Source organism: Chrysemys picta, chromosome 4 (assembly GCF_011386835.1).
Source record: "Chrysemys picta bellii isolate R12L10 chromosome 4, ASM1138683v2, whole genome shotgun sequence".
In the NCBI taxonomy this organism is placed as follows: Eukaryota; Metazoa; Chordata; order Testudines; family Emydidae; genus Chrysemys; species Chrysemys picta.
Window position 1 is genome coordinate 40,612,345 of NC_088794.1, and position 72,089 is coordinate 40,684,433.

The following is a 72,089-nucleotide window of genomic DNA, read 5'->3' on the forward strand; positions in this document are numbered from 1 at the left end:
CACAGCCTTGCAGATTGCAGCACAGCTCTGCCAAAGTCAGTGTCATCCCGAGCTTCCTGGGTCAACGCATAATGCGACGCAAACGTGTGGACGGACGACCAGGTTGCAGCCAGACAGATTTCTTGGATCGGCACCTGCGCCAGGAAGGCTGCCGATGACGCCTGTGCCCGAGTTGAGTGAGCCATTAAAATTGCTGGTGGGGATATCTTTGCTAGCTCGTAGCAGTAACGGATGCAGGCCGTGATCCAGAATGAAATTCTCTGTGCGGACACAGGGTGACCTATCATCCTATCCGCCACTGCGACGAACAGCTGCAATGACATACGGAACGGCTTCGTTCTGACTATGTAGAAAGCCTGCCTGACGTCCAGGGTGTGACGCCTCCCTTCCTCATCTGATGAATACAGCTTTGGGCAGAGGACTGGTAAAAATATATTCTGACCAGTATGAAACTGGGACACCAGCCTGGGCAGGAACGACGGGAGAGGTCGCAGGTGCACCTTGTCCTTGAAGAAAACCGTATAGGACGGCTCCGAGGTGAGTGCCCTGATCTCCAACACCCTATGGGCTGACATTATAGCGATCAAAAAGGAGACCTTCCAGGACAGGAGGAGGAGGGAGCAGGAAGCCAAGGGTTCAAAAGGAGGACCCAGGAGTCTGGACAGCACTATGTTCAGGTCCCAATGGGGGGACCGGCTGCCGGATCTGTGGGTAGAGGTGTTCTAGCCCTTTAAGGAACGCACCATCATAGGATGGGTGAAGAGGGACCCACCCCGGACTGGGGGGGGTACAGCTCCGAGATGGCCGCCAGGTGGACCTTGATGGAGGAAAAGGACAACCCCTGAAGTCTCAGATGCAACAAGTAATCTAGGATGTCCTGCATCGAGGCTTGCTTGGCCCGAAGACGTCTCTCTGCAGCCCAGCACTCAAACCTTTTCCACTTTGCCAGGTAGGTCGCCCTGGTTGAGGGTTTCTGCTGCCAAGCAACACATGTTGAACACGGGCGGAACATGCTCTTTCATCTGCATTCAGACATGCCATCAGATGCAGCGCCGCCAGGTTTGGGTGCAGCAGGTTGCCATGGTTCTGCGACAGTGGATCCTGTCGAAGAGGCAGCGGGAGGGGGATGGCTGCTGATAGGCCCAACAGCATGCTGAACCAGTGCTGATGGGGCCATGCCAGAGCTACGAGGATGACTTACGCTCTGTCCTGGTTGACCTTCACAGGGACCCTGTGGATCAATGGCACTGGTGGAAAGGCATACATAAGCACCCCGTCCACAGAATGCGGAAGGCGTCCGAGAGGGAACCCCTTTCCAGACTCTGGATGGAGCAGAACTGGTGGCACTTCCTGTTCTGCCTGGACACGAGGCAGAGTTCCCCACCGTTGGAAAATTACGCTGGGGAGTTCCCCACCGTTGGAAAATTACGCTGACCATCTCTGGATGGAGGGACCCTTAGCAGTGAGACGAGAAGATCCTGCTGAGGCGATCTGCAAGGACGTTCCTGGAGCCATGCAGATGGGTGGCAACCAGATGAATGGCGTACTGCACACAGAAGTCCTATAGGCTGAGCGCCTGGCTCCTCCCTGCCTCTTGATGTAGTACATCGCTGCAGTATTATCTGTCAGGACCTGCACCACCTTGCCTTTCAAGCGAGGTAAGAATGCCTAGCAGGCCAGGCGAACCGCTCTGACTTCCCTGACATTGAGGTTGTCCCGCATCCCGCGGCCCTGGATGCTGAACTCGCCCAGGTGGGCTCCCCAGCCCAGATCTGAGGTGTCGGAGACCAGGGTCAATGACAGGGATGGGGCCACGAAGGAAACCCCCTGCAGCATCGACCTGGTGTCCAACCACCAGCTCAGGGACAAAAGGACGTGGTTTGGTACCGTGACCAATCTGTCCAGGGAGTGTCTGTTGGGGATATAAACCAAGACTGGCAATGCCTGCAGTGGCCACAGATGAAGATGAGCATGGCTGACCACGTATGTGGATGCAGCCATGTGCCCCACCAGATGTAGACAGGTGTGGGCTGTAGTGAGCGGGTGCCTTCTTAAATGGCAAATCAGGTCCGCGACAGCCTGAAACCATGTTTCTGGGAGGAAGGCTCTGGCCCACGTGGAGTCGAGAACAGTCCCAATGAACTCTGTGTTGAGCTGCCGTTAATGTGGATTTTTTCTGGGTTTACTAATAGGCCCAGGTCGCAGCAGGTGGAGTGCACCAAGTCGAGACTTCTCTGCACCTGCTCTGGAGACCTGCCCTTGATGAGCCAGTCGTCGAGGTACGGGAACAGATGGACCCCTCACCCCCACATCTGAGGTAAGCGGCAACCAGCGCCATGCACTTTGTAAACACCCTGGGGACCAAGAGAGGCCAAAGGGTAGTGCCGTGACTTGGAAATGGCGCCCTCCCACTACAAAACAGAGGAAGCACCTGTGGCCCGGGAATATAGAAATGCGGAAGTAAGCGTCTTCCAAGTCAAAGGCAGCGTATCAGTCTCCCGAATCCAGGGAGGGGATGATGGGGGCCAGGGAGACCATGCAAAACTTCAACTTCATGAGAGACTTGTTGAGGCGGCGCCTGTCCAGGATGAGTCTGAGGCAGGGGCGGGCAAACTTTTTGGCCTGAGGGCCACATCTGGGTACAGAAATTGTATAGCAGACCATGAGTGCTCATGAAATTGGAGTCTGGGGTGTGTGGAGGGGGTGAGGGCTCCAGCTGGGGAGGCAGGCTCTGGGGTGGGGCTGGGGATGAGGGATTTGGGGTGCAAGAGGGTGCCCCGGGCTCGGATGGATGGGTTCAGAGGACAGGAGGGGAATCAGGGCTGGGGCAGGGGGCTGGAGTGTTGAGGGCTCTGGCTGTGGGGGCAGGCTTTGGGGTGGGGCTTAGGATGAGGAGTTTGGGGGTGCAGGAGGGTGCTCCGGGCTGGGACCGAGGGATTTGGAAGGTGGGGTGGGGGGATCAGGCCTTGAGGTTGGGGCATGGGGGAGGGGGGGCAGCTCAGGCAGCGCTTACCTCGAGCAGCTCCCGGAAGCAGCAGCATGCCCCTTTCCGGCTCCTATGCAGCGCCACCTGTGCAGCTCCCATTGGCGCTGCTTCCGGGAGCCATGCGGAGTGGCCCCCGACCCTGCTCCCCAGCGGGAGCTCGAGGGCCAGATTAAAAATGCTGATGGGTCGGACGCTACCTGTGGGTCGTAGTTTGCCCACCCCTGATCTGAGGCCTCCTTTCACTTTCGAGATTAGTAAGTACCAGGAGTAGAACCCCTTTTCTGTCATGTCCTGAGGAACCTCCACCATGGTCCCTAGACAGAGGAGGTTCTTGACCTCCTGAACAAGGAATTGCTTGTGAGAAGGGTCCCTGAAGAGGGATGGGGAAGTGGGGAGGGGGCGGGGGCGGCGGTCAAAAATTTCAGGGTATAGCCCCATGATATATCTAGAACCCAGCGGTCTGACATAGCCCGCAACGAGGCTGAGCGGTAGGGGAACAGGCGGTTGAGGAAAGGTAGCAGTGGATCTGGAGAATTGACTGGGACGTCGCTCTTGACCATGCCATCAAAATGAGTGTTTCTGCCCCGCAGAATGCTTGGTCTGGCCGGTTTACACAGGCAAGCGGGAGGTAGAAGGGCGGCAACGACTAAAAGTAGTGTCCCTGTCCTTTCTTTTTGCAGGTCCAGGGTGAGACTGCCATGACCTCAACGGAGGGGGCGGCCAGAATGGTTTAAGCACCGACTGCGGTGTGTGGATACCCAGCAAACAGAGGGTAGCCTGGGTGTCCTTCATCCCATGCAGCCTCACATCTCAGAAGATGCTCAGAAAACAGACCACTTCCGTCAAAGGAAGGTTTTGTATAGAGGTCTGCATCTCCTGGGAGAGACCTGCGATCTGAAGCCAGGAGCTGCGCCTCAACCACTGAGGACGCCACCACCCTGGCTGCCGAGTCCACCATGTCCCAGGCCATCTGAAGGGCACAGCAGGCTGCCGAAGTGCCCTCCTGCAACAATGCAACAAACTCCTTGGCCCAGTCCTGTGGGGAGTCAGTCCTTGAATTTATGGAGAGAGTCCCATAAATTGAAGTAACAGGGGCTCAGGAGGGCTTGGTGGTTTGCCACACAAAACTGTAGACTTGCAGTGGAATAAATTTTCCTTCCGAACAAGTCGAGTCTTTTGGCCTTCTTATTTCGTGGGGTGGCGCTGGTGTGTCCCTGCTTCTCCTTTTCATTGGCAGCAGAGATCACCAGCAAGCCTGGAAAAGGGTGGATATAAAGGCATTCAAACTTTTTTTGGCCGGTACAAAGTATTTTTTCTCAGCCCGCTTTGAGGCGGAAGGGATGTAGGAGGGCATCTGCCAGATACCCTTGGCAATTTTCAGGACCCTTTCGTGAATGGGTAGTGCAATACGTGTAGGAGTGCAGGCTGACAGGACGTTGAAGAACGTGTCCTCTTGCTCGGCCATCTCCACCGGCAGGCCCAGGTTGTCCACCCCGTGTTAGAGCAAGGCCTGAGGGTCCTTAAAGTCGTCAGGTGGGCTGGCACTGGAGGGACCCATGACGATCTCGTTAGGCGATGAGAAGGAGGACTGAACCAATGGAGGGGGGGCTTGGTCATTCTCCTCTGCTGGGGAGGATGGCTTAGGCATAGGTGTAACCTCGGTCACTGGGTGTGCCTCCGGCGCTGGGGCCGGTACTGACGGTGCCAGCGGTCGCTGCTCCGTGGCTGCTGCAGGTGATTGAGCCGATGGGGGCAATACCGTAACCGGAACCTCCCAGGTGTTCTAACATGGACACTGAACGGGCCGCTATCCTGATTGCTACTGTCCCAGTGTCGCCACTGGCTCGGATGCCAGTCTCGCCGCTGAGGTCGAGGTGATGGACTCAAATGTCCCTCTGTTCCGGAGGAGCCCCTTCCCGGGGACCACGGAGGGGCTGTCAAGGCCTGAGTTTGCCTTGAGGCCACTGACATTGGAGACTGGTACCCCTCCCGAGGTGACCGGTATTGCTGGTGCAGGGAGCGGCTGCGGTGCCAGGGCAGGAGGGAGATCATTCCCACGGCATCGGTAACTGGGACTGATGTCAATAACGGGGGACTGGCGCCTTTCTCTTGATGAATCATGTCAAGAAGGCGGCAACCACGAACGTGGAGCCGGAGACCGACGATAGGTTCACGATGATTTAAGGGGACTATGCTTCAAGACACAAATGATTTGTACATGTTTTGAACAGTTTTGTCCAGAGAAGCAATATATTCAAAATAATCATTTATAAAGATGGGAGTTACCAGCATAAATTGATAAATTACAATAAAGTAAGGTGGGATGTTGGATTACTGGCACTTTCACCAATCCATGAGAACTGAAACAGCAAGATTTATAATGTGCTATTTTCCTTTCTCCATGTTTGCAGCATTTGTGCGCTCATGCTTATTGTGCTAAAGTGTCAAATATGGTTATTGTGCAGAATAGGACAGAGGAGCTAAGAGTAAAATTAACTGTCATTTTCTAAATGACTGTTTTACACTTTATGCCACCATATCAACTCATGGTTCAAAATATAATCCTGAAAAGACTATTACAACTCAAAATGAATATGGATGTCTTAAGCACCTCACAAAATGAACAAAAGGTGAATAAAGTGGATTTAAATACACCATAGATTAAATTGCTGTATATCACATTTTAAATGGAGAGTCTGAAGTCAAAAGATAAAACTGCTTTCTGTGATAAATTCAAGGTTTCCCAGTATCTCTCTGCTTCTAGACTCCAGGATATTCCACAGTAAGTCAAAAGGAATTAGTCACTCTTGTGTGTAAAGCCATCACAAGACCTATTCATCACAATGTCATGTTATGCCTTCAAAATAAGCCGTGCATAAAGCCTTGTGCTGCCTCTTAGGGGTTAATTCCACCCAAAGTTAACTCCATTTTTAAACAACATCAGGTTAGGTGAAGTCACGTCAGTTTCTTGCATTATTCAGTGTCAGTCACCACTACAGTACCTACGAATATGTTAGGTACTTCAGTTTCCAACTAACTGAATCTGAATATTAATTTCATTTGAGAAGACTAAGGTTTTCCCCATCTTTTGGAAATTGTTTGACCATTAAAGCCTTTTATATTTTCAACCCAATAAACTGCCTGCAAAACAATGTTCTTTGTAGAGTTGTTGTAGCCATGTTGGTCCCAGGGTATTAGAAAGACAAGGTGGGTGAGGTAGTATCTTTTACTGGATCAACTTCTGCTGGTGAAAGATGCAAGCTTTCAAGCTACACAGAATTGCTCTATAGGTCTCAGGCTGAAGAGCTCTGTGTAGTTCAAAAGCTTGTCTTTCACCAACGGAAGATTGTCCAGTAAAAGACTACCTTACCCACCTTTTCTCGCAAAATAATGGAAACAGCTCATTTTAGCTACAGTATACTGAGCACAATGCACACAGTACTGGGTAAAAGGGATTTGGATGAATTTATGTCAGGAGGGGGGCGGCGGGGGGGGGGGGGGGGTTAGTTTGGTTCCTGCAGGGATCTTCCCTGTTACCAGCCACGCGGTGGGGGGAGGGGTACCGTGATCATCCCAGAGAATTCATGGCGGGAGGGGGGGGGGTGTTAGTTTGTTTTCTGCTGCTGCTGAATGTTAACAGAAAAACCGCAGCACTCTACGGTCTTTGCTTGGTATGTGGGAAAGGAGGGCGCAGAAGCCGTAAGACAATGGCTTACCATGGCCGCATGCAAGCCGAATTCTGTTGCCCGGACCTGTGATCTCTAGCAGAAAAGCCACAGGCACAGGCACTCAGTATTAAGAGGCAAAATGCGACCTTGCACAGAAATCACATGTGCTATGTAATGTGAATAGTGTTGGTCACCGTGAAAGAGTATAAGCATTGTTCTGCAAAATGTATCTTTTTAAACAATTCTCTCTTCTTTCCCCTCCCTACAGCAGCTGCAAATTCCTCAAGCCTCCCTCCTCCATCCCGAAGGCTATCACAGATAAGGCGTCGTAAGAAGAAGACGCGAGATGAGATGTTTTCAGAAATTATGGAATCCAGCCACAGTGACAGAGCTCATCTGAATGAGTGGAAGGAAACGGTTGCAAAGTATAGGAAAGAAGCCAGTGAATGTGAGGACAGGAGGGACCAACGTGAGGACATGAGGGACCAACGTGAGGACAGGAGGGACCAACGTGAGGAGAGGAGAGATGCTCGAGGTGAGAGGTGGCGGTAGGAAGATCAGAGGAGGCAGGATGCAACGCTGGGGCTGCTGCGTGAGCAAACAGACATGCTCCGGCGTCTGGTGGAGCTTCAGGAACGGCTGCAGGAAAACAGACTGCCGCTACAGCCCCTGTACCCCCCTCCCCCCTCCCCATGTTCCGTATCCTCCTCACCCAGACGTGTAAGAACGCGGGGGGGGAGGCTCCGTACACCTTCCCATTCCACCCCAGTGGACAGCCCAAGCAAAAGGCTGTCATTTTTTAAACCTTTTTTTAGTGGCCTTTTCCTTCCCACCGATCCTCCTCCCAAATCCCACCCGGGTTCCCTCCCTCTTTTTCTAATCTATTAATAAAGAATAAATGATTTTTAAATGATAGTGACTTTATTTGGTTTGAAAGCAAGCTGGGGGAAGGGGGAGGGTGAGTTCCTTACAGAAAATGAGTCAATAAAGAGGGCAGGTATTCATGAAGGAGAAACAAACAGATATTTCACACTGTAGCCTGGCCAGTCATGAAACTGGTTTTCAAAGCTTCTCTGATGCTCAGCGCTTCCTGGTGTGCTCTTCTAATCGCCCTGGTGTCTGGCTGCGCGTAATCAGCAGCCAGGTGATTTGCCTCAGCCTCCCACCCCGCCATAAAGGTCTCCCCCTTACTTTCACAGAGATTGTGGAGCACGCAGCAAGCAGAAATAACAATGGGGAGATTTCTTTGGCTGAGGTCAGAGCGAGTCAATAATGAACGCCAGCGACCTTTTAAACGGCCAAATGCACATTCTACCACCATTCTGCACTTGCTCAGCCTGTAGTTGAACAGCTCCTGACTCCTGTCCAGGCTGCCTGTGTATGGCTTCATGAGCCATGGCATTAAGGGGTAGGCTGGGTCCCCAAGAATAACTATTGGCATTTCAACATCCCCAACGGTTATTTTCTGGTCCGGAAAGTAAGTCCCTTGCTGCAGCCCTTTAAACAGAGTAGTGTTCCTGAAGACGCGAGCGTCATGAACCCTTCCCGCCCAGCCCGCGTTGATGTTGGTGAAACGTCCCTTGTGATCCACAAGTGCTTTCAGCACCATTAAAAAGTACCCCTTGCGGTTTATGTACTCGGTGGCTTGGTGCTCCGGTGCCAAGATAGGGATATGGGTTCCATCTATCGCCCCACCACAGTTAGGGAATCCCATTGCAGCAAAGCCATCCACTATGGCCTGCACATTTCCCAGAGTCACTAACTTTCGTAGCAGCACCTGAGTGATTGTTTTGGCTACTTGCATCACAGCAGCCCCCACCGTAGATTTGCCCACTCCAAATTGATTCCCGACTGACCGGTAGCTGTCTGGCGTTGCAAGCTTCCACAGGGCTATCGCCACGCGCTTCTCAACTGTGAGGGCTGCTCTCATCTTGGTATTCTGGCGTTTCAGGGCAGGGGACAGCAAGTCACAAAGTTCCATGAAAGTGCCCTTACGCATGCGAAAGTTCCGCAGCCACTGGGAATCGTCCCAGACCTGCAACACTATGCGGTCCCACCAGTCTGTGCTTGTTTCCCTTGCCCAGAATCGGCGTTCCATGGATAGAACCTGCCCCATTAACAACATGATCTCCAAAGCACCGGGGCCCGTGGTTTCACAGAATTCTGTATCCACGTCCATGTCCATGTCCTCATCATGCTTGTCGCTGCGCTGCTGCCGCTGCTGCCTCCTCGCCTCATTTTTCTGGTCCTGGCTCAGCATAAACTCCACGAGAATGCACGAGGTGTTTACAATGTTCATGACTGCTGTCTTGAGCTGAGCGGGCTCCATGCTTGCCGTGGTATGGAGTCTGCAGTGTTCACCCAGGAAAAAAGGCGCGAAATGGTTGTCTGCCGTCCGTTGCTTTCATGCAGGGAGGGAGGGAGTGAGGGAGGAGGTGAGGCTGTACCCAGAACCACCTGCGACGATGTTTTTTGTCCCATCAGGCACTGGGATCTCAACCCAGAATTCCAATGGGCGCGGGAGACTGCGGGAACTATGGGATAGCTATGGGGTAGTTACCCAGAGTGCAACGCTGCAGAAATCGACGCTAGCCCCGGTACTTGGACGCACACCGCCGAATTAATGTGCTTAGTGTGGCCGCATACATTTCGACTTTATACAATCTGTTTCCCAAATTCGAATTATATAAATTCGGATTAATCCCGTAGTGTAGACATACCCTCAGTCAAAAATTCAGAAGGGCATTGTGACCTAAAGTAGGTTTTGTTGTATTGTACTAAATTTACTTTTTCCTACACACCATTCTAGGTTATCAGATTGATAAATAAATGATGAATTATCATTGCATACTAGGGCTGTCAAGCGATTAAAAAATTAATCACGATTAATCGTGCAATTAAAAAAAATAATTGCGATTAATCACACTGTTATACAATAATAGAATACCATTTATTTAAATATTTTGGATGTTTTCCACATTTTCAAATATATTGATTTCAATTACAACACAGAATACAAGATATTTACATGCCAGATGCGCTAAAGATTCATATGTCTCTTCATGCTTCAACCACCATTCCAGGGGACATGCGTCCATGCTGATGATGGGTTCTGCTCGGTAACAATCCAAAGCAGTGTAGACCAATGCATGTTCATTTTCATTATCTGAGTCAGATGCCACCAGCAGAAGGTTGATATTCTTTTTTGGTGGTTCAGGTTCTGTAGTTTCCGCATCAGAGTGTTGCTCTTTTAAGACTTCTGAAAGCATGCTCCACACCTTGTCCCTCTCAGATTTTGGAAGGCACTTCAGATTCTTAAACCTTGGGTCGAGTGCTCTAGCTATCTTTAGAAATCTCACATTGGTACCTTCTTTGCGTTTTGTGAAATCTGCAGTAAAAGTGTTCTTAAAATGAACAACATGTGCTGGATCATCATCTAAGTTCCCTCTAAGCTGCGTGGCCAGGCGGCGTGTTACCAGCTTTACCCATTACTTTGCGGTATGCTCATTTATTGGGGTTACTCTTCTGGGGTGGGGGTGGGGTGGGAGGGTTCTGTACTTTTATCAATGTACTGCTTATGTCACTTGTGTTCTCATACGGAGCTCTACTTCTCCCTGTTGCAAGTTCCCTCCTAATCGAGCTATCCTGCAGGACCTAGGTTCCCCAGGGCTGGGTTCTTCCAGCCCCAGAATTAGACGAACACACACACACATACACATTAACAGAGCGCGTCTGAGAGGACCGGGTTAATCAGCACTCCCATCCTGACCCCTTATATGTCCTTGGACTCAGCAGGCTGGGTCAAACAGCACCTCCCAGCTGTCACCCTCATATGTCCCAGGTTCAGCACGTCCCTACCCCCACTTTCACATTACAATTGTTCTGGTAGCAACCCACTTGATGAGCAAACCTTACAGGATTTTTGGGCACAGCAGGGATCTTTTAGCTTAGTATGAGGAGCGTTGCTGCTGCAGAGCGAATGAGGAAACCAAAAACACCCATGGGGGGAGAGAGAGGGAAGCAACCAGCTTAATCATGAAAGTTATTTATTGCCAGGTAATAACCATAGGGGAGCCAAACAAACAAAATAGTTATAATATTAAAGCTAACGGAAATTTGATTATAAAAGTCAGGTAACCGATCACACAAGTCACAGTCAGAAGGCTATACTGAGAAAGAGAGATGGATTCTCACCATTCCGTGAAGCTTGAATCGATCAGGGGTACCAGGTGGTGGTGGTAGCTGAGGGTCCGGAGTGCTGGAAACAGGCAGAGCCCCCAGCACGATCAGTCAGGAGAAGATGAAGTCCCAGTGGAACTGATGCAGATTTTGGATCCAGGCATCAGAACACTTACTTGAGCATGGGTAGGGGTTTTTGTATAGAAACAACAATGGTTCAAGGGAGAACACTAGATTTGTTTAGTGTAAACCCATGGCTCAAGGGAATATACCAAAGTTGTTTTGTTCAGGCTAGACAATGGGAACTGATCATTTCTGGCTGTGGGCGATGTTCCTTGGAGGGAGCTCACAATGCAGTTAGGGAGCTTCACTATTTTGGATACCAATAAAGGATTACTAGAATTGGTCTGATAACTACTGAGCTGGGTGTGTGCAGGCATGGGTTCATTAACATCTGGAGCAGAGATCCCCCATCATGCAGTGCTTCCCTGCTTTTCTGGCCCCAGAGTTACATGCAAGTTCTTGCCTTGAAATCTCTGTTCTCCATTCTGTATGCTAATGGAGATGCCTCCTTGTCTCATCTTCAATGCAAATGGGGCTAGGGCAGTTTCCTTAATCCTGTCACCTTTACCCCAGGTGTTTAGGTGTGTCTCCCACTGCCTTTTCATTGCGTTTTGTAAATCTTTCTCGGATCGGTTTTGGTTCAAAAACCAAAGGGGCATACGAATGTTTGGAGGGGAAAGTCGTGAGTCAGACAAGCTGGACACTGTGCCCTGGTTCCCCAAGAACACAGAGTTGCTAGGTAACAAGTGGCACAGCAGCCTATTAAACACTGCACAGGTGCTCAGGGCTGCAGCGGAGAGAGATGCCTCTCCCCCAGCCCTGGACCTGCTGAGGCGGGGAGAGGCGACTCTCCCCGCTGGCCCCAGCCCAGCCCCGCACCTGCCACGGCTGGGGGGAGAGGCGTCCCTCCCCCCGGTCCCGGCCTGGCCCTGGACCCGCCATGTCCAGGAGAGAGGCGCCCCTCCTCCAGCCCCAACCTAGCCCTTACCTGGACCTGCAGCGCCCAGGGGGAAAGGCGCCCATCCCGCAGCCCCCACTCAGCCCATCCCCGGACCTGCCGTGGCCGGAGGAGAGGCCCCCCTCCCCCGGCCCCAACCCAGACCCAGCCTGCACCTTCTGCAGCTGAAGGAGAAGTGCCCCTCCCCTGGCCCCAACCCAACCCCTGTCTGGACCTGCTGCGGCTCTGGGAGAGGCGCCTGTCCCATGGCCCTAACCCAGCCCATCCCAGGACCTGCCGTGGCCAGAGGAGAGGCGCCCCTCCCCCGGCCCCAACCCAGTCCCAGCCCAGACCTGCCATGGATGGGGGAGAGGTGCCTATCCCGCAGCACTTGCCCCGGAGCTGCCACAGCGGGGACAGGCGCCTCTCCCCGCCAGCCCAGGTGCTGCTGCAGGGAAAGAGAGCTGGGGGGAGTCCTCTCTCCCCTCTGTAGCCCCAGGGCAGCTTGCACCCCAAACCCTCATCCCCAGCCCCACCCCAGAGTCCGCAACCCCAGCCAGAGCCCGCAGCCCCCCGCACACCAAATCTCTGCCCCAGCCCTGAACCCCTCCTCCTCGGCCCCATCCCAGAGCCCACACCCCCAGCCGGAGTCTGCACTCCAGCCCTCTGCCCTAGCCCTGAAGCCCCTCCCACACTCCAAACCCCTCAGCCCCATCCCTACCACATGAATTTTGTTATGTTCATCAATAGGAAGGTGATGTGTCACATATCACCTCCATATTGGTGCACATAACAAAATTCATTCCTCACTGCACATCCGAGACTGCTATGACATGAAATATATGGCAGAATGCATGTAAAAATGAGCAGGGGACTTACAGTTCTCCCCCAAGGAGTTCAGTCATAAATTTAATTAACATATTATTTTTTTAATGAGCATCATCAGCATGGAAGCATGTCCTCTGGAATGGTGGCTGAAGCATGAAGGGGCATATGAATGTTTAGAGTATCTGGCACATAACTACTCTGCAGTGCTGGCTACAAAAGTACCATGCAAATACTTGTTCTCACATTCGGGTGACACTGTAAATTAGAAGAGGGCAGCAATATCTCCTGTAAATGTAAGCAAACTTGTTTGTCGTAGCAATTGGCTGAACAAGAAGGAGGACTGAGTGGACTTTTAGGCTCTGAAGTTTTACATTGTTTTGTTTTTGAGTGCAGTTATGTAACAAAAAAAATCTACATGTGTAAATTGCACTTTTACGACAAAGAGATTGCACTACAGTACTTGTATGAGGTGAACTTAAAAATACTATTTCTTTTGTTTATCATTTTTACAATGCAAATATTTGTAATAAAAAATAATATACACTTTGATTTCAGTCACAACACAGAATACAATATATATGAAAATCTAGAAAAACATCCAAAATATTTAATACATTTCAATTGGTATTTATTGTTTTACAGTGCGATTAAAACTTGGATAAATCACGATTCATTTTTTTAAGTTAATCGCGTGTGTTAACTGCGATTAATTGACAGCCCTAAATCATACTTTCTTTGTTTTAAATATTTCCCACCCACGTTTGGAGATGGAGAGCACAGACTCTTTGGCATTGTCAGTACTTGAGCTTCCACACAGGCTCTAATGCAGCCAGCTACTAGGAGATGTCTACACTGCAAGCAGAGATAAGATTGCAGCTTGTGAAGGAATACACAAGCTGCATCCCTGCACAGGCTACTATGTGAATATGTACTCAAGGGTCTGGGCAGGTTTGTATACCTTGTGCCCGGATTCATGCCGCTGCATCTTCAATGCTATTTCTAGCCGCTTTAGATTAAAGGTAATGTGGGTATGCCTACACAAGCTGCAATCACATCTCCAATTGTAGTGTAGCTGTACCTTAAGTTAACAAACTGATCTCTCAAATTTTTATTATAATATATGATTTTAACTATAGATTGGTCATGCATACAGTTTTAAGTACACTGTAAACTGAAAAAAAGATCATGTTTAGATACTTTCTTGTTTCTGTATATTTTGAAACTATTTTACTTTTGAATGTTCAGAATATAAAAGCCTGGGTTTCAGAAATACTTTTTTTCTCAGTTGAACTCCTTTATGTTATTCCACCATATTAAGCATCATGGTACTCTTTTGAACCAAGTCATAAAATATCTATCTACCTACAGTATAAAATACAGTATTATATTTGGATTTTCTCTGATTTTTTGCAGAAGGGTTGTTTTATGGAACCAAAGCGGGAATATACTTTGCTATTATTTTTATGAAAAATGTTTGTTTATTTGCCTTATGAGCCTCATCTCATAAGAAGTTGAGTACCCTTAATTTCCATTGACTTCAGTGGGAGTTCAAGGAATGCAGCTGTTCACAGAATCCTGGCCATATGTGTGTATTATGTTCATGTCTTATTTAACTGTTATAAATTTAATTCAGTGCAAAAAAATACGTGGTGACATATATTTGCCTTAACATTTTAAGTAGTAGGTTCAAATTATGTAGGTTTTGAACATGTTTTTAATTAAGTACTGAAACCCATTCATCTGCACAGCTTCTCTACTAAGTGATAACAAATGGGTAATATTGTCACGTGGAATTCAGAGGCAGCCAGTCTAGTGTTGTTGCTGGAGGCTTCAGGACTAAGCCTTCACCTCAGGTTACCAGAAATTGTGCTTCCGATGACAGAACAAGTTGGCAGTTTATTTTCTCCCAATCACTTTTGTTTTATAAAGTGGCTCTGCCACCAACCAAGAAGGTCACCATTGGTAAGTCATTTCCCCTCTGTGTCTCAGTGTTCCCTTCTGTAAATGGGGATAATGATACTTAACTCCTTTGTAAAGGATCTATGGCTGACGAGCACTGTGTAAGACCTAGGTATTATTGTATTATAGATTTAATTTTTATTCATTTTTGTGCAGTACTAACTCCATTTAAACTTCTAGCTCCACTCTCCCTCTCTTGCCGTGGAATTACCAGAATACTGAGGCATGTTCCATTAATTTAGATGGAAAATATAGCCAAAGGTGTTATTATGATCCAGTCATTGTCGAACATTAAACAATGTTAAACAAAGTCCAGGATTTTGTATACGGAGACAGCATGCTTAGTACCATGGCAAATGCAACATTAAAAATCTTTTTAACCTTTTATTAAAGGTACAGAAAAGGAGGAAAAGCAGTCAAAACATTTGAAATGTTATGTATTAAATAAGGCTTTCATTTTATCAACATCCTAGGTTCCCTTTCCCTTTAGCTGGAGAAGGTTTTAGAAGGAAAAACCCCTTTGTTTGACAGTCTCTTAGATGGTATTAAAGATGGTAATAATTGTCATTTTGGGAAAAGAAGTTAGTTGAGATGAGCTGGAGCTGCTGTTCTTGCTGCAGTTGTTAAAGTCCTTTAATTCTAGGTGGTGTTTGGGATTCAGCTGGAGCTGATAGGGTTGGCAGTGTCATCTGGCTCCCTCTCTCTGGCCCAGTCGGGTCAGGATATTTCTCAGGATCAGAATAATGAAGGCTGGGGGTCCCAGGAAATGTTACAGGTGGCAGCAATGATGTTGAAGCTTGCTTCAGTATCCTCCATCTGTTCTTCCCCTTTGTTCTTTTTATTCTTTTGAAAACTTGTCGTAGAAAAGGACGCAAAAAGGGAGTAGCCTATCCTCTCATTATTTTGTCCACCAACTTGGCCTAATCTCCAACACACCGATTTTAGTTCATTAATTTCTGGTTCCACATCTTCTGTTTTTAACAAGCATAATTACAACAGTCCTTAGATTATATCAATGTGGCCTTTTGGTTTAGATTAATCCAGTTTATCTGTCTGGTTTTCTTGCACCTGTTCTCATCCAAATTTTTTGTTATACGTTATTGTGAGACTCCCTTTTTACAGTTAAACTCACATATAGAGTAAATTTATAGGCCCAATTGTCACAACATTTGTTAATCCACTGGCTCCTCCCATGCAGCATTGCTCTAGCTGGGTCCTTCTGCCCCCGGCAACAGCATCAGAGAAGTCCTGCAAACATAAAGCCAAATGCAAGAGGTGTTATAGGTAGTTTTTTTCGGAGTCTGAAAGGGCCAGCTAAATCCTGCTGCCACAAGTCATCATCCCTCACTCAACCAGGGCACGGGGCTTTCAGTCTGACTGGCATAGCAGGGCCTTGCCCCCGCCCAATGACCTAATTCTGCCATGGGAAGGATAAATCCGGAACATAGATGTTTCCAAGGAGATGAGAACCTCTTGCAGCCCGCCTGGGGAGAGGCTTGAAGACTCCAGAAGCTCAGAATCCAAAAATAACAACAAAAAACAATCAAAAGTAAGTTTCTCCTTCAGAAGAAAGTAACTTATATAATTAATGAGCAAGCATTGTAAATCTCAGCATTTAAACCTTTTCCCCATTGCATCCTCAGAGAGTATTTGCTGGGTCTTTTCTCCTATACAGGGATTACATCACAGTGCTCTGTATCAGGTTCACTGCTCCTCCTCCACCTTGCAGTATGTCTGGACATGCAGAGGAGTCTCTTATTCCTGTGAAGCCAGACTCCAGCAGCAGTGTAATGGGAATTCTGCCTGTCTGGTTTCTGTTCCTGGACCCTCTCACTTTGCCAGGGAAACAAACTCAGCATCTGAAAGTTGGAAGATGTTTCTTTCCGCTCCTCCCCCCACTCCATATCCTGGCTCCACATTAGAAAGTAAGGAATACTTCAGGCAGTCTGTGTCTAGAACAGAGGCACATAAGGACTCCATTCACCACACAGCTGCACCACCATGAGATTATAGGAGTGAAAGTAAGAAATCCCTTTCCATGTTCTAATTTTCTCCTGATTTAGTGAGCAGAGCCTTGAGTGGTGATAGGTCTCTCTTAAAGTACACAAATATGGTTCTTTGTCGAGTGCTGTCCCTGTGGGTGCTCCACTCCAGGTGACGGTGTATCCCGGTGCCGTTGATTGGAGATCTTTGGTAGCAGTGCCTGGTTGGGACACACGCGCTCAGCTGCTGTCTTGGTCTCGTTAGAGTCTGCCTGAGCACACGCGTCCCGCGCCCCCCTCAGTTCCTTCTCAACCATCCTCAGCTGAAGACGGGACTCAGGGCAGTGCTAACACTCTTCCCTGGTCTCTGAAGGAAACAATCACAAAAATATAGAAATAGTTAGTTAGTGGGTTAACATCCCAGTTGTTTCCCTTCCTTTAGAATAGTTACTTAGTTTAAAAAAAATTTTTTTTCCCCTCAAGCTCGTCTCCTGTGGAGACACTCTCCCCCGGGACTCCAAGTTCAATAATGCCAGGGGCTTCAGGATTTAAGAAATGTGTCTCCTGTCAGGACTCTATGCCAAAGTCCAATAGACAGTCACGCTGCGTGAAGTGCCTAGGCGAGACACACATCCATGCTAAGTGCTTCCATTGCACAAGCCTCAAAACCAGGACTCATTGTGACAGGGACCTGCAGCTGAAAATGATTCTTATGCAGAAATCCCTGCAGCCACCTCTGGAGAAGGGCACTGTTAAACCCTCTCCGGGTACGTCTACACTACCCGCCCGGATCGGTGGGTAGAAATCGATCTATTGGGGATCGATTTATCGTGTCTCGTCTAGATGCGATAAATCGATCCCCAAATCGACGCGCGTACTCCACCTCGTCCGGAGGAGTAAGCGGCGTCGACGGGGGAGCCACGGCGGTCGATTTGCCGCTGTCCTCACAGCGGGGTAAGTCGAATAAGATACTTCGACTTCAGCTACGCTATTCGCGTAGCTGAAGTTTGCATATCTTACATCGATTCCCCCCCCCCCCAGTGTAGACCAGCCCTCCCTCATGCTCCCTGGCCAGGTCCGAACCCATTGGGAGCACAGCTTCACCCTCTCAGGCAGAGAGGCAAGAAGCCCAACAGTCTTCAAGTGGAGACTTTCACAAGGGTAAAGGGTCTCCTGCGAGATCCTTACCCTCAGTGCTGTTAGCGCCGAAGGCAGGAGCCTCCGACCATCACAGCACTTCAGCGGCTTTCGCGGAGCGCAGAGGCAGGGACCCAACTTCCCGTGCAGGGAAGATCTCCTCGGCACTGGTCCCTTCAGCACCAAAAATAGACCCGGTGCCGACAGCACGCTCTACCTCGGTGCTGACAAGAATGTCGGCACCGAGTCTCCCCACCGCTCATGCAGCAGCAGCGGACCTCCCGCAGGGCACACACAAAAGACCCGCAGCACCGGGGAAAACTAAACAAAAATCTGTGCGTGCCTCTGAGCACAGACCACACACAGCGCCCTCAGACCCTAGGGAACAGCAACAACAGTTCCTGAGTCAAGACAACCTTTCACTGGCACCTGAGCCTAACTCTTCGCTCCTGGACACACAGTACTCACTCTTTGACCAGCCGCTCTCCCCACTTGACCTGACCACCTTTACTGACAGTGAGCCTGATATGCAACAACAGCAGGCGTTCTCCCCACCTGCCTCTCCTCCTGCACCGGAAACTTTTACACCTCAGACCATGGCGAACAACCACTAGCCTCAGTTTCCCTACTTTGCCCCTCCCCCCGTGGGCTGCACCTAATTTCTCTTATCCAATGCCTTGGCCTTATTGGTACACTTGGTCAGCTCCTACTGCCACTTGCCCTCATGCTTCTTCCACCAGACCACAAGATCCTTCTGCGCCTCCAGCTCCAGCTCCATCTACTTCTAGAGCGCCTGAACCCCAATCTGAAGACATGGGCCAGGGACCATACCCTGATTCGCTGAACCCCAACTCTCCATCAGCTCCAGATGGAGCCCTCATGCCTCCGCCTTCACAGAATGTGGACGACCTGAAACAGTTCCAGGAACTTTTCAAGAGGGTGGCACTCAGCCAAGACATCCCTTTAAGCAGACCTTCCAGGTCATATTTTTCTTGATTTATGGACCAATGTAGGTGTTGGTCATATTCACTTATGTTTGGATTTCACTATTGGTGAAAAGCTATAATTAATATTTAATTTCTGGCTGATCTCTCTTCCTTTCGTTTCATTGTATTACTTTTTTCATTTTGAGCTATGTATTTTTATTTGTCTTTTTTTTTTTATTATGTAACAGCTTTATGGTTCCAGTCCCTACTATGGAGTTGATAAAGATATATATGAACAGAGAGATCCTACACCGGTGCCATATACTTACTACCTGGTCAGTGGAGCAATAATAGGAGAGTTGAACTGCCTAACTAAGCAAGAAATGGAATATACAGTTACCTGTGAAACTGCTGTTCAGGTCAGTGAATAGGACATTAAGCTTTATCTGTATCAGAATGTTCTTCTATCTAATAAATCAGAAATTTTTACATTGCTATTTATAATAAAATGATTTAAACCAAAATAGCCCATAGCTCCCATTTGGACCTAACTTTAAGAATTAAAGGCCAAAATGTTCTAACCTGGTTACTTAAAATTCGTCTCTTAAACAAAACTGGTCCAATTTTCAGAAGCCCTGAGCCAGTGGTGTTGAAAAGAGATCTCTTGCAGACTTGTTAATGTACACAGGAGAGGTGGTCTCTCCTCCGATGGACCTTGTGGGGTGTGTAGAATTAGACAATCTCATAGTGTCTAGCCAAGTAATTCCACATAATGGAATTTCTTTTTTTCTATCTCTTTTCTTACAAAACAACCTAGGAAATTAAATTTAATATATTAAGAGAAGGTCAAAATTAAACAATTAAGCATTCAGCATTTTGTACATACAACCTTAACTCTGCTTTATTTCTCAAATAATACTACTTTTTATAACTTTAGATACATAAATGTAGCATCTTGCAGTACTGTGAACCAAGCTGCCTATGGTAGACAGAGTAATTTATATGATCATTTAAGTTATGTATATAATTATTAAACCATTCTTAAATCACTGTACAGATTAAGTATACAACATGCAGTGATAGTGAAAATTGCTGGCATGGATAGGTCAAAGTTAGGGGAAAGTTTCAGAAAGGGCCCTGTGAAATCGTGTCCACAGAATGGTTTCTATGGAGGATACCATAATTTCCATCATGGACATTGTCATAAATATAAAGGAAAGGGTAAAACCTTTATGTATGCAGTAACATAAAATCCTTTCTGGCCAGAGGTACAGAATACCTTTACCTGTAAGGGGTTAAGAAGCTCAAATAACCTGGTTGGCACCTGACCAAAAGGACCAATAAGGAAAGAAGATACTTTCAAATTGGGGAGGAGGAGAGGTTTTGTTTGTGCTCTCTTTGTTTGTTCCCTCTCTGGATAGTGAGAGAGAGAGACCAAGCATGTAAACCATCTCTTGAAAAGATACCTGAAAGGATACATCTAACATTACAGAAATTGTAAGTAAAGGCAAGGAAATGCATTAGATTAGCTTTTGTTTTAACTTGTGAATTTTCCCTCTGCTAAGAGGGAGTTTTCTTCCTGTTTTTTGGAACTTTGAAACTAAACCTAGAGGGGAATCCTCTGTTTTTTAAATCTTTTTATTTATCCTGTAAAGTTACCTTCCATCCTGATTTTGCAGGTGTGGTTCTTTTACTTTTTTTTTTTTTAATAAAATTCTTCTTTTAAGAACCTGATTGATTTTCAGTGTCCTAAAAACCCAGGGGTTTGGTCTTTGCTCACTTTGTAATCAATTGATTAGTATATTATTCTCAAGCCACTACAGGAAAGGGGGTGAAGGAGCTTGGGGGCATATTTTTGGGAAACAGGGACTCCAAATGGCCCTTTTTCCTGGATTTTTTGTCTAAATCACTTGGTGGTGGCAGCAATACCGTCCAAAGACAAGGAAAGGATTTGTGCCTTGGGGAAGTTTTAACCTAAGCTGGTAGAAATAAGCTTAGGGGATCTTTCATGCGGGTCCCCACATCTGTACCCCAGAGTTCAGAGTGGGGAGGGAACTCTGACAAACATCTAAGGCTTTATCTGGGGTCTTTTGGAGTTGCTGATTTTGTGTTCCTTCCTGTCTGAGGTAATCTACATTAGTTAACACAGTTTGTGAATACCCCCAAATGGACACCAGGTCAAAGAGTATTGACTTGTACTGGAAGTGGTATCCATTGTAGGCAAAATGAACCCATTTCCTATGTGCAGATACTAGTGGTATACTTAAAGTATGCCTTCTTGAGGTGGATTGATGATATGAAGTCCACTTTTGAGATAACTGCTAGGGTAAACTACATTGTTATGATTTCCCAATTCCTATATTGTCTACTGAATGAGTGAAATAAGTCAGCATAGTGATATATACTAGCAGTGCCCCCAGACTGTACCATTTTCTGATCGGAAGGGTTATTTCAGTTAAAGAGGCAATTTTGGTTGTCATTGCTCAAGTGAAAGAGATAACAGCTGCTGAAGCCTGTAAAGTCTCTGAGGTAGCCTCATTGTTCTTGATAAAGCAAGGCGTATGCCTTCCTCTATGTTGGTCGTTTAGCAATAAGTCTTCCTCTATCAGGATGGCTATAGTCTTGGCAAATTATCAGCCATGAAAAGGGAGTCCAGGTCTCATCTGATGAATCTTGTAGAATTCCTTAGCCAGCCCTTCCAGACACTAAAGTACAATTGTTCTAGGCACTATACAAACACAAACTGGTAGCTAATACTTTAAATTTTGCAAAGACATTTAGTTTAAGCTTAACATTAAAAGGTCTTTGGAACCTAAGTGATTGAAAAAAGAACAGGAGTACTTGTGGCACCTTAGAGACTAACAAATTTATCTGAGCATAAGCTTTTGTGGTCTACAGCCCACTTCATCAGATGCAGTGATTGAAAACATTTATGACCTCATCTATAGCTAACAGCAATAAAAATGGTGTGGTGTCACTTTTTTGTTGAAATTTCTCATTATCATCAAAGTAAACCAGGAACTGTCTTAGAGTTCTTATCTGAAAAGGTTCCTCTCTTTGTTATTATTATGCATTTGTAAGGTGTCCATTGCTGTAATGCCCTATATAATAATGAAAAGCATAATTTTTGTTCAGATGGATTGCATTAACATATTATACATTATTGTATTAACTTATAATTATGTAAATTATTATTATTCATTAGTTTTATAGCACTACTAGTATACTAGTGCTCTAAAGACAGGTGCAGATCACCAGGAACCTGCCTTAAAAAGTGCATAGTTTGTTTGAATAATTAGTTTGATTAATTAGAAATATAATTTCTTTGTTAAATCATTTAAAAGAGATGTGCTGATGTAGAAATTAATTTTATTGTGGTTTTATTTCAGACGTGTTTTATTTCTATAGACTACTTGTACGAAGCTTTTGATGCGTTTTCAGAATGCCCATCTTTGGAATATAAAATATGGTTAAAACTTGCTCTTGATATCACTATTAAAATTTTCAAGGAAAACCTTGCTTACCAGATAAATAATCTACTGTAGCTGTAATAATGACAAACATATATTCATTTGGAGTCCGATCCTGCTATACAGAGCATTCTGCAGGAAGGATCTTCTGCATGTCAGCCTGCCCCCTTTTGCACAGAAAGAGAGCTCACCCATCTCACCAGACCCAGTGGAGGATTCTCTAGTAGTCCAGGGATCCGTACAAAGAGAGTTCATGGGCTTGACATTTTTCGGGGTTAGCCGAGCTGTCTGGGGTGAATCGCTACCACCTGCTCACAGCAGGAGGGAATTTTGTCTATGGTTGCCAGGGGAAACCCTTGCCAACTACCAGCTACTTGGCAACACAAGTTCTGCTCGAGGGTCTACAAGCCCCACTCTTTCCCAATACAGGCTAGCAATTTACACACCCCAGTTTGTTACACTCAAGTGCTTAGTACTTATATGCTAGAGACCCACCATGTACACCAATCCACTAACTCTGAGGAAGCAGTGCACCCCAGTTCATAGGTTTCATCTCAGTCTATAATAAAATCACACTGATGTTTATTTAACAGAACTTGAGATAGAAATTCAAATAAAAGCAAGTATAGGGGTTTGGAAACATAAGGTTACAGGTAAAATAAAAAACATAAAACACAATCTATAGTGTATATTTATTAATAAGAAAACTGAGGAAATTCCAAAAGACTGCCAGCATAGTTCCAATATTTAAGTAGGTAAATGAGATGATCCGGGAACTATAGACTTATGTCAACCCTGAGTAAAATAATGGAATGGTTAATTCGGGACTGTATCAACAAAGAATTATATTTTTAGCCTCTAATTAAGGCCAGTCAGCATAGTTTCATGGAAGGTTGCTTCCCGCCATAGGCGTCGAATCTGTGGATGCTCCAGTCCTGGAGCACCCATGGGAAAAAAAAGTGGGTGCTCAGCACCTACTGGTAGCCCTGTGGATCAGCTCCTCCCTTTCCCCCCAGTGCCTCCCACCCACTGGCAGGCCCCGCCGATCAGCTCCTCTCCTCCCTCCTGGTACCTCCCCAATCAGCTGTTCAGCAGCATGCAGGAGGCACTGGGGAGGAGTGGGAAGAGTGGGGGCAGGAAGAGGCAGGGTGGGGGGTGGGAGCCTGGGGGAAGGGGCAGGGCCTCGGGCAGAGCAGGGGGGTTAAGCACCCCCTGAGAACTCAGGAAGTCGGTGCCTATGCTTCCCGCCCCCTACTCAGATTACAAAGGCACTGTGTTGACAAGGATTTCTCCACGGCATTTGAGTTGGAGGGAATGATTAAAGGATTATAAAACATGCCTTATATTGATAGACTCAAAGAGCTCACGCTATTTAATTTAACATACAGAAGGTTAAGGAGTGACTTGATTAAAGTATACACATGGGGAACAAATATTTAATAATGGGCTCTTCAATCTAGCAGAAAAAGATATAACACAAGCCAATGGTTGGAAGTTAAAGCTAAACAAATTCAGACCGGAAATAAGGTGATTGTTTTTAACATTTTTAACGGTGATCATTATTAACCATTGGAACAATTTTCCAAGGCTCATGGTGGATTCTTCATCACTGACCATTTTTAAATCAAGATTAGATGTATTCCAAAAGATACGTTGAATTATTTTGAGGAAGTTCTATGGCCTGTGTTATACAGGAAGTCTGACTAGTTGATTACAATGGTCCCTTCTGGCCTCAATATCTATGAAGCTCTGACTTAATACAATGTGACATTTTGTTTAAAAGACTTGCATTATGTGGCATTAACAGGGTACACATTAGATCAGTGGTTCTCAAACTTTTGTACTGGTGACCCCTTTCACATAGCAAGCCTCTGAGTGTGACACCCCCCCTTACAAATTAAAAACACTTTTGATTTAGTTGGGGATTGGTCCTACTTTGAGCAGGGGGTTGGACTAGATGACCTCCTGAGGTCCCTTCCAACCCAGATGGTCTATGATTCTATGATTTAATATATTTAACACCATTATAAATGCTGGAGGCAAAGCAGGGTTTGGGGTGGTGGCTGACAGCTCATGACCCCCCCACCCCACCCCCATGTAATAACCTAGCAACCCCCTGAGGGGTCTGAACCCCCCCAGTTTGAGAACCCCTACATTAGATAGATTGAAAAGTGGCTCACTGTCAGATCTCAGTTGCAAATGGGGAGATATCAGTGGGGTTCCCTCCAGAGATCAGTTCTTGGTTGAATGATATTTAATGTTTTTATCAACCATGATAATAATGATATAAAACATCTTGCTGGTAAAGTTTGAGGATAAACAGATTGGTGGGGTAGTAAAGGGAAGACAGGTTTCTGTTTCAGATCATTTTGTATCACCTAGTTAAATGGTCACAGTCCAACCAAATGCATTTTAATACAGCCAACTACAAGGTAAAAAGCAACAGAGGGTCCTGTGGCACCTTTAAGACGCATCTCTTGCGTCTGATGAAGTGGGCATTCACCCACGAAAGCTTATGCTCCAATACTTCTGTTAGTCTTAAAGGTGCCACAGGACCCTCTGTTGCTTTTTACAGATTCAGACTAACACGGCTACCCCTCTGATACTTAACTTCAAGGTAATACATCTGGGAGCCAAGAACACAGTTTATTCCTGTAGAACAGGAAAGCAGTGACTCAGAGAAGAATTTAGGGGTCATTATAGGTAATTGCATCAAAGAGAGCTCTCAGTGCATTGCTGTGGCAAGGAGGGCTAATGTGATTGTTGGATGTATATGAGGGGAATATCAGGTAGAAGTAGGGATATGAGCTTGCCTCTGTGCACAGCATTGGTAAAACCACTACTAGAATACTGCGTCCAGTTCCGGTGTCCACACTTCAAGAAGGATGTGGAAATACTGGAGTTTAAAGGAGAACGAGAAATAGGATCCAGGGGCTAGGGGGAAAAAGCCTTTTAGGGAGCTCAACTTATCAAAGTGTAGGCAGAGAGTGAGAGTAGGCTTGATCATTGTATATGGATACTTACACACGGAAAAGATCTCTGATAGTGAGGGGCTCTTCAACCTGGCAGACAAAGGCATAACACAAGATCCAACGGTTGGAAGGTGAACAAATTCAGCCTTGAAATAAGATGCAGTTTCCTAGCTGTGAAGGTAATTAACCATTGGAATAGCTTACCCAGCTCTGTCTGGGGATTGGTCCTGCTTTGAGCAGGGGATTGGACTAGATGACCTCCTGAGGTCCCTTCCAACCCTGATATATATTCTGTGTGATGGGCTCACTATTGCTTGAAGTCTTTAAGACAATATTAGATATCCTTTTAAAAGATATGCTTTAATTCAGCTGCTGGGAGAAATTTTATGCAAGGTGGGGGAGCTGGAAGGGAGGGGAGTATGAGGAGGTTGGGGTGAATGATAATAGTCGTCCTGTCTGGCTTTGGAATCTGTGAATCTGAGAGTCCCCGTGTTCATTCATGTTCTTTGTGGGCCACAGAGAGAATAGATTTGCCTACACTGCCTTCAATATGCTCATAATGATTACAGGTCTGCATTAAGGTAATGAATATATTAAAATCTCGTTCTTCAGCTGTTGCCTACAGAGGTCAGGAAGAAATTATATTGCAGAGCAGGGAGTCGGGGTAGGTAGGCTATTTTCCATCTTCCTCTGAAACATCAGAGATTGGCTACAGCTGGAGATGGGACACCAGATAAGGGTGGACCTGTCCTATGAAGTGATACAGAGAATCCTTTTTCTAGATGCCTGGCTCGTGTGTCTCCTTCATATGCACAGAGTCATATTGATTGCTAGATTTGGGGCTGTGGCAGAATTTCCCTTAGTCAGAGCATGTGATTTGGTTCACCTGCTGGGAGTAGCTGGGTTCCTGCCTAATCAATTTCTTGCCATTGCACAAGCCTTCGGCATTGGTGACAGCTTGGTCTCTCTGCTGTTCTCTGCCTGCGGACACAATTTAATCTCCTGAGGACTGAAATATTTTAGTCTAATTAAACGTGTTTGGGCATACTATGGGGGCTCTGAGTGAAAATTACTAGCTTCTATCATGTTATACAGAAGGTCGGACAAGATGATTTAATGGTTCCTTCTGGCATTAAACTCTTTGAAATTATGCAAAAAGAAGAACAGGAGTACTTGTGGCACCTTAGAGACTAACAAATTTATTAGAGCATAAGCTTTCGTGGACTACAGCCCACTTCTTCGGCTGCTACATTTGAAATTATGATTTCCTACTTTTCTGTACTGTTTGTAGAATGAATGGAATAAGCCTTCTAGCATCTGGCTAGAAGGTTGGGGTTTTTTGGGGTGTGTGCACGTGCCTGCGCAGAGGCCGCAACGGGTTAGAAAGCCAGTGGACCTTCCGTTCAAAAAAGACACCCCCAGATAGATTTGAAAGGGGAGTTACCAAGGGAAGCGATTTCCTGGCTTTTCTATAAGAAGGGGATTGGACTAAGAAGAGGATTGGACTATGTAGAGATGGAGAACAATGAAGGTTGGTGGGATCGCCCTAAATTTGGATAGTTCAGATAGAAATGTGAACTTCTGGATATTTATCCAGCCATGTTGGGACCATTTTTGCTATGCTGGGATCAGTTCACTATCTGCTTGTATAAAAAAAAAATGTGCACGGAAAGGCGAGCTTCCTCTGCATGCTGCTGTGTGCATTTTTTTTTTTTCAGAACCCTGCTCCCACTGCATCTGGTAAAGCTAGCACTGATGCCCAGATGGAAATTAGGAGCCTAAATACCTTTGAGGTTCTGTGCCTGATAGCCTGCAGCAAGACTGGCTCGAATCAAAAATTATGTACTTCTTCCAGATCAACTTTCAGATGCGGGGTAAAAGAAAAAGTAAAACTTTCAAACTGAAAGGCAGGAAAATTACTGTGTCGCTGTCGCCAGCTCTTCCTTAGGTTAAAGGAGAATCTCTATTTGTGTGTACTGACACACAAACTGATTATCAGATAAGATTCCTTTCTCAAAAAATATATCTACATAGCTAAAATACATTACATATTTGGATTCTCCTCTATGGAATATAATTTATTTTGGACAAATCAAATGTTTCAAAAATGTACAGTACAAGGCTTTTTGTTATGTTCTTATTTATGGAAAAAATAATACATTTTACATGGCTTCTAATTGCAGGATTGGTCATGTAAGATGGGTACAAAGTGGCCTTATGTTTACGTGATGGATGTACCACCCGACAGCAAATGCAATATTTATGATAGATCCATGGATGACGTTATTCTTGTATATGGAAGTGTAGAAGATTGTCAACAGCTGCAACCTTATTTTGCACCCTGTATTTTACCTAAAACTTGCCATCAGGTAAGAAGAATTATTGTTATAAAAAGTCTACAATATGGAAAAAAAAGTGACATCCTCAGAAATCTCTCTCCTCCACAAAATAATCATCAGAGCACCAAAAATAACAGGAATGTTACAAGATGCTTTCAGATTGTTAGAAAATAATGAGAGAGACTCCTCCTTTCAAGTAGAGAACATAATGTAAAGCACAGATATTTAATCAGGATCTTATTTGAATGTCTTGTATTGCCATAGCTGAGCTTTTGTTTGGGTTAGTTCAAACTCTGTTTGGAGACCAACTCTTTTTATATGAGTGATTTACAAACTAAAATTATTTCAAATTAATCTGGCAAATCAAAACACAAAATTGAGGAAACTAATGTCCATGCTACAATGAAAACACTAATGCAACTTTAACTCTAATGCTCCTGCTCCACCATACTTACTTAATAATTGCGATGCCATATGTAAAATTCCAAACAAAAACATTAAATTTTGTAACAGTTAAGATAGCTGGCAGGTACAACCAAACCAAACATAAAAAACCCTATGAAATCCACAGTGATATCAAACACACTATACAGCAAGGGCAGGTTTTCATCTGGTCTCATTCAGTATTCATGTATATCATCTACAGCAAATGGTCAATCAAAATGTCATTAACTCTGGCTCTAGAATGTTATCTTACAATTTTAATTTTTATCCCTTTCTTATCTACAGCCACAACCTTGTTTTAAAAACCGTTGATTCACACAATTAAGGATTTTCATGATCACATCTCTACTTTTAATGATGTGTTATTTTTTATATCTAATAAGAGTTCTAAGGGATATACTATACTATTGCTGAAGTTATCTTTAATTTTGGCTTTTTAATTAGGTCTTTCAGCAGGCTATTTATTCATTAACTAAAGTTTGTCTTTTTGCAAGGCTAGAATTTGCAGAATGTCTGAACAACCAAGAGTAAAATATTCCAGTGTGCTTGATCACTGATAATTTCCAACTTGTTGCTGCAAATGAAGAAAATTGCTTGGCTTTTCATATATTACTCTTGCTGACTACAGGGGGCAGTAGTTAAAGTAGTTTTGGTTGGGTGCTTGTTTATAAGTGTAATCGATTATGTACGTGAAGATTGTGCTTTTTATAAATTGTTAATTGGCTATGATGTAGTCTGTGATAGAATTTGTTGTATTTGAGCACAATATAAGTATTGCACTGGGATCCCACTAGATTTTTTTGTTAAGTGCTACACTATGCAATTATGAATATAAAGATGCATCCATCAAGTTACATTAAAGTTTAATTTAAAAATTCACTTAGAAAATATTTATTTCAAGTTTATAAAATATTTTATATGTTTATAAAAATATTTTAAACTATACAACATATATATTTACTATTTAAATACTTGCCTTTAAATGCTAATATTTAGACGTGTCACAAGTATCAACTTTGAAAAATAATTTGTTTCTAAATTGGCTACTACACAATGGTTCAGGAAATGTTGTAGGATTGTTTGTTCTGATTAATTCTTTCACTGTGTTTTTTAACCATCATAATATTTAACACCAGTGGTTTATGTTTTCTTCTCATTTCAATATTTTAATTTTTTTAATAGATTCTGATATAAAATCTGCCACCTTTTTACTTTGAACATATTAAAATCTTGTTCCTGTTTTTGTTTTATTGTCAATTTAATTGTTGTATAGTATGGCTCGTATTTCTTTGGTATGTGCTCTCAATCTTAACTTCAGTTAGAGAAAGTTTTTTGTATGGGATTTTTTATTTATTTATTTATTTATTTTTTGCTGATTGCATGTACTGTAGAACCCAAAATCTTTAGAGGGGGGCATGTGAGCCAAAACACTTTGCAGGGCATTGAGACCCAAGGAACATTGCGGCTCTGAAGAGCTCTGCATAACACTGGATGCTTGGCTCCCCAGCCAGGAAACCTTTTCAAGTCAGCTTCCCACTACTCCCCAGCCTCCCTTTCTTCCCCACACGCCATGTCTTGATTCTTGCTCCTTCTGGACTTTTAATGTCCACAGGACCTATCGGCAGACTTTAGTGAGTCAGCAGGCACTACAACAGCTCCTACAGCCTTTAAAGTCTACATGGAGTAAAAAAATGGAACTAGGAGGAAGGATTGAGGTATGGCACCTGGGAGAGCTACGAAGTATGTGGCAGGTGACTCAGGCAAGAAAACTGTATGCCCAGGAGGGTTGCAGGATGTGGTAGAACCAAGGAAAACTTGCAGAATTTAGGAGCTCAGCAGGCATGCTGAGCTAAGGGCAGGGAAGAAATCTTGAGGAACTTTCGATACCTGTTGGGTTACATGAAGTTTACAAGCTTAAATATTTAGCTCTGGGTTTGAAGCTGCTGGAGCAATCAGTGTTTAAGAATTAACTATACTTTGATGAGACTGCGTGCATGAGATATTTAAAGGTTTAATGGTTATACTATAGTTTATGGTTTAAAACTAGATCTGACACAAAGGGACAGAAGGGGTGAATTTCAGATGTTTCAAACATGGATTGGGTCACTAGTAAAAATAAATCAGGTAGTCTTGAGTCTAGCTCTTTATGCCTCAGACATGTGAAGTCCAACATATAATTTGACAAAATGCAGTATGATAAGCAGTATGTACTACAGAAAGGATGAGGACAGGTTGCTGCAAGACAGAAGTGAGGTGCAGTGAATGGGTTTTGTAAGGAGGATTGTAGTGGTGTGGTTTCCTATGCTAAGTTTTGGTTCTGGCAATATTTTAGGTACAAGGAACTGCTGCAGTAACAAAACTGCTAATTGTACCAACTACTACCACTGTGAAGAATAAGAGTAGTAGAAGATGCAGAAATGTGTGTCAATATCATTCATCTCGTCGGAGACAGGGTGAGGAAGAGGCTCTCTCTCTCTCACGTGCATGTAATACTTTAAAAATGTGTAAAAATGCATGGTATTTAGCACTTAATTATCTAGACTAGTTGCAGCTACATTAGGAATTGGAAGTAGAATACTCCTGGTAACGTACCAAAACAAACCATTTTCAAGAGGTATCTAGATGGAAAAAGTATTAACATTAAGTAACTATAACTCCCTCTCTCCCCACCTGCTTCAGTCAAATACAAGTTATTGGTCTGAACACAGAGGTAACTGAGGGTAGGTCTACATTAGTGCTTAAGTCGATCTAACCTATGTCACTCAGGGGTGTGAAAAAGCCTCTTCCTCCCTAACCCCCATTTCACCAAGGTGGAGTAATTATGCCAATAGGAGAGTGCTCTCCCATTGGCATAGCATCTTCACCAGACGCACTACAGTGGCACAGTTGTGCCGACGTAGCACTGTAGTGTAGACTTACCAGGAGTGAAATTCTATGGCCTGCATTGAATGGGGGACAGACTGATGATCTAATGGTTTCTTCTGGCATTAAGCTGTGCATCTGCCTCCTAGCCACCCTTCCACCATTCTATATTTGCCATCCATGAAGAGGCAATCTGTATTCTAGCAATTCTTAACTTTTGAGTGAATGATCTTTCAATCTTAATTGTACTCTTTTTTTTAAATTGTACTGTTTTAGGTTTTTAAAAAACAACCAAATTCTACTATGTGCATCTGTAACAAACCCCTCCCTCCATAATGTGTCATCAGCAGGGTTCTTCTCTAGGAAGTAGCCAATAGAACAGGAAGTGTAATACACAAATAGTAGGTACATGTGTAGGAGTAGCCCCATTTTAGATAGTCTAACCCAGGACAAAAAATTGTCAGACAGTGTGGTTAAGTGATCTAGACTTGTCTGCCATATTAGAGATCTGTGTTCTATTCCCAGCTTGTATAACCTCTCAATGTGGGATGAGCCCTTATTCATTATCTTGCTTGTCTCTGTGCTATCCTGAGTTAGACCTCCAGTGATGTGCTGAAGTGACACATCAGGGACCAGTGCATGTGCAGTGTACTATAATGTTGAGGATTTTGGCAGGAAGTAAACAAATTACTATACAAACTACACATGGAAAACGTGAAGATGACAATCACAAAGGACTCATGAGTCTATACCAAGGGACTAGCCTAGCATGGACATAACTATGTACCATCTGTTGCCAGCAAGGGACACACTGCCCTCTATAATACCCCCATCCCCCCAAAAAAATTTTACCATTGAATTTGAATAGATTGTTTTTATAGTATCGCTAATACAGTATTTTTTGCCAATACAGTTACCATTGGAAATATTGTGGAAACAGATGGTAGCAGTCATCATTCACTACGCTCAGATTCTGTACGTTTGAAACATACCAAATATAAATCTGTTTTGAAGTGAGCACTTTCAATTTAACCTTAAGAATACTGTACAAGACAAAAGACAAGAATGTTCACTGTAAGGGGATTATACTTATTTTTACATTTCCAAAAGCGGTCATCACAAATATCTGAGTGAATATAGAGGAATAAGACAACATAGTGACTAAGAAAACAAAAAGATTGTTGCCCTCTTTAATATTTAACTATATAGTGTAATAGCTACATCCCTCCATTCCTTCATCCAGGCAAAAGGCTGAGAAAAGAGATGTGCTTTGCATCATGCCCTGAGTCAGTAGACTCTGGCTCTGTTAGTAAATATCCAAACTGAGGGTCCTCTAGTAGGAATTCCTCAGCTCCAGACATTCCAGATGTAGAGATTTTTTTTAACCAGTGTCTAAGTTGTCTTCATCTGCCATTGTATATATATATGGACAGATGAAGAGAGAATTAACACTAATTCTATAGTAAAAAAATGGAATTATACCTACACACAACCCCTTAATATTCCTTTAGTGAGTCTTAAAAGTAATAGGATGGCACATACTTTCTCTGTTACCACATGTTGGAGTTCACGATATTCTACTTATTTATTTAAATATACTATTTCTCCCCCCCCCCATCCTGGTTTTTATTTAAAAATAGGAATAAACTATATTTTAATATAAAGTCCAATTATAACACCTCATCTGATAGCTGTCAAAATGCCATAACCTGCAAATTTTCCACTTCTGTCCCTCAGTTTATTCTGGAAGAGCCATCATATTTTGATAAGAATAGACAACGTAGCACTGTTGTCAACAGCCACAACAAAGAAGAAAATACAGATTAAGGCTGTTGGTGAAATCAACCCTTCTCTTCCAATTGTCCCTGATGATCCTAATCATTCCAGAGTGCCTTTATGATTCTGGTAGTGTCAGTCTCTTACCCACCCAGACCTTCAGGGGGTCCTTACTCTGCCCCATTCTTGCAGTGCTTCGCTCATGACAGGAACCTCATTTAAAAAAGGAGGAAAAAGATATTTGTGACAGTGAGTCTTACACTCTAACTCTAGTACTTAATAAAGTAGCGGCCACCAGCAGCACTATAGTGGGGCAGCTGCTCCACTCCCTGAGATTATGGGCTGCAGCAGGCCAGTGGGCCTGCGCAGATGCACAGCCAATCAGAGAAGGGCTTACTGGGAGCCAATGAGGGCCCAGGTTGGAGACAGCCAATCAGGGCCAGGCTCAGCCCTATAAAAGACTGCACAGGGAGAGAGCAGTCAGTCTGTCCCAGGCCTTCGAGAGGGGAAGGTCTATCTCCAAGCTGGGAGATTAGCACCGCGGACAACGCAGTGCTGGCCAGGCTCAGGGAGCAGAGGGGAGCTCTAGCCTGAGGCCTGCTAGCCTGCAGGCCCTGAGTGGAAGGGCCTAGCGGGTGCAAGGGGCCGTAGGGGAAGCGGCCCAGGGAAGTGGAGAGATGAGGGGAGAGTAGGAGGACAGCGAGGCTGCTGCCAGAGGGTCCCTGGGTCGGGACCCAGAGTAGAGGGTGGGCCTGGGTTCCCCCCTACCCCCTTGCAGTACATCTAGCCATTGGCCGTAGGGAGCGGCCAGTACAGACCACGCCAGATCCCTGACGGGAGGGATTAGACTTTGGGGTGTGTGGTTGACTATGGTGGCTGGACAAGGAGACTGCTGATTGACCCCCCCCCTGGAAGGGGGTGTGGAAAGACAGAGGGGCACTGCCGGAGGGCAGTGGTCCTGAAGAGGACGCCGTGAGTTGGTGAGCGACGTGGGCTCAGACACGCCAACCGAGGGCGAGACGACAGTCGGGACACCACCAGGAGGGGCACTCCACTGGACTGAGCTAATTCCCGGAACAACCAGTAGGAGGCGCCACGGTGGTGAGTCCCAGACCCCGTTACAAGCACCAACATAAATTACTATGGAAGATGTGCCAGCTTCTAAATGCTATGTAGGTCACAGGAGATATTGGCTAAGAAGGTACCCCTATAGCCTTCCAAGATTCACGAGTCCAACGTATGCCTACCACAACGGATGGTGTACCTCATCCAGTTTCACTCATAATAATGTCCCTGTTCCCTGGCACATAAATCACAGTGCCATAGCTAGTCATCTGAAGGGCATCAGAATCTCTTGTGTTCCTGAAAAAACACTTATTTCTTCAATTTGCTGGGATCTCCACCTCAGGTTATGACAACTGAATATCATTCCTCCTAAATCTTTCAGACTAAAGAATTGCATTGTTTGATGACCTTCCAAACCTGGTTCAAAACACACTTTTCCCAGATTTTTTGGTGGGGGGCAGATGATACATGGTTTCCTGGAGGCTTGGATGTAGAAATGCTAGGAATTGATCTGTGGTAAGTGTGGGTGGTATTGGTTTTGAAGTCTTTCAACTAGGCGGACTGCACTTTTTTTTCTTTTTTGGCAACACCTAAACCACCGGATGAAGCACTACCAGTTAAATTTTTATTGTGAAATCTAGTTTGTTCAGGTTTATCTCCTTTAGTGTTGTTCTATTGTTCTGTTGTTCTACTGACAACATATAGTGTTATTAAAATTTTTATGAAACAAGTTTGAGCACTGCACCTCATTTGCACAAAGCGCTTTTTTCCAGTCACCCAAACCCATACCATGACTTAGTGGCAGTTAGTAATAGAAAACAATCCTTTTACCATTAAGAAGCCTTTTCTGTGGCAATGGAGGTTACACATACCCACTGAAAGTCCTTTCCTAGTTATTGCAGGACACTTTCACTCAATGGGAGAACTTGACAATGAAAGCAAAATTTCAAAAGCTACATACTTATGTGTAAGGGGACTGTTGCCCCCTTACTAACATTCAGTGGGGGTGTTTTGGTTGGCTAGCTCCCAGCACTAAAAGGGGAAGGGTCGATGGCAAATCAGGAGCCTGAGACTGACAGTCCCCAGGAACCATGGGGAGAGGCCAATGCTCCAGATGAGCCTGATTGACAGGGCGGGCAGGCTAATCAGGGAGTCAGGAGGCCAGAGGGGGTCCCGTCCTCCGTGTGAACTGGAATGGCCTGAGTCAGACAGAGTGGGGCCGAGCTAAGGAGAGAGCAGGGACCCGAGCTAAGCTGCTGGAAGCAGAGCGGCAGCCCCAAAGCCAGAGCACAGCCCAGAGAGAGCAGCCCTGCCCTGGGAACAGAGCTGTAGCAACCAGAGCCAGAGGGGCCAGAGACGCAGCCCAGGGAGAGCAGATCCTGTGCTAGGAGCAGAGCTGCAGCCGCAGAGCCAGAGACGCAGCCCAGGGAGAGCAGATCCTGTGCTGGGAGCAGAGCTGCAGCCACAGAGCCAGAGACGCAGCCCGGGGAGAGCAGATCCTGTGCTGGGAGCAGAGCTGCAGCCACAGAGCCAGAGACGCAGCCCAGGGAGAGCAAATCCTGTGCTGGGAGCAAAGCTGCAGCCACAGAGCCAGGTGTGGTGAGCAAGTGGGGCCAGCCAAGGGGGAACCTGGGCAAAGGGCCCAGCACAGAAAGACACCCCCAGACAAGGGCCCTTGCAGGCCAGACCGGGAGGGGGACCTTAACCCTACGGGGGGCTGACGCTGGGAAGAAGGGTCCCACCACTCAAAGCCCGGAGGTGTGTGGCCACCACCATTGCAAGTGTCCAACCCGCAGCGTCTCTGCAGCACGGCCTGGGCCTGAGAAGGAGGCCTGGGACCTACAAGAAGCAGACTGTGACCCGCCCTGACATTCCAGAGACACTGGTTGTGATGTTCCCTGCCACAGAGCGGGGTGATGTGTTTTCCTTTAACCTTTCCCATTTTTCCTTGTTCTTTTCTTTAGATTAATTGTTAATTAAACAACTTGTATTTGCTTTAAATTGTATGGAATAATCATTGGGTCAGGGAGGTGCCCAGTGCAGAAAAAGTACCCCGGAGTGGGGACACCCTAGCCCCTGTCCTAGGTGACCACAGCAGGGTTGGGGGTCGAGCCCCCCAGGAATCCTGGGCCCAGCCTTGTTGGGGTTACGAGGACTCAGCCAGACAGGAGAGTGGAAGGGGAGCCTTCAAGGGCAGGAAGGCCTCTGGGTAAAGGAAGTGGGAGCGGGGACTCAAATCCTTTCGCTAGCCCACCTCACCGGGGTAGTGCAGAAGTCAGGAAATTTCCCCACAATAGCGGGACCATTCCCCCGCTTACATAATTGGCGTCACGAACAGGATCCTATCCGCAGGGTCCATCCCATTGGTTTTCTGGTTAAGTTCTAGTAGCATGGTCCGGGCCTAGTTGAGCACCCTACCATGGCTGGAATTGAAGAACTACGAACCCAGTTTGCTGAACTTCAGTGCAGATTATCAGACCAAGCGGAGGCATTACAGCAAGCTAGAACTGAACAGAGAGAAGCCTTATCGCTGGCCAAGGCAGTAATAGACCAACAGACAGCAGAAGCTAAGAAACCCCCTACTATTTATGTCCCACGGGAGCGGAAGGTCACGGAGTTTGGTGGCTTCCCGACTAGACCAGAAGACATTACAGTAGAGGAGTGGGTCAAGTCTGTGAAGGCGGCTCTGCGTGTGCTAAGAGTACCTGAAGAAGATCATGTGGACTTCATAGAGGAGCACCTCAAGGGCCAGGCCAAGGCCACAGTAAAGTTCATAGAATCATAGAATCATAGATTATAGGACTGGAAGGGACCTCGAGAGGTCATCGAGTCCAGTCCCCTGCCCGCATGGCAGGACCAAATACTGTCTAGACCATCCCTGATAGACATTTATCTAACCTACTCTTAAATATCTCCAGAGACGGAGATTCCACAACCTCCCTAGGCAATTTGTTCCAGTGTTTAACCACCCTGACAGTTAGGAACTTTTTCCTAATGTCCAACCTAGACCTCCCTTGCTGCAGTTTAAACCCATTGTTTCTGGTTCTATCCTTAGAGGCTAAGGTGAACAAGTTCTCTCCCTCCTCCTCATGACACCCTTTTAGATACCTGAAAACTGCTATCATGTCCCCTCTCAGTCTTCTCTTCTCCAAACTAAACAAACCCAGTTCTTTCAGCCTTCCTTCATAGGTCATGTTCTCAAGACCTTTAATCATTCTTGTTGCTCTTCTTTGGACCCTTTCCAATTTCTCCACATCTTTTTTAAAATGCGGCGCCCAGAACTGGACACAATACTCCAGCTGAGGCCTAACCAGAGCAGAGTAGAGCGGAAGAATGACTTCTCGTGTCTTGCTCACAACACACTTGTTAATGCATCCCAGAATCATGTTTGCTTTTTTTGCAACAGCATCACACTGTTGACTCATAATTAGCTTGTGGTCCACTATAACCCCTAGATCCCTTTCTGCCGTACTCCTTCCTAGACAGTCTTTTCCCATTCTGTATGTGTGAAATTGATTTTTCCTTCCTAAGTGGAGCACTTTGCATTTGTTTTTGTTAAACTTCATCCTGTTTAACTCAGACCATTTCTCCAATTTGTCCAGATCATTTTGAATTATGACCCTGTCCTCCAAAGTAGTTGCAATCCCTCCCAGTTTGGTATCATCCGCAAACTTAATAAGCGTACTTTCTATGCCAATATCTAAGTCGTTGATGAAGATATTGAACAGAGCCGGTCCCAAAACAGACCCCTGCGGAACCCCACTCGTTACGCCTTTCCAGCAGGATTGGGAACCATTAATAACAACTCTCTGAGTACGGTTATCCAGCCAGTTATGCACCCACCTTATAGTAGCCCCATCTAATTTGTATTTGCCTAGTTTATCGATAAGAATATCATGCGAGACCGTATCAAATGCCTTACTAAAGTCTAGGTATACCACATCCACCGCTTCACCCTTATCCACAAGGCTCGTTATTCTATCAAAGAAAGCTATCAGATTGGTTTAACATGATTTGTTCTTCACAAATCCATGCTGGCTGTTCCCTATCACCTTACCACCTTCCAAGTGTTTGCAGATGATTTCCTTAATTACTTGCTCCATTATCTTCCCTGGCACAGAAGTTAAACTAACTGGTCTGTAGTTACCTGGGTTGTTTTTATTTCCCTTTTTATAGATGGGCACTATATTTGCCCTTTTCCAGTCTTCTGGAATCTCTCCCGTCTCCCATGACTTTCCAAAGATAATAGCTAGAGGCTCAGATACCTCCTCTATTAGCTCCTTGAGTATTCTAGGATGCATTTCATCAGGCCCGGGTGACTTGCAGGCATCTAACTTTTCTAAGTGATTTTTAACTTGTTCTTTTTTTATTTTATCCGTTAAACCTACCCCCTTCCCATTAGCATTCACTATGTTAGGCATTGCTTCAGACTTCTCGGTGAAGACCGAAACAAAGAAGTCATTAAGCATCTCTGCCATTTCCAAGTTTCCTGTTACTGTTTCTCCCTCTTCACTAAGCAGTGGGCCTACCCTGTCTTTGGTCTTCCTCTTGCTTCTAATGTATTGATAAAAAGTCTTCTTGTTTCCTTTTATTCCCGTAGCTAGTTTGAGCTCATTTTGTGCCTTTGCCTTTCTAATCTTGCCCCTGCATTCCTGTGTTGTTTGCCTATATTCATCCTTTGTAATTTGTCCTAGTTTCCATTTTTTATATGACTCCTTTTTATTTTTTAGATCGTGCAAGATCTCGTGGTTAAGCCAAGGTGGTCTTTTGCCACATTTTCTATCTTTCCTAACCAGCGGAATAGCTTGCTTTTGGGCCCTTAATAGTGTCCCTTTGAAAAACTGCCAACTCTCCTCAGTTGTTTTTCTCCTCAGTCTTGATTCCCATGGGACCTTACCTATCAGCTCTCTGAGCTTCCCAAAATCTGCCTTCCTGAAATCCATTGTCTCTATTTTGCTGTTCTCCCTTCTACCCTTCGTTAGAATTGCAAACTCTATGATTTCATGATCACTTTCACCCAGGCTGCCTTCTACTTTCACATTCTCAACGAGTTCCTCCCTATTTGTTAAAATCAAGTCTAGAACAGCTTCCCCCCTAGTAGCTTTTTCAACCTTCTGAAATAAAAAGTTGTCTCCAATGCAGTCCAAGAATTTGTTGGATAGTCTGTGCCCCGCTGTGTTATTTTCCCAACATATATCCGGATAGTTGAAGTCCCCCATCACCACCAAATCTTGGGCTTTGGATGATTTTGTTAGTTGCTTGAAAAAAGCCTCATCCACCTCTTCCACCTGGTTAGGTGGCCTGTAGTAGACTCTTAGCGTGACATCTCCCTTGTTTTTTGCCCCTTTAAGCCTAACCCAGAGACTCTCAACACTTCCGTCTCCTATGTCCATCTCTACCTCAGTCCAAGTGTGTACATTTTTAATATATAAGGCAACACCTCCTCCCTTTTTCCCCTGTCTATCCTTCCTGAGCAAGCTGTACCCATCCACACCAACATTCCAATCATGTGTATTATCCCACCAAGTTTCAGTGATGCCAACAATGTCATAGTTGTATTTATTTATTAGCACTTCCAGTTCTTCCTGCTTATTCCCCATACTTCTCGCATTTGTATATAGGCATCTAAGATACTGGTTTGATCTTTCCTCCCAGTTTTGTCCTGACTCTCCTTTCTCTCTGCCAATATAGCCCACACTCCCTCTTGTTTCCGACCCATCTCCCCGGTCTCCATGTTCCCCACTTACCTGTGGGCTTTGCTCACCTGTCCCCGTCGAACCTAGTTTAAAGCCCTCCTCACTAGGTTAGCCAGTCTGTGTCCGAATAGGGTCTTTCCTCTCCTCGAAAGGTGAACGCCATCTCTGCCTAGCAGTCCTTCCTCAAATAGCATCCCGTGGTCTAGGAAGCCAAAGCCCTCCTGGCGACACCATCTTCGCAGCCAGGCATTCACCTCCATGATGCATCTGTCTCTGCCCGGGCCCCTACCTTTGACAGGAAGAATTGAAGAGAATACCACCTGCGCTCCAAACTCCTTCACCCGTACTCCCAGAGCCCTGTAGTCACTCTTGATCCGCTCAGTGTCACACCGCGCAGTATCATTTGTGCCCACATGGATGAGTAGCATGGGGTAGTAGTCAGAGGGCTGGATAATCCTCGACAATGCCTCCGTAACGTCTCGGATAGGGCCCCCGGCAGGCAGCATACCTCCCGAGATGAAATGTCAGGGCGACAGATGGGCGCCTCCGTCCCCCTCAGCAGAGAGTCTCCGACCACCACTACCCTACGTTTCCTATTCGCAGTGGTGGCAGCAGACTTTCCAGCCTTAGGGGTACGAGGCTTCTCCTCCTTTACTGTAGGGAGTGATTCCTTCTTTCCTGTATCAAGAAGAGCATAACGGTTACCTATAACCATGGCAGGAGGGTTCGGAGCAAGGGTGGAGCACTGCCTGCTGCCAGAAGTAACCAGCTGCCAGTGTCCACCCTGAGCCATCTCCTCCTCCACCAGTGGTGTATCAGCAGTCCTGTGTACTGGGACAGCTACCTCAGCTGTCTCCACATGGACACTGTCGAGGAATTGCTCGTGGATACGGATGCTCCTCAACCTAGCCACCTCCTCCTGTAGCTCTCCCACCTGCTGCCTGAGAGATTCCACCAGCAGGCACCTCTCACATTGGATGGTCCCCCCAGCCTGGATATCAGTAAGTGGAAATTGCAAGTTACAGTCTTCGCAAAACCACACCAGGATCTGGGTAGAGGCATCCATGCTTAGGCACTCTGTCTGGCTACAGGCACAGGTGGAGGAGACAGTAGCAGTGCTGGCACAGGTGTTGCGGGTCTTCCTAACCATCGTAAGCCTCCCTCTGTCAAACTCCCGTCTGCAGCCCCCTGTCAGCTGAAAGGGTTGTTTAAGCAAAAAGTTATGAATGTAGTTGCTTTATAGGTATTAAGGGGAATCAAGAGAAAACAGATGGAACTGGCAAGGGACCCTCGCCCCTTCCTGCTCCCCTTCCAAACTCCCTTGTGAAACTCCCTGTTAGCAGCCCCTGGTCGCAAAGCTCCCTGGTCGCTTGTGCGCTGCTTTATAAAGCCCTGGCCTGTATGAATGCCCCGCCCACTGATGAAGGCTCAGCCACTTACCAGAGGCTTCTAGCTTTCAAACCTTCCAACTGCCAGCCACAGCACACGGTCCTTCAAACAACCAAAACAAACAAACAGACTGACAAACACAAGCTCAGCACACAGCAAGTAACCCTCAAACACAAACAAACACACACTACAGACAGTCACTTACCCCAAAAGGGTGCTGTATTGCTCCTCCTTCACCTGGAGAACTCCCTTGTGAAACTCCCTGTTAGCAGCCCCTGTTCGCAAAGCCATGGCAGTGGCAGACAAAAAAAATGTGGAAAAGATATTTGAACTCCTCCTAGAAGTGTATGGGGACAAGGTACCTATTGGAACCCGACTAAAGGAGTTCTTTGAGAGAAAGCAGGAGCCCGGTGAAACTATCCGGGCATATGCATATGACCTCCAGGAGAAAATGAGCAGAGTGGAGCGACAAGACCCTCAGCAAGTTCCAGACCCAGATACGGTTCTGAAAGAGCAGTTGGTGCTGGGGCTCCGTGATGACTCTCTCCGCCGTGAAATGAAAAGGAGGTTTAAGGAAGAGCCCAGTAAGAAGTTCCATGAACTCATGCAGGCTGCTATTATGTGGTCAGAAGAAGAGGAAGTTCCTGTGGCAGAGACAGCAAAGACTAACCCCCGTACACGAAGTGGCAGCCTTGTGAATGCAGCTGCTGGGGAAAAGGCCCTGCCCCAAACACAGCTAACATTGGAAAGCTTGAGTGAAGCTGTCCAAAAACTGGCGGTCCAGCAGGGGGAGATGCTGAAAGTGATGACTGAGGTGATGAAAGGAAAACCTCCCACTAATATGCCAAAATATCCAAGGGCCCCAGGATCCCGAAGATCTCCACTGAAGGACGAGCTGGGAAGATACATTTGTTATACTTGCGAAAGGCCAGGACATACTAGCCGAGATTGTACACTGAGAAGGAGACTGGAGTCCCAGGTGCCTGAAATTCAAGAGGCACCGGGAGCAAGCAGCCAACCATCAGAAGGCCAAGTGGGGACTGAAGGGTTTCTACGGCTGTCCCTAGGAAAAGGGCAGTGTGTCAGCAGCAAGGAAAAGGACCCTGATGATGTTAGTGTATTCAACGACTTCTGTGGCCGAGCTTTCGGGGACTGCTTGACAGTGGATATAACCATAGCAAGGGTAAGAACCCGCTGTTTGATAGACACTGGCTCAGAAGTCACCACTATTTCTGAATCATATTTCCGAAACTACTTAAAAGAGAGAGATCTGACCATGCATAATACCCGATTTGTACAGCTAACGGCAGCTAATGGACTTGCCATCCCTGTGGTGGGGTGTCTTGAAGCTGATGTAGGGTACATGGGTCGAACAATCCCTGGGAAATGCATTTTTATCCTAAAGGACACAGCTTCAGGAAAGACTTTAATGGAGAACAGAGTACTGGGAATTCTCGGAATGAATATTATAAGAGAGCTGAAAGAATTACTGTTGGTAGGAGAAGAAACCCTGGAGATGAACCGTCACGGGCAGCCTAGGAAGGACGCTACACTAAAGCGGGTACTAGCCCAAGTGGAGAGACATGGACGTTTCCCGGGTCCAACGGGACAAATTGGCTATGTTAAGGTGGCAGGGAGACAGAAGGTGGTTATACCTCCCTGAAGTGAGAAGATTATTGATGGGCGCTGCCGGGTGCCAAGCGACTTTGACGGATACAGAGTGCTTGTCGAGCCAACACCTGGGGCCAGTCTCCCTAATGGGCTCCTGGTTGCAAATGTACTTGCTAATGCCAGCAAAGGAAAAGTGCCAGTCAGGCTGTTAAACTCAAGTAAGAAGGCCATAAAATTGTGCCCCCGAACCAGAGTGGCAGAGGTACACCGTCCTGAAGGAGTGGTGCCCCCAGTGGGGGTGGCCTTGGAAGAAAATGGGAATGAGCTGCGGGTGACAGAAGTAAAAAAAGGCACACAGGTTACCACATCGCAAGCGGCACCTGATGGAGAGCTACCCATTCCAGTCCAAGTGGACCTCCAACAGCTAACCCCTACACAGGTTGGCCGTTTGCGGGCGCTACTGGAGAAACATCAAGAGGTCTTTTCCAGGGATGAGCGGGACTTTGGTTACACCACCACAGTGACACACCAAATAGCCACTGGAGATGCTGTCCCGATAAAACAGAGACACCGGCGGATCTCACCACGAGTGTTCCAGGAGGTAAAAAAACACATTCTGAACCTAGTAACTCAAGGTGTCCTTAAAGAAAGCCACAGTCCGTGGGCATCACTCGCAGTGATTGTAATAAAAAAAGATGGTGGGGTGCGATTTTGCTGTGACTACAGGAAACTGAATGAGGTAACGCACAAGGATGCCTACCCACTACCCCGGGTGGAAGAGTCACTGGATGCATTAGGAAGTGCAAGAGTGTTTTCAACCCTCAATTTAACTTCTGGTTATTTCCAGGTTGCAGTGGAAGAACGAGACCGGGAAAAGACAGCAGTGACGACTCCGTTTGGGCTGTTTGAATGGACACGTATGCCATTCGGCTTGTGTAATGCACCTGCTACGTTCCAGAGACTAATGGAGGGGGTGTTAGGAGACTATATCTTAGACACTTTGCTGATATACCTGGACGATGTTATTGTGTTTTCCAAGGATTTTGAGAGTCATATGGAAAAATTGGACTTGGTTTTCACACGATTGAAGAAACATGGATTAAAGCTGAAGCCAAGTAAGTGCTGCCTCCTACGTAAAAAAGTCAAATTCTTGGGCCATGTGATTTCAAAGGATGGAATCCAGGTAGATAAAGAGAAGACCAGGGCGCTGGAAAATTGGCCAGTCCCCAAGAATGCCAAGCAAGTGCGGCAGGCTCTAGGTTTCATGAGCTATTACAGACGATTTGTTCCAAAGTTTGCACACATTGCTGCACCGCTATATGGACTAGTGGGCCAGCCTGCCCAAAGGAAGGGAAGGGACCAATGTTTTGTGTGGGATGATGCCTGTCAGACAGCTTTTGACAAATTAAGACATCGGCTGATGTCACCACCTGTGCTTGCATATCCTGACTTTAGCCTGCCATTTATAGTGACAACAGACGGGAGCCTGCACGGCCTAGGTGCGGTGCTCAGCCAGAAGCAAGAGGGGGCCGAGCGTGTGATCGCATATGCGAGCCAAGGGCTGAGGAGGTCAGAAAGAAATGACAAAAACTACAGTGCTTTTAAACTATAACTGTTGGCCTTAAAGTGGGCTAGCACTAAAAAATTTAAGGATTATTTAGTGTACTCTAAATTCACGGTAATCTCAGACCACAGTCCACTCCGATACCTGGCAACGGCTAACTTAGGTGCAATTGAACACCGCTGGGTGGCCCAACTCGCTGAGTTCACTTTTAAAGTACAGTATAAACCTGGAAGGCAGAACATCAATGCTGACACCCTGTCTAGATTGCCTCTGGAGGAGGAGTCAGAAGAGGGCGAGGATCTGGAGAAAGACTTCCTAGTCATTCCTGCAGATGTCGTGCGTACGTGTTTGTGGCTAGAGAATCCAAAGCCCAAGGACGAAGTGACGGTAAAGGATGCAGTACAAAACCTGGTAAGAGGGGAGAGCGCAATAATCTCGGGGTACTCCTGGGAGGAGATTCAAACTCTGCAATGAGAAGGTGATGTTGGACCTGTCTTAGTGGCAGTCATGAGCCAAACGAGGCCAGACCGGAGATTTGGGGCCAGATACCCCCAGTCTAAGAAGCTAGCCAGACAGTGGGAACGACTTAGATTACATCGTGGAGTGCTGTTCCGGGTAACATATCATCCCCGAGATGGTAAAGAAGTGTGGCAGTTAGTGGTGCCTGTGTCACTCCGCCGTCAAGTTTATGAAGCCAGGCATGATCATGGGGGGCATTTTGGAGACAGGAGCACTCTGGAGGTAATGAGGAGAAACTATTACTGGCCCACGATGGGTAGCGATGTGCAAGTGTGGATCCGTCAGTGCAAACGGTGTGCCTTAGCCAAGGATGTGTTTCCTCCCAACTGAGCCCCTTTGACCTGTACTAATGTGACTGCCCCAATGGAGGTCCTAGCGATGGATTACACACAGCTAGAGAGATCTTCAGAGGGGTATGAGAACATACTGGTTCTCACGGACATGTTCACCCGATTCACTGTTGCAGTTCCAACTAGAAACCAGACAGCGTGGACAACGGCTGAAGCCCTCATAAAACACTGGTTTGTGTACTATGGTTGTCCGGCACGGTTACACTCGGATCAGGGGAGGAATTTTGAATCAGAGGTAATATCTGAATTGTGTAAATTGTATGGCATAGCCAAAAGCCGAACAACACCCTATCACCCGCAAGGAAATGCTCAGTGCGAGAGATTTAACCGGACAATGCATGACATGCTAAGAACGCTCCCGCCAGAAAAGAAGCGAGCCTGGCAGGAACATCTCCCTAAGCTGGTGTTGGCCTATAACAGCCATGTCCATTCGTCGACAGGTTACGCTCCTTTTTATCTCATGTTTGGGAGGGATCCCAGGTTGCCATTGGATATTCTGGACAGAGAGGGCCCTGAGGAGGATGAGGTGACCAATTTGGATGACTGGGTCAAAGGTCACCATGACAGGCTGAAGATAGCCTGTGACGTTGCTCTCAATACAACTAAAAACACAGCCCGAAGTAGGAAAAGGACTTATGATCGCAAGTCCAGTGGGGCTCTCATCAGGCCTGGTGACCGTGTACTAGTTCGTAACCATAGACACCGGGGGCGTAATAAAATACAGGACAAACGGGAGTCAAATCCCCACATTGTAGTCGCTCACAACAATCCTGAGCTACCAGTTTACACCATCCGGCCTGAACGAGGAGGTCCTGAAAAAGTAGTACATAGGGACCAGTTGAAACATTGCACCCTTAGTCCAGACAGGGACCATAGGAGGCGTAGATCAGTACACCCCAAGAAGGCTAAAACCAATTGGAAAATGGTTCTAGTCTCACAAACCGAATATAGAGAGGAACAGAGTGGGGCAAACCCAAACCCTAACGAGAATGGCCAGATCCTTCAAACTAACCCAGTATTACCCGAGGATAGGGAAATAGAAAATATGGGTAACAAACCACCAGTCTTAAAAAGGTCCCAAAGGGCTAATAAGGGTGTACTTCCTGTTAAACTTAAAAATAATTATGTTATTGGTTCTATGTAGTGTTTTAATGAATATTGTTATGTATGGTATTAAAAAGTAAATGTAAAATGTTAAATATGTTAAATGTTCTTTTAATAATTGCTAATAAGTTGTTAATATACAATAACATGGGTATATGTTGTTACCATGGGGCCCGAATGTACCGGTGTGAATATTGTGAATGTGGCAGTATTTTAGCAAGGGGGAATGTAAGGGGACTGTTGCCCCCTTACTAACATTCAGTGGGGGTGTTTTGGTTGGCTAGCTCCCAGCACTAAAAGGGGAAGGGTCGATGGCAAATCAGGAGCCTGAGACTGACAGTCCCCAGGAACCATGGGGAGAGGCCAATGCTCCAGATGAGCCTGATTGACAGGGCGGGCAGGCTAATCAGGGAGTCAGGAGGCCAGAGGGGGTCCCGTCCTCCGTGTGAACTGAAATGGCCTGAGTCAGACAGAGTGGGGCCGAGCTAAGGAGAGAGCAGGGACCCGAGCTAAGCTGCTGGAAGCAGAGCGGCAGCCCCAAAGCCAGAGCACAGCCCAGAGAGAGCAGCCCTGCCCTGGGAACAGAGCTGTAGCAACCAGAGCCAGAGGGGCCAGAGACGCAGCCCAGGGAGAGCAGATCCTGTGCTGGGAGCAGAGGTGCAGCCACAGAGCCAGAGACGCAGCCCGGGGAGAGCAGATCCTGTGCTGGGAGCAGAGCTGCAGCCACAGAGCCAGAGACGCAGCCCAGGAAGAGCAAATCCTGTGCTGGGAGCAAAGCTGCAGCCACAGAGCCAGGTGTGGTGAGCAAGTGGGGCCAGCCAAGGGGGAACCTGGGCAAAGGGCCCAGCACAGAAAGACACCCCCAGACAAGGGCCCTTGCAGGCCAGACCGGGAGGGGGACCTTAACCCTACGGGGGGCTGACGCTGGGAAGAAGGGTCCCACCACTCAAAGCCCGGAGGTGTGTGGCCACCACCATTGCAAGTGTCCAACCCGCAGCGTCTCTGCAGCACGGCCTGGGCCTGAGAAGGAGGCCTGGGACCTACAAGAAGCAGACTGTGACCCGCCCTGACATTCCAGAGACACTGGTTGTAATGTTCCCTGCCACAGAGCGGGGTGATGTGTTTTCCTTTAACCTTTCCCATTTTTCCTTGTTCTTTTCTTTAGATTAATTGTTAATTAAACAACTTGTATTTGCTTTAAATTGTATGGAATAATCAGTGGGTCAGGGAGGTGCCCAGTGCAGAAAAAGTACCCCGGAGTGGGGACACCCTAGCCCCTGTCCTAGGTGACCACAGCAGGGTTGGGGGTCGAGCCCCCCAGGAATCCTGGGCCCAGCCTTGTTGGGGTTACGAGGACTCAGCCAGACAGGAGAGTGGAAGGGGAGCCTTCAAGGGCAGAAAGGCCTCTGGGTAAAGGAAGTGGGAGCGGGGACTCAAATCCTTTCGCTAGCCCACCTCACCGGGGTAGTGCAGAAGTCAGGAAATTTCCCCACGATAGCGGGACCATTCCCCCGCTTACATATGCATCAATAAAAAAAGTTAGTTAAACTTGTATTAGCCATTAAACATATAAATTTGGGTTATCACAAGGCAGAGATGATAGTTGAATTTGTTTCCAGATGAGACTACCCCAAGATAAGATGTAGAGAGAAAAGAGAAGGGGACCAAACAACAATTGTCCTGGAAAGTTGGACATGAGAAGGAACCTCCCAAGGACAAAATGATATGATTAGAGAGATAGTAGAAGGAGAACCAGCGGAGGACAGCATCACTGAAGACAAGATTTCAGAAAGAAGAAAATGGTTGCCAGTAGTTTGAGAAGCAAATGACATTTTGGGGTTTTTGTTGTTGTTGTTTTTTTAAAGACAGGAGAGACTAAAGAATGCTTGTGTTTGAGGGGAAAGAGTCAGAAGAGAAAGGTAAGGGAGGGGGATGTGAGAGAGACAGGAGATGAGATGAGGTAGGGTCTCTGGGGCAAATAGAGGAGTTACAGGAGAGAAGATGAGAAAAAAAGAGTGTTATCTTTTCCATAACTGGTGTTTGAGATGTGTTGCTTATGTCTATTCCACAATAGATGTACGTGCTCACCACGTTTCCCCTAGAAGTACCTGTAGAGGAGCGCCCCAGCGACCCCTGGAGTGGCGCCTCCATGGTGAGGTATAAGGGGAGCTGCGTGCTCCCCCCACCCTCAGTTCCTTCTTGCCAGACAACTCCAACAGAGGGGAAGGAGGGCGGGATGTGGAATAGACATGAGCAACACATCTTGAAGAACACAAGTTACGGAAAAGGTAACTTTTCTTCTTCGAGTGATTGCTCATGTGTATTCCACAATAGGTGATTCCAAGCTATATCTGTTGGAGGTGGGTAGGAGATCACAAATTCTGGGGACGGAGCACAGCTCTGCCAAACCTGGCATCATCCCTGGTCTGGGAGATGATCGCATAGTGCAAGGTGAACGTGTGCACTGAAGACCACATGGCAGCCCTACAAATGTTCTGAATGGGGACGTGGGCCAAAAAGGCAGCCAATGAGGCCTGTGCCAGAGTCGAGTGCGCCTTCACAATTGGTGGCTGAGGGATTCCCGCCAGGTCATAACAGGTACGGATGCATGAGGTGATCCATTTGAAGAGTCGCTGAGTGGAGATCAGCTGACCTTTCATGCACTCAGCCGAGGCAACGAACAGTTGCGAGGACTTTCTGAATGGCTTAGTCCGTTCCAGGTAGAAAGCCAGAGCCCGTCTCACATCCAGCGTATGGAGGTGGCACTCATCACTGGACGCATGGGGCTTGGGGCAGAGGACTGGCAGAAAAATGTCCTGACCCATGTGATAGGTGGAGACCACCTTCGGGAGGAACGAGGGGTGTGGGTGGAGCTGGACCTTATCCTTATGAAACACCATGTACGGGGGCTCAGAGGTCAGGGTCCTGAGCTCCGAGACCCGCCTAGCTGACGTGATTGCGACCAGGAGCACATGGCTAGCAGCTCAAACAGGGGCCCTGTGAGACGGGCCAACACCAAGTTTAGGTCCCACTGCGGGACTGGGGGCCTAACATATGGGAAGAGACGATCCAAACCCTTAAGGAATCGGCCAGTCATAGCATGGGAGAATACCGTGTGGCCCTGCACCGGTGGATGGAAGGCCAATATGGCTGCCCAGGTGCACCTTGACTGACGAGGGCACCAGGCCCTGGGCTCTAAGGTGAAGGAGGTAGGCCAGGATAAGCTGGATCGGGGCAGCCACCGGGGAAATGCCCCGCTCATCCGCCCATCTGGAAAACTGAGACCACTAGAGACTACTAGGATAATGCACTAAACTCCTTCTGAGCACGTCCTTTCCTCCCTACCTAACCATTGAGCAGAAATGCCGTGAGGTGGAGTGCCACTAGGTTGTGGTGGAGGCAGCAGCCCTGGTCCTGGGAGAGCAGGTCCAGGCGGGACAGCAACAGCCATGGTGGGGCAACCGCCATGCCCATGAGGGTCCTGTACCAATACTGTCTGAACCATGCTGGGGCAATCAGAAGGACCCAGGCCTTGTCAGTCTTTATCTTTTCCCGGACCTTGCCGATCAGCAGGAATGGGGGAAAAGGCATAGAGAAACTGGCCTGACCAGGACAGGAGGAAGGCATTGGAGATAGTGCCCTGTCCCAGCCCCCAGCACAGAACCAGGAACAGCGATGGTTCTGCCAAGTCGCGAACAGGTCCACCTGGGGAGTTCCCCACACTTGGAAAAGTCTGTGCACCACCTCTGGGTGGAGAGACCACTCATGCTGAGAGGAGAAGTCCCTGCTCAAGCAATCCGCCCGCGTGTTCTGGGCACCTGGCTGATGGAAGGCCTGTAGGCAGATGTGGGCTATACAGAAGTCCCACACCCTGAGGGCTTTGCAGCAGAGGATCGGACCCTAGCTTGCCTGTTGATATAGGATATTGAGGCCGTGTTGTCTGGGAGGACCCATACCACCCGGCCCTCCAGGTGTGAGTGGAAGCTCATGCACGCCAGCCGTACCGCTCTGAGCTCCTTAACGTTTATGTGGAGGGTAAGATCCTGAGCCGACCACAGACCTTGGGTCTGAACGTCCCCACATGGGCCCCCCATCCCAGGCCCAACACATCTGACATCAGCGCCAGGGCCTGCCCCTGAACGGGACCCCTTGGAGCATGTTTCGCAGGAAGGATTACCACCCTAGGAAGGTGATCATTGATTCGGGCATTGTGAGGACTTTGTCCATCCTGTCCCTGGCCTGGGAGAACTCCGAGGCCATCCAGAGCTGGAGGGGCCTCATCCTGAGTCTGGCGTGACGGACCACTTATGTGCACACTGCCATACGACCCAAGAACTGGAGGCACGCTCTGGCTGTTGTCACCAGAAACCTTGTGACCATGTCAATGAGCACCTTCAGGGTGTCGAACCTGTCTGGTGTGAGGGAGGCTCTGTCCGACGAGGCATTCAGGACCACCCTGATAAACTCTATGCGTTGAACTGGGACTAGTGTGGACTTGGTGTTGTTTACCAACAGGCCCAAAATGGTGCACGTGGACAGGAGCACCACTTGATCCCGCACCTGCAACCGGGAAGTGCTCTTTACCAACCAATCGTCCAGATAGGGGAAGATCTGGACCCCCCAGCACCTGAAGTGGACCGCCACCACAGACATACATTTTGTGAATACTCTGGGGGCTGTGGACAGGCCAAATGGGAGGACCGTAAATTGGTAGCGCTCCTGCCCCACCGTGAAACGAAGGAAGCGTCTGTACCCCTCCAATATATGAATGTGGAAGTACGCGTCCTGCATATTGAGGGCGGTGTACCAGTCCCTGGGATCCAGGGAGGGGATAATGGAGGCCAGGATACCATGCAGAACTTGAGCTTCACCATGTACTGGTTTAGGCCTCACAGGTCCAAGATGGGCCTGAGCCCACCTTTGGCCTTCGGGATAAGGAAGTAGTGGGAGTAGTACCCCTTGCCTTTTAACTCCCCGGTTACCACTTCCACTGTTCCTAGGCCCAGGAGCCACCCCACCTCCTGCTCAAGCAGGGCTACATGCAAGGGGTCCCCCAGGAAGGACGGGGGCAAGGAGGAAGTAAACTGGAGGGTGTAACCCGAGGAAATGGTGTTGAGGACCCCATCGGTCCAAGGTCAGCCGCGGCCACTCAAGCCCACAGCCGATTGGCGAAAGGAAGCTTTATTGGGGGTGGATCCCTGATGAGAACTGGCAGGGTGCCCCCAGGCGTCCCATCAAAACCGCCTTTTCCCCCACCGGCTTGCCCTTGGAGGACCCAAGCTGGGAGTCAGGGCAAGACTGCCTCTGTGGGCACCTCTTATAGTCAAACGACTTCTTAGAAGCGGTCTCATATTTTGGGTGGGTGGCCTGAGCAGGAGTCTGCTGTGGCTTGAATTTAGTTTTAGCCGGAGTTTGGAGACCCAGAGTCTGGAGAGTCGTGCGCGAGTCTTTCAGGCCATGCAGCTTTGTATCCTTTTGTTCCGCAAACAAAGCTTTGCCATCAAACGGGAGGTCCTGCAGGGAGGTCTGCGCCTCACTGAACAGTCCAGAGAGCAGGAGCCGCGACACCCTTCTCATGGACACCGCTGAGCCCATGGACCGCGTGGCTGTGTCTTCTGTACGCGAAGCTGCCTGCAAGGTTGCTCTGGCAGCTGCTGTACCCTCCTCCACCAGCGCTTTGAACTCCTTCCTGTCACACTCCTGGAGGGAGTCCTCAAACTTGGACAGGGGGCCCCACAGATTGAATTCGTACTGGCACAGGAGAGCCTGGTGGTTTGCCACCTGTAACTGGAAGCTCGAGGATAAATAAATCTTCCAAAAGATTACAGCCTCTGTAAATCTTTATTTTTCGGGGTATGGGCTGGCTGGCCCTGCCGCTCCCTGTAGTTGACCGACTCGACTACCAGGGAGTTAGGAGCAGGGTGGGTGTATAAGTATTCATGCCCCTTGGCGGGTACAAAATACTTGCTTTCCGCTCTCTTGGAGATGGGGGCCAATGAGGCCGGTGTTTTCCACAGGGCATTTGAAATTTTTGCCACCCCTTCATGGAGAGGCAAGGCCACCCTGTCCAGTGCCGAGAAGGACAGCACATTAAACATGGAACACGAGGGCTCCTCCATCTCCTCTGCTTGGAGGTGGAGGCTTGATGCCACCCTTTTAAAGAGTTCTTGGTGGGGCCTAAAGTCCTCCTGGGGGAAGGAGGGGCTGTAATCGCCTCATCTGGGGAGGGCGAAGAGGCTGTGCGGTACTTTGGGTGTCCACCAGCACCGGAGGGTCCACCGCCTGGTCGGTCTCCGGGCATGGTGCCGAGGATGTACATCCCACAACTCCTTCCTCGGAGGTCTGGAGAGGGAGGCCGATGGCCCTTCTGAGGCTCCAGCCACTGGGGGATGCGTCAGAGGCCACGGTGCCCACTGATACCATTGGGCCACCCCTGGGGCCTGGTGCCACTGCATCTGCTGTGGCACCAGCAGGACCAGCTGTTTGGCCTGGCTGGCCTCGCCCATCCGTGGACGACTTCAAAGGGAGGCCGGGCTGACATATGACCTGCCACTGTCCCCAGACCGGGAGGAGTGGTGGTGCTGGGAGCGGTGCCGACCACAGGACTGCAATCCCAACATGGAGGACCGGTACCATCCGTAACAGTTGCTCTGCGATCAGCTCCGACGGGTGGACCTGCGACAGCGAGACGCCAGCGATCGATGCCCGGGGCTGCGAAGGCAGTGCCATGGTGGGGTCCTGGAGCGGGATGCCAAACAGGAATGATATCGACGTGCATGCCATGACCAGCTACGATAACCCCTCCGAGATGAGGACCTTTGGCGACGTCTGTCTCGGTCCCGTCAGTGTTCGCTCCTTGAGGCGGAGTGGTACCGAGAGTCTTGGTCAGATGGAACCCAATCAGACAGCCTGGTGGGCATCGAGGGTGATCCACGTAGACTTTGCCCTGAGCCGTCACTGGGCAGCGAACGGCATCGGGAACGTTACCTCGACTGAGACCGGTACCGAGCTGGGGGCAACTGCGGAGATCCCAGCGGTGGCTTGCCTCCGGAGCGCGGGGCCGACATTGGTGGTGCTCCTGGTACCGGCATGGACATAACATCCCGGGCCGCCTGCAGGGCCTCCTGCATGGAGGGCATCCGGACATCCAGGGAGGCCTGCTCCAACTTGGCTGGGCTACTCCGCTCGACTTGAGTCGGAGGCCTATGGCCGGTGAGGATCGAGGACTGCCCGACATGGGTCTAGCCTCTGTCCCAGATTTACTGTGGTGCCACGGTGAAGAAGGCCTCTTTCTAGCCTTCTTGGCTTACTGCGCAGACAGGGAGCAGTGCCGACTAGTCGATGGCGCCGAAGGGTCACCACGCACCAACACGGCGGTGCCCAGTGCCGACTCGGAGCGGCGCACCGGAGCCGGGGTCAGCACCGATGCCATCAGAATAGCCCGGAGCCTAATGTCCCTTTCTCTCTTGGTCCAAGGCTTAAACAACTTGCAAATCTTGCAGCAATCGCTGAGTTGGGTTTCCCCCAAACAGCGCAGACAGTCTGCGTGCAGATCACTCAGTGGCACAGAACACCTACAAATGTCGAACGACTTAAAACCTGGGGCACGGGGCATGCCCCGGCCCTGGCACTGTAGCTAAACTAAACTAACTACAGGTACCGTACACTGAATGAACAAGCAGTTTTGGGGACAACCTACAGCAAAACTGGAGCAGAGCAGTTCCAAAGCACCTTCACTGGTGGCAAGAAGGAACTGAAGGTGGGGGGAGTGCCCCTTTTACCGTGCCATGGAGGGGTCACTGAGGTCCTCCCCTATGGGTACTGCTAGGGGTAAAACTTCCAGCACTGGTGCACGGGGCGAGCACGCACACCTATTGTGGAATAAACATGAGCAATCACTCAAAGAAGAAACATGTCAGAGGAGAGGCCCCTAGTGTAGTCACACCGGGAGCAGCCCAAAGAACAAAACTGTAAGCTGTTACAACGGGCTGTTTGGTCTCAATCGATCTGTTTGCAGAGGCCACACTTCTGAGAGAGCAGAAGAGAGCTGCATGGCTTTGCTTACCCTCCTCTTATTCTGGCCCATCATACACATACCTTGAAGGATGGGCTGCACTGGTTCTAACTGTGCTGAGATTGCTCTGAACACTACGGAAGATCCACTGCAGAGGATCTAGAGATACCCTGGTTTTAACCTCTATATTTGAAAGAGATTCTGACCAGGTAATAAAAGAGGCACTCCCTTCCTTCTATACGTGTCTCTCAGTGGAGAACAAGGAGAAAAATGGAAAGAGAAAACGACAAGAAATTTGATAATTGTAGTAAAATAATAAATGCGCAAAATAAAAAATTATGCAGGTAAAAAAAGGTACTCCCTTGGTGCTCTGCACTGTCAGGGAGACAATGTTCTAGGGCAGGAATGCAACGAGGTACTTTTCCAGCAATTTACAGCTATAACTACCTCCTACAATGTAAGAAGGGAAAGATCTACCCATCTGTGGTGGAACAGACATCTCCAGAGAGAATCTGAATGATTTGATCTTTAAGACCCTAATTCAGCAAGGTACTTTAGCATGCTATTTAGGTCCACTGAAGTAAGGACCTATGGCTTGATCCTGCAACCAAGGCTAAGAACATTTAGTTGGACCAGAAAGCTTTCAAATAGTAGTCCTGGACCAGGAATCAGAAATACAGTATGATCCCAGGTATCTATGTGAGCTTAAAAGTCCTACCCCTACAGTTGTTATACAAATTAATTATATGGCTCATGTTTAAAGATTTAGTTTTGATATATGGAGATATATCTCCTAGAACTGGAGGGGACCCCAAAAAGGTCATTGAGTCCAGCCCCTTGCCTTCACTAGCAGGACCAAGTACTGATTTTTCCCCAGCTCCCTAAATGGCCCCCTCAAGGGCTGAACTCACAAGCCTGGGTTTAGCGGGCCAATGCTCAAACCACTGAGCTATCCCTCCTCCCCTTTTGGAAGGTTGCAACCTGCCAAGAGGATAGGCTTGTCCTCATTGCTAGATAACTATGAGTTGAAGTTCTGAACATGCATCTGGAATTCACAAAGAGACACAAGTAAGGAAATTCCCTGTTGTTGGAGTAAATACCTTATACCAGAGAGAGACCACAGTTTGGCTGAGTCATCCTTTAATTATACTCGACATCACTATTGTCCTTCACAGTGTACACTAACAATTGTTGAACCTTTGGCACTCTCTCATAAAAGCAGCACTATTGGACAATACTCTGCTGTAACTGGGTGATAGTGGCAAACTTTTCTTTCATCTAAGAACTAAAAACTCTCAATACAGGTGATACAGAAAAAATTGAAAAGGGGCATATTTACAAATTTTTACCATAAAAAGTTAAAATCTCAATCAGTACATATAGGGTGATTAAGATGGAGCCCATTCAAATCTCACAAATGAGCAGTTGGATTCTCCAACTATACCTTTAAACCCCACTATCTCCTAACACAAGAGGGAGAGAGGGAACACAAGAAAAATACTTCTAGAAACTTAGCACAATCTGGGTATTATAAATTTACTTATTTTCTATAACTTCCATTTCATGATTCAGCATTTCTGGTGTAGTTAATATACAACAGAAAATTAGAACTATCACCTTTTGTAATTTGAATGTAACACAGAAATGCTTCAAACCTCATCAGATCTTCGTAATCCCTGTAAACGCCCCCATCTTACTGCAAAACTCTTCAGCAAGTATCTGCATGCATTTCTCCTTGCTTGCTAAGGAACAGGAGGTCACTAGAGGAAACAAGCAGTGCTACTTACCCCAAGGACACCATACCTGGAACCCAGACAGCTGGAGCCAAAGTTGGTGGTTTTGGTACTGAGATAACTGGTTCAGTAACAATCACAAAAATACAACATAGAACATCCTCAAGATAGCAGATAAAGTTAGCAGTAGAGCATTAAAAATACTCTGATACCAACATGTGAAATATATTCAGGAGTGCTCACTTGGAAGTAAGACAAAGTAGGAATATTCCATTTTATAGAATGGGACACTTTTTTTTTCTTCCTCTTTAAAGTGAGTGGGTTCCTGCATCATTTATGCACAAACAAGTAACACTGGTTGTCCTTTTTGACCCTGAAGATTATTGTGGTTTGCCTCTGTTTTCACCAGATGGATCAAGTAATTTCTTGGGGTTTACCATTTGGAATCTCTCTGTGGAGATATTCTAGCATTACATTGTATGAAATGCAAGACAGGAAGAATTAAAAGAAATACCATTATACATTTGTTTTTCCATTTGTGTATGCAATGTAATGTTTAGGCCCGGTGCTTGGGACACTTTCTAAAATAAATCATTGGCCATTGTTTAGAGTATCCTTTTGGCTTTAAATACTGGTCAGGAAAACAAACAATGTAAAAATAAATGACTAACTTCCTATTACAGAAATAAAAATGGATTTGCATCTAAAAGTACAAGAGGTGAAGTACTTTAACCCTTTCACCAATGTGGCAATATACAGTATATTGCTTCTGTTTGTTTGAGAAGGCTGTTGGAATTTCATACTGACATAGAAAATTATAAATTACGCAGAATTAGTTTCCATAATCACTATATATATATATATGTATATATATATATATATATATATATATATATATATGCATTTATATACAAACCAGCTGTGAAAAAAATGGTTTAGAACTTACAAATGAAAGCCTCACACAGATCAATAAAGTGAAAGTAACAATTAACATGCTCAGGTGCCAAATTTTGATTTGTACTTTAAAAATACTATATTTTTAAAATGCATGTACTGTAATTACATTAGCAGCACAGGCATTTCACTTAGTTGACTTGTCTAACAGGATTATGGTGTTTAAAATATGTAGATTGTTCTAAATGTTCAATTGTAGAATGCTTGGTATTAAAGTAAATCTCGGTGAAGGGGTTCAAAGGTAGGTGAATCACTTTAAAAAACACAACAAGCCAGGTGCACTTCAAATAGTCTAGTGTTTCACCTGTAAGGTATTGTTTCAAGCAAACAAGACTAACAGAACATATGGCTTTACAGTAACATCAATTTGTCACCTAAGTTGTAGTAATAAATACTTAAAATCTCTACAATAAACTTACATTTTTGATCTGATTTAAACAATACAGAAAACAATTACCAATTAAAAACCTGTTGTAAAATGCTGAACACCAAAAATTCTTATTTAAATCACTTTCGTAAGCTAAAACAACCAAAATAACATTTATAGGGCATTTCAGTTCTACAATTCTTCGCCAACCTGGAAGAAACATGAATTTTTTAATTTTATTTTTACAAGGTGAAAAAATGTATGAAAACTGCTAAATACTTCGGTCCACACTAATTGTCAAATAGTTATGTCTTAAATACATTAGATTTGTGTATTCACTTTTTTATAAAACTATTCTTACAGCCATTTTAACTATAGTATCACTACTATCATTACCTGGGTGGCAAGATCTTATTTCACAGGCCACCCGTTATTTAGAACAATACAGTATAAACATACACAAAAAATATGTATCTGCTTGCATCTGAAGAAGTGAGGTTCTTACCCACGAAAGCTTATGCTCCCAATACTTCTGTTAGTCTCAAAGGTGCCACAGGACCCTCTGTTGCTTTTTACAAAAAATATTGGTATTTCTCAATGTGCAATTTTTTTACACTTATGAATTTCTGTACAATGTCTTAAAATCTAGAATATAAATGTTGCTGGTCTTGATCCCTTGCAAAATTAGTGCAGCAGTGACTGGCTTTGACAGGCTCAAGATGAAATCCTTGAGAAACACTAAACCCCCTGGATATCAGTTTGTGTTCTTCAGCCAACAGCAGCAGACATCACATATCATACAGGGCCATTAACAGCTGCCTCTCCTAAAAGGGTTTGTTGATCAGTCCTAAGAAGTCAAAAGGAGGATGGTAAGTGTATAAGAAACCAATGCACCCTTATAATAATCACTACAATCAAGTTTGGGGGTCAAAGCAAGAACATGAACTTCCAAAGACTTGTCAGAATATACTAATTTAGAATTGGGGTCATGGAAAAGAGACAATGCATCCATAACACTGAAACAAAATAAAAAACACACCCTGCTATGTCCTATTTTCATTTTCTTGTTAATCACCGAAGTAGATTAGCAGCTCTACTCTAGTTAAGGTTAAGACCAGCTTTCTGTTTAAAGGTTCCTGTTCTAACTGCTCTAAAATCTACATGGTTACTGGGATTGCCTTGAAATTTGGTTTGTCTAGTGGGGCTGTAGGGTTCTGTTAATGATCCAAATTTGGGGCCATCTGATCAAGGGGGTTCCCAAGATAGAACACCTGGAAGAAAACAGCTTTACTTGAAATTGACAGATTCTGGCCACCTAAAAAGCAACAGAGGGTCCTGTGGCACCTTTAAGACTAACAGAAGTATTGGGAGCATAAGCTTTCGTGAGTAAGAACCTCACTTCTTCAGATGCCACCTAGTTTTGCTCATAGACAGAGATCAAGCCAGGGCCTAGATCATTGCATGCTCACCACACTCTGGGGACCCCCCCTTCCCTGGCCCCCTAAAGTGAGCCAGTTTGGGGTGCTTGCTCTTCTGGGGGGTTGAGCCCTGCCCACCGTGAGCTGGGATTCAGGGTCTGTTCTGGTAATGTCTGAGCCCCAATCTCTGTGCCTCCAGGTGTGTGGCAGAATCTGGGGGCTCCTGCCCACCAATGGGGTTCTCACCCTCATCCCTGTCCCCCCACCCCAATGTGAGCCAGACTCTGTGGAAGCCCTGCCCCCCCTCTGGCTAGGAAGCTAAGAACAGGGATGCCATGAGCATGCATCCAGAACATTCTGTTGACCAGGGGTCGGCAGCCTATCGCACATGTGCAAGACACGGCAGGCGAGCCGATTCTGAGTGGCACGCTGCCTGCCCACTGAGAGGAGGAGGGGCTGGAAAGCGCCACGCTGGGGGAAGAAACGGGGGAGGAGGGAAACTTGGCTGCGGCAGGACCAAGCTTCTGCCTCCTGCCCTGGCAGGGGAGAGCGGTGGGTGGGAGGGTCCTGGCCCCCCGCCCCACTCAGCCCCCCCGCCCACCGCTCTCCCCTGCAGGGGCAGGAGTAGGGTTACCATATTTCAACAAGCAAAAAAGAGGACCGGAGGAGCCCCGCCCCAGCCCTGCTCCTCCCACTTCCCGCCCTAACTGCCCCCCAGGACTCCACTCCCTATCTAAGCCTCCCTGCCTCTTGTCCCCTGACTGCCCCAACCCTTATCCACACCCCCACCCCCAGACAGACCCCTGGGACTCCCACGCCCCATCCAACCACTCCCCACCCCCTGACAGCCCCCCCCCCCAGAACTCCCAACCCATCTAAACCCCTCTGCTCCCTGTCCCGACTGCTCCGATCCCTCTCCCCACTCCTGCCCCCTGACAGCTCCCCCCCAGAACTCCCAACCCATCTAAACCCCTCTGCTCCCTGACTGCTCCGATCCCTCTCCCCACTCCTGCCCCCTGACAGCCCCCCCAGAACTCCCAACCCATCTAAACCCCTCTGCTCCCTGTCCCCTGACTGCTCCGATCCCTCTCCCCACTCCTGCCCCCTGACAGCTCCCCCCCAGAACTCTCAGCCCCCCACCCCGCTCCTTGTCCCCTGACTGCCCCCTCCTGGGACCCCTGCTCCTAACTGCCCTCCAGAACCCCACCCCCTACCTAAGACTCCCTGTTCCTTGTCCCCTAACTGCCCCCTCCTAAGACCCCCCCAACTGCCCCCCAGGACCCTACCCCCTACCTGTACCCTGACTGCCCAAAACTTTCTCCACTCCCCCCCAAAAGCCCCCCCGCGTTTCTTGACTGCCACCTCCAGAACCACCCTGCCTAGGGTTACCATATTTCGAGCCTCCAAAAGGAGGACACTCCACCGGCCCCCGGCCCCACCCCCAGCCCCGCCCACGCCCCAACTCCGCCCCTTCCTCAAAGTCCCCGCCCCAACTCCGCCCCCTCCCCTGCTTCCCGCGAACATTTGATTCGCGGGAAGCCTGAAGCAGGTAAGGGGGGGTGTGGGGGGAGGAGGAGCGGCCCAGGCTGCCCCCCCCCGGCGTTTCCAGCCTGGGCCGGCCCCCGGCCGAGCACCCCCTGGCCCCCCCGGCCCCCCGGCCGAGCATCCCCCGGCCCGCTCAGCGGCCCCCAGCCCCGCCGGCCCGCTCAGCACCCCCCGGCCCGGCCCCCGATCCCCAGCCGAGCACCCCCTGGCCCCGCCAGCCCCCGGACCCCCGGCCAAGCATCCCCCGGCCTGCTCAGCACCCCCCAGCCCCGCCGGCCCCCCGGCCCGCTCAGCACCCCCCGGCCCGGACCCCGGCTGAGCACCCCCTGGCCCCCCCAGCCCGCTCAGCACCCCCCAGGCCCGCCTCCGGACCCCACTTCTACCTGGGCTCCAGCTGAGCTGCTCCTCCCCTCTCAGAATGTAAGAGCCGAGCTGCCGGCTTCGGGCAGCCCTCCCCTGCCTCAGGACCCAGAGCTGGCTGGGCACGTCCCTTCCCCGGCTCCAGCCGAGCTGCTCGGCTCCTCCCACTCAGACTTACAGAGCAGAGCTGCAGGAGCCAGCGTTACCGGCTTCGGGCAGCCCCCCCCTGCCTCCGGACCTTGCACCGCGGGAGCAGCTCAGCTGGAGCCGGGTAGGAGAAGTGCCTGGCTGGGGGCTCGGGGTCCAGAGGCGGGGGGGGCTGCCCGAAGCCAGTAGCGCTGGCTCGGGCAGCTTGGCTCTGTAAATCTGAGAGAGGAGGAGTGGAGCAGAGCCACAGGGGGAGAGGAAGTGCCGGCCATTTTCCCGGACATGTGTGGCTTTTCGGCAATTCCCCCCGGACGGGGGTTTGATTGCTGAAAAGCCGGACATGTCCGGGAAAAACCGGACGTATGGTAACCCTAACCCTGCCCCTTCTCCTGCCCCCTGGCCCCCTTACCCTGCTGCTCAGAACAGGGTGTTGGGCTCTGTGCCAGTCGGACACGTGGCTGAGCTCCCCAGCACAACAAAACCCGGTCCCTGGCCCTGCACAGCGCTGCCGGACCGGGCTGCAGGGGAGAGCTGCCCTTGTATCAGCACAAAGTGCTCTCGCTCCCGTTTTGCTACGCTGCATGGCAGAAACCGCTCCCAGTTGCAAAAGGGGAGGGCTGCACTTTGTGCTGATACACTTGCTCAGAATGCAGGGCGGATCCGGCTCCTCTACAGCTGCTCCGGAGTCCAGCCCGGGACTTTCCTGCAGCCCTCCCAGCCGCTCGCTCTGCTCTGCCGGGGGAGGGGGGAAATCCCGGACATTGTGAGTGCTTTACAAATTCCCCCCGGACGCTATTTTTAGTACAAAAAGGAGGACATGTCCGGGTAAATCCGGACGAATGGTAACCCTAGGCAGGAGGCAGAAGCTTGGTCCTGCCGCAGCCAAGTTTCCCTCCTCCCCCACTTCTTCCAACAGCTTAATGCATTCCGGCCCCTCCGCCCCTCCTCCTCCTCCCTCTCCCTCTCCCTGCCCGCATGGCCCTTGCGGGGGGGGGGGGGGGAAGCGGCAGCCTGCACACAGCTCCGTAGAGCAGGCAGAGAGAGATAGGGACGGGCCTGGGGGAAGGGGGTGGAACACGGCATATCCCCCCCAGCCCCCCTGCCATGAGCCACTCAGGACAGGGGGCTGGGAGCACCCGCACGAGCCGAACACCCCAGCCTTCTGCCCTGACCTCCCATCAACACCCAGTCCTCTGCCCTGACCTCCCCACACACCCTCCAGCCTTCTGCCCTGACCTCCCCCCAACACCCAGTCCTCTGCCCTGACCTCCCCCCAACACCCAGTCCTCTGCCCTGCACCTCCACACACCCCCAGCCTTCTGCCCTGACCTCCCCACACACCTTCCAGCCTTCTGCCCTGCACCTCCCCTCAACACCCAGTCCTCTGCCCTGAACCCCCACACCGCAACACACACCCAACCTTCTGCCCTGCACCCCCACACCCCCCCCAGCCCTCTGCCCTGACCTCCCCCCAACACCCAGCCTTCTGCCCTGCACCCCCACACACACCCCAGCCCTCTGCCCTGACCTCCCCCCCCACACCCAGCCTTCTGCCCTGCACCCCCACACACCTCCAGCCTTTTGCCCTGCACCTCCATACACCCCCAGCCTTCTGCCCTGACCTCAAGTCGCCCCAAACACCCAGCCTTCTGCCCTGCACCTCCACACACCCCCAGCCCTCTGCCCTGACCTCGAGTCACCCCAAACACCCAGCCCTCTGCCCTGCACCTCCACACACCCCCAGCCCTCTGCCCTGACCTCCCCCCAACACCCAGCCCTCTGCCCTGCACCCCCACATCCCTCCCAGCCCTCTGCCCTGCACCCCCCCACACACCCCAGCCCTCTGTCCTGACCTCGAGTCGCCCCCAACACCGAGCCTTCTGCCGCAAGAGGCACTAGGGTACAGGAGGGGATTGCTTTCACGAGAGCTGCTGCGGCCCTGGGTCTGGTGCAGCAAGAACTGCAACTGCAGGATGCAATAGCTGAAGACACAGAGGGGTGGGGAGAACTGCAGTAATGGATGTAATTTTGTGGGGGAATGGGGCAGGAGTACGGTTATTCCCCAACTTTCAACCTGGGATGGACAACAACGTTTTTCCCTCCAAATTTCACCCTCCTCCAAAAAGTTAGGTCTGCTTCTTACATGGGTTATGGAGGTTTGCAACCATGGTAGTCAGTTCTATTCAGTCCCTCCTCTATTTCACCCCCCTTGGAGGGAAGGATGGCAGCAGAGGGGAATCTGCTGCTTTATTGCAGAAACACTTAGTGATTTCTCCTGGCCTCCAGCTCCTCAGTTAGACAGGCAGGCGGCTGCTATCTAGAACCTGGAGGTGGCTCCGTTCCAACATGCCTGCTTCCCTCTGTGATAGGGTGTTCACCCCACACTTGCCCTGAGAGGGTTAAGGCAGACTGAGAAGGGGGCTAATTAACCCAACAGGCCACAGTGGAGAGGAATCGGGTGGCTAAGAAATCCTGGTTGAATGAGGAGGCCCAGCTGAGGACTATAAAGGCAGGAAATTGGCAGCAGAAAGGAGCTGCTGGGGAAATCTGTAGTCCATCCCTGGCAGAAGGGAGGAGTGTTTGGAGCCTACAGGGACAGTAGCCCAAAGTTACTTCCTGGGAGGGGGGAGTTATGCGGTTGGCAAACCCAGCTGGGGGGAGTGCTAGATGGTAGGAGAGGGCTCAGAGACAGGCCGTAAGGTCTAGAATGGAACAGGCCTTGGCTACCAGCTAGAGGGTCCCCAGAATAGAGGGCAGGCTCTGGTTCCCCTGCCAGCTGCTGAGGGAGTGGAACTAGGAGGCAGTGAATGGGAAGCCTGCCTAGACTGCTGGCGAGGAAAGACTTCCCAACCCCAGAAGGGGAAGATACGGCTAGTGACCTGGCTGGAGGGCTAAGTCACCAAGAGGCAGCAGCAACTCATGGAGCGAGAGGGGCTGCAGAGGCAGAGCGACGGTGTGCAACTGCAGAAAGGGGCCTTGATCTGGAGAGCTATTCCTCAGAATGACCAGGAGGAGGTGCCAACCGAGCAGTGAGCGGGGCACCCCTTCACATCCTCCCCTCCCAGCTCACTTTGTAAAGGAGGGCATCCTAGTTGGCCACAGAGGAGGCTGAGCTGGTTATAGTGGAGACTGGGCCCCTGCCATGTTGAGGTACAAGGGAGAGGAGCTGGGAAGACCAGGCCCTGGACAGGGGAATTAGGGGACCTGGCCACTGAGGGAAGCTTGGGAGAGCTTTTGGAACGGCAGCTGGGGACAAAATCTCGGCAGGGAGCCTTGAGGCGAGTTGTGGGTCTAGGCAGGGAGGTTGGTGTGAGATGGAGCATTTTGTGGGGAGAGATTGGAGGGAGTGAGGGGGGTGTTTGGTGTGAGCGGTGGGTGGAGTCTTGTGGGTGGTGGAAACAGCTGGTTGCAATTTCTGAACCAGAAAAATTTCCTCTGGAAAAAATGGAGTTTTGTTGAAAATGATTTTTTCTCCCCACAGGAAAATGGCAGTTTTTGACCCAAACAATAGAAAATTTTGAAACAAAACAATTTTGAGAACAGAAAAAAATTAAAATTGTCCTTGTTTGCACTTTTCTATTCTTCACTCTCTGACTTTTCAGATCATCATCAGCTCTGGGAAAATCACCAAGTGGCAAAAGGAAAATGCAACTGTCACTCTGCGGCTTGTCTGACTTGGCCAAAGTAGAAATTTTGAAAAGCTACAGAGTGAGCAAAGAAAAAAGAGGGGTGGGGAGAACCCCAATCCTCACCATTATTCATTTTATTGCAGTGAGTGGCATAAAGGAAAAAAGGGAGAGGCAAGAAGGGGAAAGGAAACTTCAAAAATTCAAATATTTTTTGGGAGAAAAATTAATGGAAAATGTTCAGTTTCAAACCCTGTGAAATGGAAACAACCTAAGGTGTAATTTAGTCAAATCCGTGCAAACGGCTGTGTAGACACTCCTATTTTCGTGTAAGTGGGCTTACTGTGGTTTAGCTTACCTGAAATAAACCACTCTTAAGCTGGAATAGGAGTGGGCATACAGGCACTTGCACCAGTTGAACTAAACCCAGGCAGAGTTAATAGATGCTTGTATTTTAAGACCAGAAGAGACCATTCTAATCCTCTAGTCTGATCTCCTGCATGGCATAGGCCAGAGAATCCCATCCAATGATTGCTGCATCAGGTCTACACCTTGAGCGAGACTGACTATATCTACATGTGTTCTGAAATTAGTTATTTTGTGGATTTTTATCCTGGGTATAAGTCTTTGTATGTTATGGGTAAAATAAGTTGTCACTTTTAGGAAAAATAATGATGGCTACTCAGGAGACCACAGCAAGGCAGCAAATTATATGTGCTCTATAAGTTTGCAATATGTTTTATTTCATAGCAAAGAGGCAAATTTTCCATTCATACAGCAATGTGTAAATATATGCCGTACCCTGCCTGGCTAACCAAACACACAGACTGATGCATGAACTTTCATGACATGTTCTGAGTGGGAAAAGTCTCCCACCTTGTCTCTTACAATATTCTTTTTTATGTGAGATGATTGGGGAAAACAGCATTGTTTTGCAGCACACACAAAAAAAAGGTGGTAACTTGTGTCTGAAACACCAGGTCATACTTGTACCGTTATCTGATCTACTTGCATTTTAAGAAAAGAAAAACTACAGTAAGCTGAAAAAGAAGTTTAACACTTAAAAATACATTAAAAGGGTTTCAGGAAGTGGCTGTGACTTAGCCCATAAAAATATTAATACTAATATTTGGCATTTGTATATCCTTTTTTATCTTCAAAGGACTGTAGAAATATTAATCAAAGTGCTATGGGCCTGATTTTCAGAAGAGCTCAGCCACTGATTTCACCTGGGATCGTGAGGTGCTCAGCACCTCTGAAAGCCTGGCCCAAATTAATCTTACTGTTTTCAAAGCAGACAATTATGCTGCACTTTGCTTAGATTGTTCAAAGGTTTAGTGGAACAAAAGCTTTCAAGGCGATGCTTTGAAGAAGAAAGAAGATCTGCAGAAAACCAGCCCTCTGAACTGACTTAAGAAATGTCAAAGAATTAAGTTAATCTCAAACTTGTCCAGTGTCGTCAGTGGTATGTACTGAAATAATAATGAACAGGAGACTGGTGCATTGGGTTCCCATAAAAAATTGTTTAGATTTATCACAGGCTGACACCTCCTAAGAGGAGAGGGCAAGAGAGAGATTAGGTCAGCAAGAGGGAGAAAGTGAGAGCACAGAGAGAGCAGCAGCAAAGGCTCTTAGTGATCTAAGCTGCTCTTTGGTATCTGAGCTTTGGGCAACTCTTGCAAGCAGCAGCAGCTTTCACAGCATCCTGGGGAGGAAGGGAATCAAGGAGAAGACAGAACTGTAGGAGGAAGACACAATATACAGGTGAGTTCTAAGCACCCGGTGCAGAATGAAGAATGAACTGTGATTGCTTGCATATGGTAGGAACAATTGATCTGGGTTACTCCTAGTTGTCTTGACATTGAACAAAAGATAATTGGTGGTAGCTTCTGCTAACCTCCTCTTCACACTAAGGGAGAAAACTCATGGACTCTTAAATACCCTTTGTAAAGCCACCAAGTTCACAGGGGTTTCTAGGGTGCACGTTGGGTGCAATGGGCATGTGGCTGGGAGCAATTCACTGTCTGGTGATTTATTTATTTCTAACCTATTCAGTTATTTCTGGGGTGGGTGCTGGGGTAACGTTCTGGCTTTGGATGAGGGCTGCTTTATTCCTCTGTTAGGATGCTGATTAAAGATGGACTTTGCTGGGGAAATACAAATTGCAGGAGTGGGACTTGAAATCTCAGGGACTGGATTCTTCTGGCACTTTTCTGCTCATAGCAGATAGTGGCTCTGTTTGGGCCAGGCCAAGTTCAGACAAGGCAGCCCTAGAAAGATGTAGAAAATAACATTCAATCCAAAATGCAGGGAAAGAGAAAACAGATGGGACTTCACTGTGGATTAACTGGATTCCAGGTGATTTTCTGCAGCATTTGTTTCAGCCATGGACTCTTAACATGGTGCGGTAGGAAGGTTAAAATGCAGCCTTTCAGGCAAGGACTTTATTGCATATTTTGTTGTTGGGAAAGATCCTTAGCTGGAGTTGTTTTAATATGCTAAACTGGGGGGTGGGTCAGGGAGGAGTGGTGGTAGTTGTAAAGGTTTCCGTTAATGCATTGAAAAATATGGGGAAAAGCTCAGTCCTTGACATCAGGAATTCCTTATTGCACCTGGATTTTATGCCACATTATTTTAATATAAACAGCAGTGTTTTATTAACCCCATGAGTTCCTGGCAGTAGTGCATGCAGCGTGGTTGGGAACACCTATTGCCCTGGTGCTAATTTTAGCTAGAATGAGAAGACATCCAACAAAGAGCAAGGACCATATAGGGTCATACAGGACCAGTGGTGCTGGATGCATTTCCCAAGTCCATTAAGGTGCAAGGCGGGTTAAAATGTCATTTTCTTTACCAGGCCTGGGAGAAAGGGGAGGGTGGCTCTGACAGTGAGTCAGGGTTTCATTAATTACGTCGCTGATGAGACCAAGTTATGGAAGAAAAGGGTAAGCGTGATCCAATGCTGGCCAGCCAGGAGTGGTCAGGGGCTGGGCATTAGCAATCAGAGGGGTAGGGCATGAGTGCCGGATTGATAAGCAGCCAGTGCCCCATCTAAATCATGGATGGAGTTGATAATCATTCCCAGTCAGACATGGATGAAAACAAATTAGTGTTGAATGATGGAATAACAAGGATTCTATACATTGTGAAAAGGGCAGAGGCTAATTTACAGCATGAGAACTGGGTACTGCTACTCCTTGCAGTCGCTAGGCCTGATTCTAACCTTCTCATGCTGAGCAGCACCTTAATCAGTTGATGGCAGTCGGACTAATCATGGCAGTATGATGAGATCAGAATCTGGCCCATTGCTGGTGAAAGTGCCAGACTGAGAGTCAAATTGTCAAACTTTGGTGTCTTCAATTAGGCCCCTAAATCCATATTCAGACATCTGAATTCCAGACCTAATATTCAGAGGGGCTGAGCATCCTCCACTGAAATCAATAGGAGCTGCAGGTAGTTGGCACTTCTGCAAATCAGTCTCTTATTTAGGTGTCTAAATATTATGGATGAAGGGGCCTAATTTTAGGCACCCAGCTTTGAAAATGTTGGCCTGAAGTCCTCTGTCCACAATCTGAGTACAGTATAGTATAAAGAGCCTACAGGGTAAGGGTCCCTCAAACCCTGCACCCTATACGACGTTCTCAAAAGCATCTCTTGTAGGTGAAAGTAAAGTTCAGTCTGTATGGCCAGTTCAGTCCTTAGCCTCTGCAATGAGACTACCAACAAGATCGCTAACTTATGCAAAGGACATTTATCCAGCCGGAATGGGACGAAGATTGAGACACTAGTTAATGACCACAAGGGAAAATGACTTTGTCATTACCCAACCATCGCTGGATTTGAGCTGGTGAAACAGAAGAAACCTATCCTAGTCTCAGTGCCCACAGTGCTCTTTAGCCTTGAGTGATATAGTTCTAATATATTTCTATGTCTCAAAGATATATTAGAAATGGAAAAGGTGCAGAGAAGGAATGGGTTACCTAGGGAAGTGGTGGAATCTCCTTCCTTAGAGGTTTTTAAGGTCAGGCTTGACAAAGCCCTGGCTGGGATGATTTAGTTGGGAATTGGACCTGCTTTGAACAGGGGGTTGGACTAGATGACCTCCTGAGGTCCCTTCCAACCCTGATATTCTATGATTCTAAGGATGACAAAAATGATTTATGGTATGGAACAGCTTTCCTATGAGGAGAGAGTAAAAACACTGGGATTATTCAGTTTGGAAAAGAGACAACTAAGGGGGTTAGTTCGATAGAGGTCTACAAAATTATGACTGGTATGGAGAAAGTGAATAGGGAAGTGTTATTTACCCCTTCGCATAACACAGGAAGCAGGGGTCACCCAATTAAATTAATAGGCATCTGGTTTAAAACAAACAAAAGGAAGTACTTCACACCACACACAAGAATGGCCATACTAGGTCAGACCAAAGGTCCATCTAGCCCAGTATCCTGTCTTCTGTCAGTGGCCAGTGCCAGGTGCTCCAGAGGGAATGAACAGAACAGGTAATCATCAAGTGATCCATTCCCTGTCACCCATTCTCAGCTTCAGGCAAACAGAGGCTAGGGACACCAACCCTGCCCATCCTGGCTAATAGCCATTGATGGACCTGCCCTCCATGAACTTATCTAGTTCTTTTTTGAACCCTGTTATAGTCTTGGCCTTCACAACATCCTCTGGCAAGGAGTTCCACATATTAACTGTGTGTTGTATGAAGAAATACTTCCTTTTGTTTGTTTTAAACCTGCTGCCTATTAATTTCATTTGGTGACCCCCCCTACTCACCGTAGTGGAACCCACTCTCAACCTGTAGTAATTGTTGCCGGGGATGTTGTGAAGGCCAAAACTATAACTGTGTTAAAAAAGAATGAGATAATTTCATGGAGGAAAGGTCCATCAATAGCTATTAGCCAAGATGAGCAGGGATGCAACCCCACGCTCTGGATGTCCCTAAGTCTCTGATAGCCAGATGCTGGGACTGGATGACAGGGGAGGGATCACTTGATAATTGCCCTGTTCTGTTCATTCCCTCTGATGCACCTGTCAATGGCCACTGTCAGAAGACAGGATACTGGGCTAGATGGACCATTGGTCTGACCCAGTATGGCCATTCTTATGATGGAGGGTTCAGTGTAAATAGGAGCATCTAGCAAACATCCAATCCATATAGCCCTTAAACATACGTTTCTTTCTTTCTTTTGTTTTCCATCTGTATTTATGGGGTTCTAATCACTATAGTGTCTGGGTAGATTTTGAGGGTGGGATATTGAAAGTGATCTAGGGGATTTGGACACCCAGTTCCCATTAATTGTCCAAATGTCTTAGGTGGCTTTGCAGATCCCACTCTGAATGTTTTTTCAGTCCTCCCTGGTGTAACATTGTCTTCTAGCACAGTAATCCAGAGAGGAATATGGCCCTGTCTGTCGCCAGAGAACCACGGCCGAAATGTATGGTCCCACTCAGCCAAGGCGGGGGGCATGAGAGCAGGTCATGCATCTAGCCTCATGTTCGATGGACAGGGCTGTGAGCCTTGCAGAAGTGTCAGTTCCTAAGTTTCTATGCATCACTTCTCGCAACCCTCTCTGGGCAGTCCAGGTCTGCTGTCGCAATGTTCTGGAGGGAGTCCGGTCTGGCCCTCATCAGCCTGAGCTGGTGAATTCAAGATGAGCTCTTGACAGGGAAAGGAGTTAAAGGCTAAATAGAGGACCCAGAAGAATCTCACTCCAATTAAAATGTTCCATTCAATTTAATCCTGAGATGATGCAGGGGATGAGATGCTCTCTCGGGGCAGTTGTTTTCCCTTGTCCTTTCACTCATTTCTCGCTGTGGTGGGGGCACTTGCTCCTATGGAGAATGCATCCTCTCCTCATTTAAACCCCTGGCCACTGCTGAATGCACCAGACACCACCCTGACATTTTGTGGCATTTCAGTGGCATGCCAGCACCGCAAGGGTTAACAAGACTATGGGGGTGGGGGTGGAAAACAAGCTGTGAAATGGAAGAAGGTCAGTCTCTTGGAGGGTTTTGCTGCATCACAGATGGTTTTAAATTATCAGCCCATCTGCAGAAGGTGTTGTCTCCATTCCTTCCCCCAAAAGAACTCTGGTAAAACCAAGGCTGGAAATTGACACCTCTTATGACCAACTGTCTAACTAAATGAAAGAGCCCCCTGGTAGTTCAAGCAGAATCCCTACCATAACTCGTAATGGGGGTTTGGAATAAATAGCAGCAGAAGGACCCTTTTCAGCTAGAATCATACTATTTATGGGGGGAGCATCTACTGGCAAATTAAAAACCTGTTAGATCTGGGTGCTAGGAACCTCTTAGCTCCACTGGCTCTGCCTGTGCTAAATAAAAGTACTAAACAAGTACTAAACAAGCTAAACAAGTACTCCTGTTCTTTTTGTAAATAAAAGTGATTACCCCCACTGGTAAGGCAGCTGAATTCAAGCAATGGGTAAAATCCCATTAGAGAGGAAGTATGGGCCGGAGCGAAGGAAAGCTAGCTAACTTCCACAGCTTACATGAACAATCAGGGTCTGTGGAAGGGGCTTGTGTGGCATCAGACGTTATTATTCATGCTAAGGGTAAAGGCAGCAGATGAACATAGAAAAGTAGCTAGGCTGCCAATGTCCTCTGATACTGAAAGCCAAGAGACGATGACTGGGCAATAAAAAGGTATAAAAAGGGGCCATGGAAGTGGCTGCTGGAACACAGCCTTAATTCCCAAGGGATAAACAGGATATATTTTCCAGCAGCATATACAGGGCCTGATCCTCTTCTCACATACCCTGGTGTAACTCCACTGTCCTGGGTGGAGTTACTCACAATTTATACTATTGTACATGCAGAGTCCGGTCCATAGAGTCTGAAAACTGGCAGCCTTTTGCCCCACCAACTAGGAAAATAATGTCCTCATTTTCTTCTTTGTCCCCATTGTTTTCCTATATTGTGAGCCAGGGAAACACAAATACTGTCAGCAGACACAGCTAATGCTCATGGCCAAATAGAGGGCACGAGGGAAGAATGATGCTAGGATTTCACGGTCATGTTTTCCACTTTAATTTGTCTTTTCAAAATAATTTGGGGAAAGTGCTGATCTCTGGCCCTGGAGGGGGAATGCCTCCATTTACCCCAGAAGAGGTGCTGCTGAGGCCCCGGCAGGGCAAACTTTCTCTGCCAGGGTGCCTCACCCCTGCCTTGGAGAAAACCCATCTGGGAGCTGAAGGAAAGGTTGCTGTTCATGGCCCTTTCAGTCTTTGGTCTCTACAGTGCGAGTGTCAGCCGGAGTGGTGGATTTTTATCATGTGCTCCCTTCCCCACCCACTTGAAACTCAACGGAGATTGACCAAGCTCTTCTAACATAGGCCACCAAAGGGGACCCAGACACCTAGAGGTAAATGGCTCATTACCTATTACCAACTCCCTGAGCGAGCTTCTCCCCGTGGGGACTTTATTTTAAAGGAAGCAGCACAAAAGGAAAAGAAAATTAACATTACTACCATCCAGAGTTGAATGAACGATGGACCCCCGTCTGGGCTGGCTTGACTCTTTGGTTCTCTGTCTAGTGCTGCCATGAGGAGGTGGCTTTGAGTCCCGTACTGCCCAGCTCCACTTGGGCTGGGAGCCTTGTAGAGGTTCTGTTGCTCCTGAGTGATGCCTTCCTAGCCAGCAGTTGGAGCAGAATTGGCCTACTCAATGCAAGCTCTTTGGCTGGAGAAAGGGTTGCTAACCAGGCACAAAAGTGGAGTGGGGAGTAAAAAATTGGGAGAGAAAATGGACTGGCCTCCACCCTTCAAAGTAAATCTCAGCCTTGCTTACAACTTAAGCCATAAAGCTTTAGGGCTCATGCCTGGTTCCACTAAAATCAATGGGCTTTTTGACTCCAGCGGGAGCCAGATCAGACCCTAACTCAGTTTGCTGGAAGCTAAAAGCCCAGAGTGAAGAATGTATTTTTGGTTGTAGAGGTGAAGGTGCCCCATAAAGGACAGTGACTCTTCCTGAATTCCCTTTACCTCTTGCCCTCAGTTTATTATTACAGCTTCAGAATAACACAGAGTGGTGATGGATGCTTTTGTGAAGGTCCAAGCCCAACCTGGATC